This window comes from Aquarana catesbeiana, linkage group LG05, assembly GCF_042186555.1.
Source record: "Aquarana catesbeiana isolate 2022-GZ linkage group LG05, ASM4218655v1, whole genome shotgun sequence".
Taxonomy (NCBI): Eukaryota; Metazoa; Chordata; class Amphibia; order Anura; family Ranidae; genus Aquarana; species Aquarana catesbeiana.
Genome location: NC_133328.1, coordinates 491507263 through 491579351, shown reverse-complemented (window position 1 = coordinate 491579351; position 72089 = coordinate 491507263).

The following is a 72089-nucleotide window of genomic DNA, read 5'->3' as shown; positions in this document are numbered from 1 at the left end:
GAGTGGCAGCCAATAGAGGGATTGGCAGAAGGGTGTAGCAGACGCTAAGCGGTTTGTGAGGTGGATGAGCCTGGTAGCAGCATTCATGATGGACTGAAGTGGGGATAACCTATTTAGAGGTAAACCAATGAGGAGGGAGTTGCAGTAGTCGAGGCGGGAGATGATCATGAAGTGAATTAGAAGCTTTGTGGTGACATTGGTTAGGAAGAGGCGTATCTTGGAGATGTTGCAGAGATTGAGGCGGCAAGTTTTGAATAGTGATAGAATGTGGGGTCGAAAGGTTAGTTCAGAGTCCAGGATTACACCTAGGACCTTGGCGTGGGGAGATGGGTTGATAGTTGAGCTGTTGATATTGACAGAGAAATCAGGGGAAGTGGCACCTGAGGGAGGAAATATCATGAGCTTGGTTTTGGATAGGTTGAGTTTGAGGAAGTCATGTGACATCCAGGCTGATATGTCTGCTAGTAAGTTGGTAATGCGTGAGGAGACAGATGGAGAGAGCTGGGGGATATTTAAAGCCATGGGAGGCAATCAACTGACCCAAGGAGGTGGTGTAGATTGAGAAAAGGAGAGGTCCAAGAACAGAACCTTGGGGCACCCCAACGGAGAAAGGAAGAGGAGAGGAGGAAGTAGAGTTGTAAGTGACACTGAAGGAGTGGTGGGATAGGTAGGATGAGAACCAGCGAAGAGTACAGTCATGGAGACCAAAGGAGTGGAGTTTTTTGAGGAGGAGGGGGTGGTCCACTGTGTCAAAGGCAGCAGAAAGATCCAGGAGAAGTAGTACAGAATAGTGTCCACTGGTTTTAGCCATTAGTAGGTCATTTGAGAGTTTAAGGAGAGCAGTTTCGTGGAGTGTTGAGGGCGAAAACCGGACTGAAGGGGATGAAGAAGTTTATTCATGGTCAGTTAGTTGCTTAGTCAGTTGTAGACGAGTCTTTCAAGAAGTTTGGAGGAGAAGGAGAGTAAGGAGATGGGACGTAAGGGCTTATTAAGTATGGGGGTGACTAGCGCATGTTTTAGAGAGTTTGGGAAGATGCCACAAGAGATGGAGAGGTTGAAAATGTGAGTTAGAGAGTGTAGAATCGAGTCAGAGGGTGAGCGTAGAATTTGCGAGGGAACAGGATCCAGGGGGTAGGTGGTTAGATGAGTGTTAGATAAAAGTGTAGCAACCTCAGTAATAGTAGCAGGGTTGAATGAGGGAAGTAATGTTTGTATCTGTGGACATGGGGTGTTGCATGGGGGAGGTTTTTGCGCATTGGCAATCTCCTCATGAATTGTATCAATCTTAGTTTTGAAGTGATTGGCAATCTCCTGGGCAGTGAGTGAGTTGGTGGGTGGAGGCAGTGGAGGACAGAGTGGAGTGTTGAAGGTAGAGAAGAGTTGACCTGGACTGGATGAGAAGGTGTTAATGAGTGTGATAAAGTAGGTCTGTTTGGCAGTGTGAAGGCAGGAATAGTATTTTAGGAGGGCAGATTTATATTGTATGAAGTCTTCCTGGATCTTAGTCTTATGCCACAGACACTCAAGAGTGCGGCTACGTTTTCTGAGACTTCTGGTGTCATCTGTTTGCCAGGGTTGTAGCAGTCGGGGCCTAATTCTGCGTGTAGTGAGGGGGGCAAGCTTGTCTAGGGAGGAAGACAGTGAGCTGTTGTAGATGAAAGTGGCTAAGTTGGGGCAGGACAGAGGTGAGATTTTGTCATAGAGGTGATCAGTAGCAGAGTAGAGAAGAGAAGGGTTGAGGTGGCGAAGGTTTCTACGTGTAACTGTTAGGCGGTTGGAGGGAGAGGAGGTGGAAGACAGGGAGAGAGCAAAACTAATAAGGTGGTGATCAGAGAGTGGGAGTGGATTGTTGGAAGGTTGCACGGAGTGCACAGATAGGAGAAGACAAGGTCAAGGGTGTTGCCTTTGGAGTGGGTAGGAGCCTGTATCCATTGCTTCAGGTCAATCGATGAGGTTAGACTGATAAGTTTAGAAGTAATAGTAGTGTTAGTGTTAACAGGGATGTTGAAGTCCCCAAGAATAATTGTGGGGATTTCAGAAGAGAGAAAGTAGGGTAGCCAGGCAGAGAAGTCATCAAGGAAGGCTGATACTTGTCCAGGGGACCGGTAGATGACAGCAATTCTTAGAGAAATGGGAGAGAATAGACGAATGCAATGTGCCTCAAAAGAGGAGAGTGTCAGAGAGGGAGGTGGGTGAAGTACCTGATAGGTGCTGCATGGGGCTAGAAGGATTCCCACTCCACCTCCCTTCCGTCCACTTGGTCTGGAGGAGTGAGTCCAGAGAAGGCCCCCATGGGAGAGGGAAGCAGGAGAAGTAGTATCTGATTCATGAAGCCAGGTTTAAGTAATGGCAAGTAGGTTAAAGGAATTTGTGATAAAGAGGTTGTGAAGGGCGGTGAGTTTGTTGCAGACAGAACGTGCATTCCAAAGGGCACAGGAAAAGGGGGGCTGGTTTTGGAAAGAGGAATAGAGACCAGGTTCTGTGGGTTGCGGCTCCTGCCAGAGGGTGTAGGGGGATGGGAGCGTTGGGCAAAGACAGATGATGGTGGCCCAGGGTTTGGGGATATGTCACCAGAGATTAGGAGAAGCAGGAGGGTGAGGGAGGTAATATGGGAATGTCATTTATGTGAAGGGGCATGTCTCAGAGTACTGGAGGTTTTATCAGTATATGGGTGTAGAATGAGCAAGAGTTGGTAGGAGCAGTAGTAGGGAGAGGACAGAAGGCAGGGTGATATGTATAAGCAGGCGGGTGGAGAGGGGGTGAAGGTAAGAGAGTTTAAAGACAGAGGACACGAGTGTCAGAAGCAGTGGTAGAGAGTGCATGTTATAGAGTGGAAGGAGAGCTTAATAGAGAGACAGGGTCACCTGCAGTCTGTTAGGTGCTTTCCAGTGCAGATTACTATATTTGTTTGCTTCGTGCAGTCGCTGAAGTACAGAGATTGAAGTGAATATCACTTGTGAGATGACCTTTGCCACCCGTATTGCCAAAACCTTGGCAAGGATCTTCAGATCCATATTTAGTAAAGCAATAGGGCAATATGAGGAATACTCCTTGGGATCCTTGTCCGGCTTCAGGAGGAGCACCATATATGCCTCCATCATTGATGCCGGCAAGGCTTCCTGTTCCCAGCAGTATGCAAAAAGTTTGTTCAATCTAGGGGCCAACTGAGACAAATATGCCTTATAGAAGTCCGCAGGAAACCCATCTGGGCACGGCGCCTTCTGAGGGGGGAAAGCAAGTATGGCTGCCTCTACTTCCAGAACAGAGATAGGTTCTTCTAAGGATTCAGCATCTGCTCCTGATAATTTTGGCATGGACATATTCTGCAATAACTCAACCAACTCCAAGGGGTCATAAGGAGGGATGGGTGAATACAACGTTGAGTAAAATTGTTCAAATTCCTCTAGAATGTCCACCGGTTCAGTAATGAGGATCCCACCCTCCCCCCTCACCACAGGAATACTAACCGGCGTCTTTTGTTCAGCAACCAGGTTGGCTAAAAGCTTACCATTCTTATCCCCTTCAGCAAAAATGGTCTCCACCCTCTGCCTGACCTCATTGCTGGCCAAAGTTGCAAAATGTATAGCTACTGAGGGTCTAGATTCTAAAACAGATACATAACTGTCCTCTGAAGGAGAGTCTGCATGAGTCTTTGCATACTCCCGTTCTTTGGTCAGGAGAAGCTCACCCTCTTGACTCTGATCCTTTTGCCTGATTTGATTGCAGATATGCACTCCCCCCTCACCACTGCCTTAAAAGCATCCCATTCTAGGGTGGGGTTAGCCAAACCCTCATTTGACTTCCAGTAATTATCTATGGATTGTTGAACATGGGTAAGCACCTGATCTTCTAATAACCAGCCTGGTGACAGTCTCCAACACCCTTTCTTAGTCCTTGAGGGAAAAGCAATTTTAAGCATAAGAGGGTTGTGATCAGAGACCCCACCTGGCAAATATTCTGAGTCACATACATGTTTTAAGAGGAGAGCATTTCCAAAAGCTAAATCTATTCCTGCCGAGGATCTATAGGTGAGAGTATGATGTGGTATCTGGATGCTTCCATCTCCATACTTCTGTCATGCCTGCCATAGCTGCCCAGAAGCAGAGGTCCACCGAGGCCGGCCTGGCCGCATTGGAGAAGTCCAGCACCGGGTCCATGATAGTATTATAGTCACCCATAAGAAGCATCAGAATATGAAGGAAAGGAGCCAACGTTACCATTAAATCATATAGTAGTTTTACCTGGAAAGGAGGAGGTAAGTATATGTTAACCAGCAGGAGTCTATTATTATATACCTCTAATGAAATCACCACATATCGTCCCCCCGGGTCTGTAATTACCTGATGGATTGTACATGCAATTGCCTTACTTATTAAAATAGACATTCCTCGTGCATAAGTGGAATATGTAGAATGGATCGCCCTCTGAATCCAATGTTTGCGTAAAGATAAAATTTTGCTGCCCTCTAAGTGAGTCTCCTGTAAGAGTACGATATGTGGTTTCATCTGCCTAAGGTATTGAAAAACTGCTGCTCTCTTAAACCTGTTATTCAATCCCCTGACATTCCATGACAGAATTTTGATTTTACTATCCATCAGAAAAGTTAACACAACATAAAACCTCCAGGATAATTTGTGAGTGAGAATAGGTAGGCGGAAATGCCCCATATGAGGACATGTGCATTCTTCGAAATATTCTTTGCATATTCATTCGTGTATAGCTTATATAATTCCTGTGACAGTGGTCTAACGAAACCCCCCCTGCTATCATACCAGAAACTGTAAAACCTTCAAAAAATCTTACAACCAAAACCAAAGAAAAAAAAAATTTAAAAAGAAGAAAAATTGTCCGGTATGCAACTTGATCCCTATAACAAACAAACCTGAAGGAGTTCCACCTTGTGAATCGAAAGTTCGGCGTATGAAGGTGTAGAGATTTCCGTGACCTTCACGGGAGACTCCATCGGTAGTCCATGTAAGGGAAGCTTGCATCTGGCCTTCCGTAGAAACTCGGGTATATTGAAACTGATCAGGTGCATTAGCACGGTGATAAAAATCTCAACGCATCGCGTACGAACCATAGCAATATGTGCTAAGCATGAAAAGCATTCCACTCTGGAGCGTGAACTGTCATATTGAAGAAAAAACTCGTGTTGTGCCCTGGTAGCAGATCAGAGTTACCACAGGACATAAACCCCAGTGTGGCAGTGAAACGGTGCTTATAAAAGAAACGTATTGCAGTAAATAGTGGGGAACACCGACCAAAAAAATCAAATAAGAGGATAAAGAGAAACAACTAGCAGAAGTAAGCTTTCATGGGTTTTGTTCCAGCCAGTCGCATGCATCTAGTGGCATTTCAAAAAACTTCACCGAGCCTTTATATTGAACCCGGAGATGACTTGGATATAACATGCTGTATTTCAGCGCTTTTTCTCTGAGCCATCGCTTTACATCAGTAAAGGAGCGACACCTGCGCTGCGTCTCCGCTGAGAAATCAGGAAACAGCATAATACGTGCGTTCTCATATTTTATGTCCTTATAATTTAAGAACCTGACCAAAAATGGACGTGGTGGGGCACCTGAAGGTCTAGCCCCTGTGGGGACTCTATGCGCTCTCTCTGGCACATAGGTGGGGGGAAGGTCACCCAGGGTTAATAGCATTTTAAAGAACTGTTCAGCAAATGTTGATAGGGCTGACCCCTCCACCCCCTCAGGAAGCCCCACCACTCTTACATTGTTTCTGCGTTGGCGATCTTCAGCGTCGTCCGCTCTATGTTGAAGTGACCGAACCATGTCTTTCAGCTCATTTAGTTGCGAGCCCTGTGAGTGAGAGACATCCTCCACCTCGGAAATTCAATCTTCCACCGTCGTCAGTCTTATCAAGGTCATGGCGGATAAGATTGCATTCTGACGCCAGGCAGTCTATACGATTAACACGTTTTGACGCCTATATGGCTTCCAGGATTGGTCCCGTGATGGCACCCGTATCTACCTCTATCTCCTGTGGCAGGTTTGAAGGTATCTCTGGGGCCTGCAGTGATGATATCTCACGCTGCGCCATCTTCACTGTCTGAGTTTGGGCGCGCTGTGTAGCAGACACGGGAACCAAGATGGCGTGGGAGGAGCTAGTCTCCATGCTTTCTTGTGAGTGTAGCTGCCTCTGGCCTGACAGCGGCTGTAAGGTCTGCTTAGATTGCTTCCTTGCCGCCGAAGAAGACATCGTTACAATCCCGGTCCGTTCCCCCAGGTTAGGAGCACACTTACAGCGAGTGATAAGCGGTCAGTCAGGAGCAAACAGGATAGTTTAAAGGATGTATGCCAGAGCTCTCAGAAGACATGTCCTGCCACAATCACATCCAGCCACGCCCCACTCAATGGTATAGTTCACACCAGTGCTTGCAGTTCCAGTGCGTTTCCAGTTCCAGAAAAAATGTAGAACATGCTGCATTTTTTATGCACTGGACTGTACTGGAACGCTGTTAAATGCATCAAAAACGCACTGGAACGCACCTAAATGCACCAAAAACGCACTGCAACACACTTGTCCTTATTTAAGCTTAAGAAAAAAGAGAGGGGAAACAAGCACTGGACTGCATCAAAAACGCACCAAAAACGCACTGGAACGCATCAAAAACATGCATGCAGAAAAGCACCTGGAATGCGTCCGGACTGCATTTCTATAGTGTGATCTGACCCTTAGGGCCTTTAGGGCTAGTTCACAGCATAGAAACGCAGTCCGGACGCATTCCAGGTGCTTTTCTGCATGCATGTTTTTGATGCGTTCCAGTGCGTTTTTGGTGCATTTTTGATGCAGTCCAGTGCTTTTCCCTCCCCCCTTTTTCTTAACCTTAAATAAGGATGTAACAAACCCCTGCTCGCTCGATTCCACTCTCCCGACGCTCCTCTGCGGCTATAGAATCAGATTGCAGATCGCAACATTGGATGGTTCGGTCATCCGATGCTCCGGGACTAGAACTACAGCTATGTGCCGTACTAATCCAGTTGTGTAGCTCAGAACAAACACCAGGCAGGCTGTATGTAAGTTCAACCAGGAATCTCTTTTATTGAAAGGAATACAGGCTCTTTTATACAGTAAAAGAGGAGGTGTATACCTCCTGCTCAAAATACTCTGAACATACACCTATGACCAGAAACCTAATTAACATGGGCTAATTAACTAATCCCTTTAGACAGCCTAGATGACTCAGACATGATCTTTAGGCCAGACTGGCCGTCTTGTAGCTCAGAAAACCCAATCAACATTATCACAAATCAACACTGAACTCTTCTTCACACAATAGCAGAGTTAATTAACACAAACAACAATGGGGATCTAATGACTCTTAGATCCCATACTAGACTTATTTACAACACACATTCTAGCAGGCAACAGACAGACAGGTGGCTGGAATTGACATCAGCATCTCCTAACAGTATTTGTCCCAGCATTATGAATCAGCCAGTTTTTCTAATACGGCAAATCCAGGGTCCCCAGAGTCTGTGTATCCTGGGGGACCAAGACCCGAATCCACAGTAATACCACCTCAAGGGTCCCCAGGCATACAGTATACAGGCAAAGAGCACCGTTCCCCCAAATGCCAGGGCCCACGATCGATCGGCAAGAGGCTAGCATTCAGTCCCCTCCAAAAGTCTCTCTCCTGGCTAGGTCTGTCACATTTTTCCCCTTTCGGCAGGAGACTAACACAGGAGGAGACCCTAGACGGGTTGACTCCGAAGTTAGTCAGTAGTTCCAGTCCTCTAATGCCTGTACCCACACCATACCCCAAACAAATTGTTCCAAACAAAGCATTACTCACCCAGCCAACCTCTGCCTCTCTCAGAGAACATATCTGCCACTGGGGAGAGGCCTGGACTGGCCCTTCTCCCTGGAGTCCTTTCTGTCACTGGAGAGAAGACAGGGTGTCTGGGCTCACTCCGTCATGCTGTTGGGGATCTGGACCGACTGCCCAGCACCCCTGGGGTATACAGGTGGAGACTGAAGTCCCATCCACCTTCACAGGAAATCCATCCTCTGTTAGTTGAGGGCAGAGTCCAGCAGTACTCGGCCTTGTTGCCAGCTCTTCTGCTGGAAACCCCACACCATCTGCTCCGGCTAACTGTTGGGGAGGGAGGCCGACTGCCCCGCCTCCCTGGAACTCTGTAGTTGTTGCCGGTGCTGGGCAGAGGTTGGTAGCACTCTGCCCTGTTGCCAGCACTTCTGCTGGGGACTCCGCATCCTCTGCTCCAGCTAACTGTTGGGACAGGAGGCTGGCTTCCTCCACTCCCAAACTGTGTAGCTGCCATTGGGGAGGTGAGCCGGCTGCTTCCTTTTCCATTCCCTCATCTGGATGTTGGGATGATATGTCTGTGGTACTGTCTCCCAGGTGCACGGATCTTTACCGGGGAGGAAAGACCACTTCCTCCACCCTGGCCAACTGTTGGGGAGGGACGACGAACACCTCCTCTCCCTTCTCCCCCTGTATCGTGATCTGCTGCTGGGAAGTGACCACCTCCTTCTCACCCTGAGCCTCCAGAACTGCCGCAGGTGTAGGGCAGAGATCTTGGACCCTCTGTCCGGTTGCCAGCGCTTCAGCGGGTGAAGTTCCTTGTAACTTCACAGATACGTATGTTGGTGCTGGGCAGAGCACAGTGAAGTTTGGCCCTAATAACAGCTCTTCTTCTGCTGGAGGCTCACCAGGTTGTTCTTCCTCAGCAGAAAAGTCTATCAAATCCCCTGTCTCTGCAACTGGTGTCTGGGGATAAAGGTTCACCATCTCCTCTCCGTGGAACCCAGAAGATGCTATCAGTGCTGGGCAGAGAACAGTGAAGTTTGGCCCTAATAACAGCTCTTCTTTGCTGGAGGCCCACCAGGTTGTTCTTCCTCAGCAGAAAAGTCTATCAAATCCCCTGTCTCTGCAACTGGTGTCTGGGGATAAAGGTTCACCATCTCCTGTCCCTGGAACCCAGAAGATGCTATCAGTGCTGGACAGAGGTTAGCAGAGCTCTGCCCCGTTGTCAGCACTTCAGCTTTGGGGATAGCGTTCTCCAGATTTTCCACTGCCGATTCTCTGGCATTCTGCTGGACAGGCACATTCCTCCATCCAAGATCATCCAATGCAGAAACAGGTTCATCAAGGTCAGTCAGCACTTGCTGCATCCGCCATAAGACCTCTACCTCCATAGCTGCGGGGGCAGGTTGGCAAAGCACACTGTTACTCTGCCACATTGTCGACTCTTCAGCCAGGATTTCAGAGTTGTCAACTGGTATTTCCTGATAGTCCTAGGCAAAGGGAGCCCCACCCTGCTGCTGAGCGGAGTCTAGCAGCTGTCTGTAGGCCATCTTAAGCTCCCATTCCTGAACGGCAAGAAACTCCAAATCTTCCTGTGCCCAGTGCACTTCCAAGACATTCAGTCTTCGCTCTCTGTGCTCCATTATTTCCTCCAAACGCCACTCCAAACGCCACTCCCGATCACTCCCAAAGTCAGGGTCCCTGGACAGCCTCCAGTACAACAATCCCAGGCCATCGTAGTCAAAGCCTTCTGTGGGGCTGTCATCCGCAAGTGCGTTCCAGTGCGTTTTTGATGCGTTTTACAGCTTTCCAGTACAGTCCAGTGCAGAAAAAATGCAGCATGTTCTACTTTTTTTTCTGAAACTGGAACGCACTGGAACTGCAAGCACTGGTGTGAACTATGCCATTGAAAACCATATAACCGAATTTCCATGCATTTTTGATGCATACAATATGCACTGAACTGCATTGGTGTGAACTGGCCCTTAAGCAATTTGGCATATTTAAAGGCATTTCTCCTTGTTTTGTTTTTGGGGTTGTCCAATTGGTGACATTGATATATGTCCCTTAGGGTGGGACCTGGGCCCCATACCCATTTTAAGGCCAATAACTAGAAGATAAGCCAGCCAAGTGGGGACTAGTAAAATTGCCAAGTCAGTTCCCTTAGACTGCAATGGTATTTGTTGTATAACTATTGCACATGTTAGGCTTTTTGTTGCCCCCCTGAACTGAGGGGTGTTTTGTCCCATCTGTAATTTTGGTGCATGCTGGATGATGTGCTTAATTTTGGACAGGGGGGTGGTTTATTTTGTGCTAGCTGCATTTGGGTTGTTCTGGGCATGCTCAGGGACTTTGTTTATTTTCCTGTGCCTTTTGGTGTGTGAAATGCATTTGGGTTGGTCTGGGCAAGCTCAGGGACTTTGTTTTTTTTTGTGGTGCTTTTTGTGTGTAAACATTACTTGGATGTTTCTGGGAATGCTCAGAGTGTGTTTTTTGGGTTAGTAATTTAAGGACATCCTTAATAGGTGTACTCACTTTTAAGTTCTCTCTACATTGGGTGAACTTGCATTTTGTGTGTTTCATGGACTGTCCATGTGTTTGCAATTGCCTCATTAGCACACAAACCTATGTTATATAAAGCTTGCAGATAGCATTCTTTACTTTGCCCTGAAAAGAGCCAAGATTGTATCTGCGCGCAAGAGAGTACATTTGGGTGTACTTATTGAGTTTCTAACACATGTGTTTTCGATTTGTATTTTGTTTATTATGTTGTTGCAAAACAGATGTGTTTTTATGCAATTTATTTGTTACTTTGGTTTGTTGTTTTTTTTTTTGGGGTGGTTGTTATTTTAACATGAAATTTTTTTATGTTGGCAATTTTTGTTGTTTTTACGTTGTTCACTTTGATTTAACTGTCTGTGCTGCCTTATTTTTAAAATTCTTTCTCAAGATGCAAGATGTTGTGCCTAATGTTGTTTTCCTGACGCTTTCATGGCAGCACACACTGGGTTGTGACTCCGCCTCCACAACCTGACAGGATTGGTCTAGCTATAAAAGTTGAAGAGAGATGACCCTCACCATTTTCTTTTTTATCCTCACCTGACAAGATGGATGGACATCGCAGAGCCTCTTACCGCATCCCCCCAGCAGGTTCAAGCCTCTCCTGTTTGGAAGTCCCTCCTGTACAGTCTCTAAAGGAGCTTCTATGGAGGAAACCCCGCTCTGGTGGTCTCAGGGGTAGCAGCATGGATCATCTGGCACACAGTAAGCTTTAAAGAAGCTTCAGATATTGCAGTGGTCTCCACTTTCGCTTTCATTTTTTCTCTTGCAGTGATTATTCTACCCCTTCTATTATTTTCTTCCTATATGTTCTTCTTTCTTACTTCTGGAACCTGTAGTCCCACAGCGCTCAGAGCATCTATCATGGCCGCCGCGCGTCTCGTCCCGCATTGCGCATGCCCGGTAGACAGAGATGGGGCCGTTCTAACCTTTTCTCCAGCTTCCAAGATGGCGCCGGAGTCATTGCGACGCTTCTGCGCATGCGCGAAGCGTCATTTTTGCTGCGACGGCAGCGGTCTATTTAAAAAAGGACTCTGGTTTTAAAAAAAAATCAAGTATTTGTATTCTGCTCATTATCCCAGCTACTGCCATCCTTGATCAGTATTTCTCCTGGGACCTGGTAAGTGCTCTTAGGTTCTCCCTTTGCTCATTATTATGTATATTTGTCTACTTCTTTAACCCCTTCCAGACTTCTTCTGTTCCTGCCTGCCCTCTTCCTCTCCGCTCATGGAGACCACTGCCCAAGCAGACCACCCATGACCGATAAGGTAAGGGGCTGTCCGCATTCAGTGGTAAGTATTGAAGAGAGAGAAAAAAGAGAGCATATCTTCTGACAAGACTCCTTCTGACAGCCCTTCCAGGTCTAAATCAAGATGCAAAGAAAGGTCAAGCCATACTTCGAGCAGAAGATCCCTGCAGAAGCCGGTCACGCTCCTCATCTCGTCACAGGCACTCACGCCGTAGTCATTCTCGCCGTGGTCACTCACGCCACAGTCACTCTCGACGTAGCCGATCACGTCATTAAAGATCACCTTCATCACGTCACGGGCGAAGCCAGCACACCCGTCCCACAGCTAATGCCTGCTGGGTATGTGGCGCCACCGCTTTGCCAGATAAATTAGCATGTAGCACGTGCTTCACTGAAGCCACGAAGGAAAGAGAATCGGATGTCAGAGAAGTAACTGAACTAATTCGGGAATCAGTGAGAGAATCCATAATGGAGTCAACTACACCCATGATGGCCAGGTCAGATCCAGGTACTTCCATGGCTCCTCCTCGGTCAGCAATCGAGGTAGGGACGGAACCAGAATCCCCTTCAGAGAACGAGGATCCAGAAGTACCAGCAGGGTTTGACTTCACTCTGGTCGAACCTTTTGCAAAATCAGTCAAGGAGGCCATAGGTTGGGAAGAATCTGAAGAAGCACCTCAGAAGACCCAGAAATATTTTCCAAACCTGAAGAGGGATCCAGAAACCTTCCCTTTCATTGAGAAGTTGAATGATTTAATAAAGGATTTATGGCAAAGATCCGACAAGAGGCCTAGCCTAAACAATAGACTAGACAAAATGTATCCTTTAAAAGAACCTTAAGTCAACTCCTTAATTAACGCTCCGATTGTGGATGCCTCCTTGATGCGTCTGGCAAGACACGTCACCCTACCCATCGAAGACGCTGTCTCCTTCCGTTGCGTTCTAGATCGGAAGATTGACCTGGAACTTAAAAAAGCCTACTCCACAGCAGGAGGCGCTTGTAGACCAGCAGTCACCACAGCAGCAGTTGGTAGAGCAATCTCGGGCTGGGCTGTCAATATTGAGAAATCTCTCCAGGAGGAAGCAGACTTGGAGAAAGTAATTACGTCCCTACAGGAACTTAAATTGGCAGGAGATTTTATCGCAGAAGCCTCTGTGGACATTATTTTTTATTTTTTTTTTTTTTTAACAGAAAAGTTTTTATTTCTATCAAATACAAAAAATAATACAAAAGAAAACAAATACGGTACAGCATGAATATAACATATCAATGTATTCTATCTAGAAATATTAACTCACATTCAATTTAGAATAAATGATGATGCTACATAATACTACTCTGGAATATGGGTCGGAGCCTGGTATTCCTGCCTAACATTTGTGCTGGATTATAACTCTAGTTTATAGTTGGTAGGGGGGAGATGGGAAGAGGAGAAAGGAAGGGGGAGAGAGGGGAAGAGGAGGGGGGGGGCCACATTGGACTCAATTATACTATTACATCTTGTTAGGTTTTATATTTGACCATGACAGGTCGATCAAATTCATTGGTTAGATACACATTAGGAAAAGGGTTCACCAGTCAAACAGAATTATACGGTAAGGAGGAGGGCCTCAAGCATAAGTCCCGATATTTCCTAACTCATCTATACCAGCATAACATCCAGGCTTAGGGTAGGTAGGCAAGTCAGGACTATCCTCATTATTTCAGTTTAACTATATTTCTAGGTCCGGATACTTAATACATGCAGCCCAGCAGTATCGTTAGTGTTAAAGCTATCCTCGAGGACCGCCTCAGTCCAAAAGTGGTCTAGCGGTCACCCATGGTTCCCACACTTTGTCAAATTTTTGAGGGCATTTACGGCCCATATACGTCAATTTGTATAAGGGTAGCACCGCATCCACTAGGGCACGGCACTGAGTCACAGTGGGGGGAGCCGCCAGTTTCCACTGTTGGAGGAGAGCCTTCCTTGCATAGAAGCACAGATAAAACAATAGTAGCTTTTCATACGTAGAGTGAGTTATTAATTCTGTAACCCCTAGAATAAGAATCCTAGGATCTAAGGGCATAGACATGTTGGTGATACTATTAATTTCCTCAACCACTTTCTTCCAATATTCCTGAATGACAGGACATTCCCAGATGACGTGATAAAACGTCCCCAGCGCCTGCTGACATTTTGTACAGTGATCTGTTTGCGAAGGGTATATCCGCGCCAGTCTTTGTGGCGTATAGTACGCTCTATGTATGAATTTGAGTTGGATAAATCTATCCCTAGCCGAGATCACTGTCGGTATATAGTTTTGAATCGCTGTTTCCCATTGTTCGTCAGAGAGATCCGTTATGTCTGATTTCCACATTTGTAGGAGATGTGGGTTCTTCTCTGCGTCACCGCAGGTAAGGCGTAGATATATGGAAGATAGTATCCTGTCTACCCCCCGCGAGGTAAGGAAGCTCTCCACCATATTTGATGCCACTGTGACTACTGTAGGGAATTGTGCTTGCGTAGCATGTTTTAGTTGGAGATATCGAAATAACATCCATGAAGGGAGCTGATATGTCTTTTTGAGTTCTGGGAATGGGAGTATTTGCCCATTGGGCATGATCTGCTTAATCTTTACTATCCCATACTTAGCCCATATACTGGGGTCTGGGATGGACCTGAAGTGTGGAAGTCTGGGATTACCCCATAGTGGGGTATGAGGGGAAATAGTATCCTTACTTGCTATATCTGCAGTGACTTTATCCCATACTTGTATTGTGGTGCGCATTGGTAGAGTTATATGTGAGCTGGCTTTTACACCTCTATAGACAACGTTTGTAAGGGCTGAGTATGAACCCATTATGGCTGCTTCAAGGTTTAGCGCGGGGTTTGATCTATTCTGCCTGAACCACCATCGAACAGTGACCAGCACTGCCGCCCAGTAATACTTCTGGAAGCATGGTAGTGCCAGGCCTCCAGAAGATAGGGGAAGTTGTAGCTTGGCTTTTGCTATTCTTGGGACTTTCCCTCCCCATATAAAGGAGGAGATTACCCCATCTAGTTTGTGGAAAAAAGAGACTGGGATTGGGACCGGGGTGTTCCTGAAAATATATTAAAACTTGGGAAGGAACGTCATTTTTAATAGATTCACCCTTCCCACTGGTGTTAATGGAAGTGACTTCCAGGCCTGACATTTTGCAATGAGGTTTTGGAGGATGGGATATAAATTGTTCGTTAGATATTGGGTTAGGTCCCTGCATATCTCAATACCAAGATATCTAAACTGGGTGACTCTGCGAAGGGGGGTCAGGTCGGCATTGGGGGAGTCACTGTCAGTCAAGCTGAACAGGTTAGACTTACTCCAGTTAATTTTGACCCCGGAGAATACGCCATAATGATTTATAATTTCAAGCGCCACAACTAAAGAATGGGTATCATCCCCCAGGTATAAAAGCGTGTCGTCCGCGTACAGTGAGATTCGTTCCATCAGTGGTCCTATCTCTAATCCCTTCACCACAGAGGCCGAGCGGAGTAATATAGCCATAGGTTCAATGGCGAGGGCAAACAGCCCTGGGGACAGTGGACATCCCTGCCTTGTCCCTCTGGACAAGTGGAAGGGAGAAGAGAGGAGACCACCTGTACGCACTCTAGCCGTTGGCGATTGGTAAAGTAATTTGACCCAGCTGATAAATTTATTCCCAAATCCAAATTTAGACATTACCTCCCACAAGAAGGCCCACTCAACTGAGTCAAAGGCCTTTTCGGCGTCTAACGAGGCCACCACTCCACCCACTTTAGGATCTCGGGGTAGCGCTATGTTAGTATGGAGTCTGCGGATATTTATATCCATGCCCTTGCCGGGCATAAACCCGGTTTGGTCACCATGTACGAGGGATAGTATCACCGAGTTTAACCTGCCCGCCAAGATCTTTGTAAGGATCTTGGCGTCCACGTTCAGTAAAGAAATGGGTCGGTAGGATGAACAGACTTCTGGGTCCTTCCCCGGTTTTGGAATGACAATGATTACTGCTTCCATCATTGAGGATGGGAGACACTGCTGAGTTAATGCTTTAGTGAGCATAGTATGAAAGTAGGGGCCTATTATATCCAAATTGGTTTTGTAGAATTCTGTGGGTAATCCGTCAGGTCCCGGAGTTTTACCCGCCTGAAGTGACTTGATGGCTCTTTGGACTTCTTTCAGTGTTATAGGAGCTTCCAGTGCCTGACTCGCCTCCAGTGTAAGAGTAGGGAATTCTATCTTTAGGAGGAACAAATTCAATTCCTCAGGGGAGTATGTGGCTCTGGATGTGTAGAGTTGCTGATAATACCTTTCGAACCGCGTATTAAAACGCGCGGGATCAGAGAGCAATGTATCATCCTCATCTCTAATATTAGCTATACAGGGGCTACCAGCCCGTTCCGTAGCTAACCAGGCCAGCAATCTACCCGATCGCTCGCCCTGCTCAAATATACGTTGAGTCTGGGCAAGGAGGAAGCGACGGCAAGAGGTTGCCCGAATGAGCGCCACCTCCCTATATGCCGCGAGCATATCGGAGTGTGTTCCCTGGTCGGGTGAGGCAGTGTATTGAGTCTCTAGTCTTATTGCCCTTTGTTCTGCCGCCGAGAGCTCCAGTCTCGATTCTTTCCTAACCTTAGAGATATTAAACTGATACCTACCCCTGGCATACGCCTTAAATGCATCCCATACTATTGATGGAGAGGCCGATTGGTCATTATGTGTCCAGTATTCCCCCAGTTCCATTAGCATTATTGGTTCCAGTTTCTCATCGGTGACCCAGTATCTGGATAGTCTCCACAGGCCCGCACTAGCTACCGAACCCGTAGAGAGATCCAGCATAACCGGGGTATGGTCTGATATGCCACGCGGCAGATGGGAAACAGCAGACACCCGGGATAACAGGGGATCGGTAACATAAATTAAATCAATGCGCGACAATGTCGCATGTGTAGCAGAGTGACATGAGAATTGTCTACCTTGTGGATTTTTCCATCTCCAGGTATCAGTAAGGCCATATACCTCCGCCCAACGGGACAGCGCCGAGTCTGTTGTCTGACCTGTGTGTAACCTATCAACACTAGGGTTTGGAGTCATGTTAAAATCACCTGCTATGATTATATTGGGGGTACTATAATTGGCCATAATATTTTGAATTTTATGTAATACCATCATTTTAGCTGGTGGTGGCAAGTATAGACCTACTATTAACATTTCCAATCTGTCACACAGTGCATGCAAAATCACATATTGCCCGTCCGGGTCTAGATGAAGGTCCAGAAGCACAAAGGGAAGTGCCTTATGCACAAGAACACTAACTCCTCGGGAGTGGGAGGAATAGGTGGAATGAAAATACGATCCCACCCAGGGCTTTTTGAGAGAGAGTATTCTGGAGCCCGTAAGATGGGTTTCTTGGAGCAAACAAATGTGCGGATGATATTTTTTTAAATATGAAAATACAAGGTTTGAACTTGGGATTAAGCCCCCGCACATTCCAGGAAATCACTCTAATAGGGGCCATACTTGTAGGTAAGTATATATCTCAGCTAATCTGCTCACCGGACCCCCATGCAGACCCAGACGCAGGACCAGCATATCCGACCTACTGTCAATTAGATTCCATATTCCTGTTACACATGTAAAAGATAAAACTGATATATGAGCATCATCATAGATAGATTTGTTGGCGTACCGTTGAACAAAACCCCCACCCCCCCTCCCCACGCAACCCCCCAAACCTGGGTGCGTTTGATTACCCAAACAAAACATGACTTTTAAAGTCCCTTGGAGGCAATGCGCCAATAGGGCGCCGTGGAGGCACAATAAGGAAGTCCGCAAACTGCTTAGCAGTCGTGATGTGCGCCAGCTACCCCTTTTCAGGGTATTAACATCAATAGAAGGAAAAGAGGGAATTTCTTTCCCTGCGGAGGGATTATGCCACCAATATAATAGAGTAGGTCTATCCACCGCTGTATGTTATAGCGAGCCGGCGGAGAGGGTTCACCCGAGTGTAAACAAGGGGGGGTGTAGAATCTCGACCCCCGTAGTCTCCTCCAGACAGAGTATGTGCCGAGGTACCTCTTCATGGGTTAAAGTCTCAAAGTGCACCGCATCCGCTTCCTCTATGTAGTAAATTTGCTGCTTCATATGGTGAATACTGGTGTGCATGTGTGCTGCTGATTTTTGGCCAGGGTTAACTTGTTGTGTTGAAGGTTCACATTCAGGGGGGGTGGAGCACCATGTAGCATGGCAGCTGTGGTCAGCCAGTATTGGAACAAAAAGGGGGGGTGCTGGAGCAAGAAGAGACCCACCCCCTGGGATATATTATGCCATGCATTCACTGCTGCACAGTGTGGTATGCGGATATGCCACAGAGTACTGGCCTGCTTTACTAGTTGTGAGGGCAATAGTATGTAGTCAGCAGCCATTGATAACACAAACAAAAAATAAAAGAAATTTAAAAGTGCGGTACAGCAAACAAGAACTCACCGGGAAAAAAAAAACATGTAGCAGTCAGGGTTTATGCTTAACGCTGTGGGATGGTGTCTAGCCAGTTAGCTGCTTCTTCAGGGGTAGTGAAGAATCTGTGTGTTTCTCTGTCTTGGACTCGTAGTCTGGCCGGGAAAAGCATACTGTATTTGAGGCCTTTCTTATGCATCTCTTGCTTTACATGGTCGAATGATTTGCGCTGTTTCTGCGTTTCGACAGAGAAATCCGGGAAGATCATCAGGCGGGACCCCTCAAATCGCAGGGTCTCCATCTTCCTGCTCTCCCTTAGCACAGCGTCTCGGTCTCGGTAATTCAGTAGCCGGAGGATGAATGTGCGAGGCGGGGCCCCAGGAGGCCCACGAGCCGCCGGCATTCTGTGAGCGCGCTCCACCGCGAAGAAAGGGGAGAAGGCCGCCTGTGGGAATAGCTGCCTCAGAAGGCGTTCACTAAATCCGGTTGGATCAGGATCTTCAGCCCTCTCAGGCAGTCCAATGATTCGGAGGTTATTCCTCCTGTTGCGGTTCTCCGCGTCCTCCGCACGATATTCTAGTGCCCTCACTTTAGTAGTGAGGGTTCGGAGAGATGATGTGTGCTCACCCAGCATGTCCTCCGTGTCCCCCACGCGGCGCTCCACCTCTGACATCCGGGTCCTGAATTTGTCCATATCTTTTCGAATTAGACCCATCTCTAGTTGGATTTTATCGATTTTGCCTGTCAGTGTGGTTTGGCATGTCCCGATGGCTTGCATCAGTGCAGTGAAGTGGTCTGTTTCTTGAAGCTCAGGATCCGCTTCCTCGGTCTGCGATGCCATGTTAGCCGTCTTGTTGCTCTGAGCCTTCCCGCCACTGGAGGTAGTGCGGGTCGTAGAGGGTTTTTTGTGGGCGGCGGAGCGGCGATTATAGGGCATACCAGGTCTGTGAGTTCGGAACTGTGCCTGGGTAGGTCCCGATTCATAAAATTCCGCTGGGAAACAGGATTAATAGCCGGCAGGGTAGTGGAGCCTCCTAACTATGCGTCCATCCCGGTCGCCATCTTGGACACGCCCCCCCTCCGTGGACATTATTAGGTGCTCGGCCCGGGCAATATTAGCCTCGATGATGGCAAGGAGAGCTCTGTGGCTAAAACCCTGGGTAGCCGACGCAGCATCAAAAACAAATTGGTGCAAGATTCCCTATGATGGTTCCAATCTCTTCAAATTAGATGCAGCCATTGCTAAGGTAACGGGGGAAAAATCGGGCCTCATTCCCTCTGACAGGAGACCCAAGAGATCAAGAGGTCCTGCTTACAAGGGTAACCTTCCCGAAAGGTACAGAGAAGCCAAAACCTACAGACCGGGTAAGGGTTTAAGAGGAACTGGAGGAACACACAGTCATCCTTCCTGAGGATGCGAAAAACCAAGGCCACCCCTTCTAGCGAACAGCAGAAGTCCTTTTGAAGGTACGCCCGCCCATCCTCCGAGGGTGGGCGCCAGACTCAAGAAATTCACACAAATATGGTCAGAAAACATCAGGGACCCTTGAACCATTTCCACGATCAAGTTCGGTCATAAGTGGAGATTCCTGAACAGGATTCCCGGGAACTACTTTCTTCCAACCAAACTCCCGTCTTCTCCAGCCAAGAGAAGGATCCTTCTGAAATACATAACAGAATTAAAACAAAAGGAGGCAATTTTGGAGGGGGCGCTGTGTAAAAGAGGCAGAGGATTCTACTCCCCTCTTTTTTTGGTAAAAAAGAAAACGGGGGATTTACGGCCAGTTCTGGACTTAAAGAGACTAAACAAAAACATCAAATTAGAATCCTTCAAGATGGAAAGCCTACAGTCCATACTATTAGCTGTGAATCTAGAAGATTGGATGCTGTCCATAGACTTATCAGACGCCTATCTTCACATTCCAATACATCCTGCCTTTTAAAGATTTCTCCGCTTTTCAATCAACCAACATCACTTCCAATTCCAGTGCCAACCCTTCGGCATATCGTCGGCTCCCAGGACCTTCACCAAAGTTCTTCTGCCCGTCATCGCATACCTCAGAGAGAGAGGTCTAAGAGTACACCATTATCTGGACGATATACTTCTTCTAGCAGAAAGTCACCAGGTCTTGATACAACACAGAGAGATCTTACTATCAACCCTGCAAGTTTTAGGTTGGCTAGTGAACTGGCAGAAAAGCAAGCTTCAGCCCACTCAGAAGATGGTTTTTCAAGGAGCAGAAAATCATGCCCCTGATCCAGAAAATTCAGAGGCTAATCTCAGTTACACACTTACCAGCCAGAGTGTGTATGAGTGTCCTGGGTTCCATGTCTGCAACTCTGCCCATGATCCAGTGGTCCCAATGGCACACAAGAATCTTACAGAATTCCTTTCTGAGGCAGTGAAATGGAGTATCAATGCTTCAGAAAATCTACATACACAGGTATGTGAAGCAATCGATGTGGTGGTGGACACGATCCAGCAACCTCAAGAGGTACAAACCTATAGTTCCTCCACAGCCAGAGGTGGTCACTTCGGACGCCAGCCAGAAGGGATGGGGAGCGCATTACCAAAATCTAGCAGCCCAAGGGCAGTGGAAGTTTTAAGCTCACGGGGAGGTATCCAATATACTAGAACTCAGAGCAGCTTTTCAGACACAGGGTAGTGGAAGTTTCAAGCTCACGGGGAGGTATCCAATATACTAGAACTCAGAGCAGCTTTTCAGGCACTTCTGGCCTTCACTCCATACCTGGCAGGGAAAAACATTGTGATCCAAATGGACAACAGAGTCGCTGTAGCATATATTCAGAGGCAAGGGGGTACGAGGAGTCGCATGTTAATGCAGAAGGTGCGCTCTATCATGGAGTGGGCTCAAGTGCATCTAATAGACCTGAAAGCGGTGTATGTCCCAGCAGCTCAGAACATGCTGGCTGACTATTTGAGCAGGGAACTTCTCTCAAACAACGAGTGGTCATTGAGCCAACAGGCCTTTTCCCTTCTTTCAAGAACTTGGGGAATACCAGAGATCGACCTAGCAGCTACTCCTGCGAACACCAAATGTCGGAGATTTCTGTCAAGAGCAGCCTTCCCATCGGCTGAGGGAACGGATTGTCTGACCCATCCGTGGAATTTCAAGCTGGGTTACATTTTTCCACCAGTACCCTTAATCGTGAGATTCCTATCCAGGCTTCAGAAATCATCGGCCACAGTAATAGCTATAATTCCTTTTTGGCCGAGGAGGCCTTGGTTCACAACCCTACTACAACTCAGCCTGCAGCAACCGCTTCCTCTCCCAGTAACATCGGATCTCCTATCCCAGGGTCAATTCTTACACCCAGCTACAGAAAGATTACACTTGACAGCATGGGAATTGAAAGGACGCGGCTGCTAGAGCAGGGATGCTCGCAGGAGGTCATTTCTACTCTTTTACAGGCAAGGAAAAGCACCACCAACAAGACATACTCACAAGTCTGGAATAGGTTTTGTTCACTGGCCCAACAAAAAAATTGGAAACCAGTATCACCAGAGCCACCGCAAGTTCTGGAATTCCTTCAGTTGGGTATTACTAAAGGATTGAGCTCAAGTACCCTTAAAGTCCAGGTTTCTGCCCTATCGGCTAAAACAGACATTAGATGGGCCCTACACCCTCTGGTGATTCAGTTCATGAAGGCTTACTTAAAAATCAGACCACCGAAAAAACCCACATTTCCGGCATGGTATCTCTCTACAGTACTTGATGCATTATCAAAACCTCCTTTTTTTCCGGTTGAGTCAATTTCACTTTGGAACCTGACTTTGAAGTTAACCTTCCTTATCGCCATTACATCTGCGAGAAGAGTTTCAGAACTTAAAGCACTACTGATAACAGAACCATACCAAGTCCTCTATCCCGAGTGGTATTGAGGCCCTCGGAGCATTTCACTCCCAAGGTATAAACTTCTTTTCATTATAATCAGGATATCACCCTTCCATCCTTTACTAACGACCAGGGCTAGCCTCATGCATTGGATGTCAAAACTATCATTACCAACTATTTGGAAACTACAGCTTTCTTCAGAAAGTCGGATACTCTTCTCATCCCTCACGGTTCTAGGAAGGGTCATCCAGAAACTTCTTGAACAATCGCATCCTGGCTGGTCAACACCATAAAAAAGGCATACTCTTCTCAGCAACTAGTTATCCCGGAAGGCATCAGGGCACACTCAACCAGGGCAGTGGCAACGTCATGGGCAGCATACTGCAGGGTTTCACCGGAGACATTCTGTAAAGCAGCGACCTGGTCATCGAGACATACATTTACTTCTTACTACAAAACTGACTCTGCTCAACTAACAACAGCGGACTTTGGCAGATCCATTATTTGAGCCAATTCCACAGCTCTTTAGAATAATAAAACTTTAATTTTTGCACCCTCCCGACTGGCGAGTTATTTCCCAGTGTGTGCTGCCATGAAGGCGTCAGGAAAACGGAAAATTGTATACTCACCTTTCCGTAATTTTCCTTTCTGACGCATCTTCATGACAGCACACAGATTCCCACCCTGTTCTTAGATGATATATACAGAGAATGGTGGGGGTCATCTCTCTTCAACTTTTATAGCTAGACCAATCCTGTCAGGTTGTGGAGGCGGAGTCACAACCCAGTGTGGTCTGCCATGAAGATGCGTCAGGAAAGGAAAATTACGGAAAGGTGAGTATACAATTTTCCGTTTTAATCCTTAATAGATGTCCATTTGTGGGTGCACTCCTTTTTAACTCCTGTTAATTTACACTGCAAAAGGGTCAAACCTCAAACATATTCTGTTAGTGTCTCAAATTAACATACATGTGTGTATTCTACTTTCCTTGCTTCTTTTCCAAGTCCTGTTGTGTTTTTTTTTTTTTTTTTGGACCAATAAAATTGTTTCAAATTTTTTATGTTTTATGTGTGTTCTTTTATACAACATATTTCCCAGCTGCAGCTTAACTAGGCTGATTGGAATGTCTTAGACAAATCCCTTTTTTTTTTTTAGTTTTAAGTTACTTTCCTGGTGCCTTCATGGTAGCACATGCATGGATTGTGCGTATGCTGCCATGGATAGTGAATAGGAAAGTAACATTTCAGAGTGGTAAGTATTCAATTTTCTTTTTTGAGCAGTGGTTTTCAGCCTCAGTCCTCAAGTACCCCCCCCCCCCCCCCCGACAGGACATGTTTAGGAAATGTATCTTATCTAAAATAGCTGTCCAAAATACAAAACCATTGACTTTGATTTAAAGCACCTGTGCAAGATGAAGGTAAACCTGCAAACATGGCTTGTTGGGGGGTACTTGAGGACAGGGTTTAGAAGCACTGAATAAGGCCTCTTTCACATGAGGGATCCGTGTGTCCGTTTTTCATCCTTCCGTTTTTGGATGAAAAACGGACATACATGTATCCCTATGGAGCGTCGGATGTCAGCGGTGACATGTCCGCTGACGTCCGACCCGCTCCGATCCGAAAAGTGTAACGGAGGAAAAACCTACTTTTCCATCCGTTTTCGGATCGGATCGGGTGACGACGGACACTACGGTCCTTCATCATCCGATCCCCCATAGGGGAGAGCGGCGCTCTGACAGGTCCGTAGCTGCACAGTGTGCAGTGATGGACCTGTCATCTTTCTGCTCAGCGGGGATCGGCGGAGCATCACTGATCCGCCCCGTGTGAAAGAGCCCTTAGAGCACTGAACTAAAATCAAGCTGAAGACAATCCTATTCTAATTGTGGACATTTGAGGGAAATCAAGATTTGTATTTTTTATTTTTATTTAAGGTTGGGCTTTGTGTCCCTTTTCTTAAAATTGGCTTTGCTTCCTGTCACATAGTCAAACAGGAAGTGAGAGTAAAACTCTAACAATATTTTTCCTTGGGCACACACAGGTCAATCTAACTAGTGCCCCCACTATGCAAATTGCATTCTAGCACTTTGTTGTGTACACCCCAAATTATTAGGTATTTTGGGGTTTATTAAAGGCAAATCCTTTCTGCAATACAAGTGTAGTTGATGAAAATCTGAGGGGTAGTACTGGTGATTTGCATGTAGAGGCAAAGATGCAGTTTTTTTTTCTTTTCCTTGCTTGTCCCCCTTGGATCTCCAGCAAGTGCACTTGTAGTGCAAAGTGGATTTACCTTTTTGTAAATAAACCCCAAGATACATAATAATTTGGGATGTACATGGCAAAATGCTAGAGTGCAATTTCCCGAATGGGGAAAGGACATACATTGGTAGGGTTTTACCCTCACTTCCTGTTTGGCTATGTGACAGGAAGTGAATAATTTTGAATGAGAAATTGGCAAAATTTGGGAGATGTCAGGAGTGTAGACATCTGACAAAACTTCTAATCCCTCTGCAGTCTATCCCCAAGCAAAAATTAGTTTAACTTTGCAAAGACACATTGCTAAGTTCAATTGTGATGCATGTTAATGGCCCATTTAGACCTTTAATAGAAAGTCATCAGTTGCCTTTGACTCTAAACATTATTTTTGGCCAGTCCTAGAAATCTGCATCTGTTTTTCTATTAACCACTTGGTGTCTGTGCTATAGCCAAACGACGGCCACAGCGTGGACCTGAATTTCTGGGAGGCTGTCATAGGACAGGCTCCCCGTGTGCTCCCTGCAGCGCACACTGAGTCACTGAGACTCGGGTGATCACAGATCCCAGTAAGGGGCCGATTCCGGCCCCTTACCAAGCGATTAGCTGTCAGCCAATGACGGCTGATCACATGATGTAAACTAAAGCTCAGTAATTGTTTATTTTTTCTCCTCACGCTGAGAGCATGAGGATAAAAATAAAAAGCTGATCACCGACTTAGGTGCAAGGGACATTGGTCCCGAAGAGGCAATTCTACCTCATCTGTGCCCACCAGTACCACCTATCAATGCCCACCAGTGGTCCCAAGCAGTGCTGCCTATCAGTGTAACCAATCAGTACCCATCAGTGCCGCCTCATCAGTGAACATCAATGACGGAGACAAATTACCTGTTTGCAAAATTTAATATCAAAATATACAAAAATATACAAAATTATTTTTAAAAATCTGTCTTTTATTTTTTTTTTTTTTGAATAAAAGAAAAAAACCACAGAGGTGATCAAATACCACCAAAAGAATGCTCTATTTGTGGGAACTTGAAAAAAAACATTTGGCTAAGTATGACCGCGCAATTGTCATTCAAAGTGCATCAGCGCTGAAAATTGGTCTGCACAGCAGAGGGGTTAAGTGCCCAGTGAGCAAATGGTTAATTTCCATGCCAAATATGGATTTCTGTAATAAAGATGTGTGCCCGCTGTATATACGGCATGGGCGTAAGCAAGTCGCACACATATGAACGGTACCCATTGTAAATCTTGCGGTAGAACTTGTGATGCAACTTTTCAGTCCCAAGTGGCCTTAGGCTCTCTTTCCACTACTGCAAGTTGTTGTGTGACTTGACACATGTGAAGTCGCAGGACAAGTCAAAACACATGTATTTCAATTATAAAGAGAACAGTGCAGCGCTGGACAAATGTCATGAGTGAAAAATATTGTGAAATTATTCTTAAAAAATCAATATAAAGAATTAAGCAATCAATAATAAATAACACCTAATAATAATGACTAGTGAGAAAAACATTAAATCAAAAAGTCCATAAATAATGAAAAGGCTAGTATGGTGAATACAAATAAAAATTCTGAATTATGATGTGAGTGAAGTCCAAAAGTTATTCCATGCGGAGTTCTGGATCAGTAATCCACCGCCAGTGCTGCCCACCACCTGGTGATAATGTAATGAAGGCTTACCAGAGAGCCAGCGACCGCCCAAAGCCTCGGTTCACACTGGGACGACTTGTCAGGCGACCTAGACAAGTAGCATCCCATTCAGTACAATGGAACCGTTCTAATCGGAGCGACGCAAGTCGCTCCGACTTAGAAAAAGGTTCCTGTACGACTTTGGGGGCGACTTGGGGCGACTTGCATAGACTTCTATACAGAAGTCGTTTTGCAAGTCGCCCCGGCAGTCCTGTGCAGGTCGCCTCGGTGAGGCGACCTGCAAGTCGTGCCGCCTCTGGTGTGAACCGAGGCTTACTCAGGGGGGTCAAAACAGGCTTAGTAGAGGGAGAAGTAGCGATGAACTTCGAGGGATGTCCCTTGAGACACTCTGTAAGGAATCTTGCCAACCTGCTTCCTGGGCGACTACTCAGCAGCAACAGAGCGCCAATTCGGGAGATGTAGTCCCAAAGATACTTCACACAGCCCAAACTACGATCACTTCTCTCCTCCAAATGTTCCCCCGTTCTAATTGGTGCAACTCCCACAAAAGTTCTTGCACTACTCTGCTCCAACTTCAGTGTGACTTTTTCTCCGATGTTTTGAACTAGTTGCATGACATGGCATTAAGGCTCGGTTTCCACTATTGAAAGCCCAAAGTTGCGTGTTTTTTGCCACGAGTTTCCCGCAACTTTTGGCCAAAACTTGAAGCAATGCCTGTGTATTTTGAGGTCTATGGACCTCAAGTCGCATCAAAGTGGGACCAAAGTAGTGCAGGGACTACTTTGAAGTTGCTGCGACTTGAAGTCACAGACATATGAATGGTACTCATTGTAAATCATGGGGTAGAACTTGTGATGCAACTTTTCAGTCCCTAGTGGCATGACAAGTTGCAATAGTGGAAAACAAGCTGAAAAAGCACATTGTAAATCACGCAACTTTGGGGTTGAAATAGTGGAAAGAAAGCATTAGGCTAAAGCGGTCATAGGAAGATGCACTATAAGAATTACTTGTAATTGTAGAAAACCAAACAGGCTCTTGCACTGAATCTAATTTATGGAAGATCTAACTGATTGGCCAGTGTATGGTGACCTTTAAAGATATGAAAATTTGAATTTCTGGTGTGTAAGCCTCATACACACGATGGGACTTTGTACAAACTTTCCGGTAGATTTTTGGACAAAAGGGCGTTGGCCTTAGGGTTCTTTCACACGGACGTGTCCATGTACGGAGCCTGCTCTGCTCAGCGGGGGATGGCTCTGTGGATCCCCACTGAGCAGGCAGATGACAGGTCTGTCTCTACACACTGTGCAGGAACGGATCTGTCAGAGTGCCGCTCTCCTCTACGGGGATCGGATGATGACGGATTGTAGAGTCCATCGTCACCCGATCCGCAGACGGATGGAAAAATAGGTGTTTCCTCCGTTACACTTTTTCGGATTGGAGTGGGTCGGATGTCAGCGAACATGTCACCACTGACATCCGACCCTCCATAGAGGTCTATGGAGTATCCGTTCAGGTCCGCAGGTCCGAGGCGGACCTGAAAGGTCCGTCCGTGTGACAGGGGCCTTAGGCCACTTTCACACTGGGGCGGGGTGGGCGTCAGCAGTAAAACAGCACTATTTTTAGCACGGCTTTACTGTCGGTATTCGGCCGCTAGCGGTTTTAACCCCCGCTAGCGGCCCAAAAAGGGGTTTATATAAATCTGCCCGCAAAACGCCACCGCAGCGGCATTTTGCCGGCGGTATAGCTGCGCTGTCCCATTGATTTCAAAAAGGTGCTGCTAGCAGGCCTTTTTTTTAGGCTCCTTTCACACTGGGGCGTTTTTAGGCACTACAGCGCTAAAAATAGCATCTGAAAAATGCCCTAAAGAAGCGGCTCCATTCACTCCAGTGAGGGCTTTCACACTGGAGCTGTGCGCTGGCAGGGCATCAAAAAAAGTCCTGCCAGCAGCTTCTTTGGATCGGTGAACTCCCCGCTCCTCCCCATTGAAATGAATGGGGCAGCGCTGTGATCCTGCGCGCAAAATGACTCTCCAGCAGCATTTTGTGGGTGTATTTAACCCCTTTTCGGCCGCTAGCAGGGGGGTTAAAACCGCCCCGCTAGCAGCCGAATAATGCCGCTAAAACGACAGTAAAGCGGCGCTAAAAATAGCGCCGCCTTACCACAGATGCCCCCACCGCTGCAGTGCGAAAGTGCTAGTGCACCGCTCCAGTGTGAAAGCCCGATTCACACTGGAGTGAATGGAGCCACTTCTTTAGGGCGTTTTTCAGGCATTATTTTTAGCGCCTGAAAAACGTGCCAGTGTGAAAGGGGCCCTATCCTTTCACACGGACGAATAAAATTGTGCTTTTAGCTGCGTTTTCTACCGCAGCTAAACACACACAATGCTTTCCTATGGCCCCATTCACACACTGTGTTTTGATTACATGCGGTTTGGTGCGGATAGAAAAAATAGTATTGGCTGCGTCCAGGAGCAATTTAGCGAAGCTATCCGCACATAACCGCAGGTAATCGCAGTGCACTGTGTCAGCTGCAGATAGCAGCGCCGAGCTGGCTCGCTCATCGGGAAAAGAAAAAATTTTTTTTCCTTTCCCAATGAGTGACAAGCACGGGGATCCAACTTGGATCCCCGCCAACACCAGGCACTGTGATATGAATCTTAAGGGAGAACTCCACGTCAAATTTTAAATAAAAAACCGGCATGGGTTCCCCTCCAAGAGCATACCAGGCCCTTCGGTCTGTTATTGATTTTAAGGGGAACCCCCTGTGATGGACCTGGCCGGGACAGAGGCTGTTGGAGAGGACTGGGTGCGGGCCTGTTGCCTTTTGATTATGGGCCCTAGCATTTGGGGGAATGGTGCTCTCTGTGAGCTGTATGCCTGGGGACCCTGGGGTTGGTGTTACTTTGGATTCAGCTCCATGTCCCCCCAAAAACACACAGACTCTGGGAACCCTTTATATGCCATATTAGAATGGTGACTGATTTATACCGTTGGGACTCGTACTGTTAAATGCTAATGTCATCAATTCTGCTATAATGTGTTTATTGTAAATAAGTCTAGTGTGGCTCTAAGAGTCTTTTCACCCATTGTTGTTTGTGTTAATTAACTGTGTGAAGCTCGGTGACCACAAGTCTGGGCGAAAGGTCATGTCTCAGTCACCTAGGCTGTATAAAGGATTAGATAATTAGCTCATGTTAATTAGGTTACAGTTGTATTGTTAGAGGAGGTTCCAACAGCATATAAAGTCTTGTAACTTTGATTCATAATAGACAGTCCATGTTAGCAGTGAAGCAAGTGTCGCCTTGTTTTCTGCTCAGAGAGGTTGGAATATCTGATATCTGTATACAGACTGGGAGGAAGTGGTATATGACGGAAGCACTCAAGCAGAGTGTGGGACGTTCCGTGACATTGGTGGCAAGCAGCGGGAAAGCTTCCTGAAGTCTGGGACATCCAAACCTCCAATTGGATCCAAGATCAGCATAGCAGACTTCAGTCACCCCAGCGGAGATATGGACCTGGCATCAGAATTCCCGGGGCTGCTGCGGATCATCCTTTCAACATACACCAGGACTGTGTCTGAGGATGAATACCTGGAGCTTAGGCAGCAAATTCGGGTGGAGCTCTGGATTGCAGCCCTCCGTCTCGCTGGTATAAAACAGGGCAAGTGCTTTCCAACCCAAGAGCAACGGGCCAGTGACCAACGGGCATTGCGGATGGCATTCCTGGGAGAGCAGCCCCAGGAGCAATGGGTGACTGAGTTGGACAGGTTGGTCCAGCAGGAGATAGAGCTGGACAATCGTTATCGGGCTCTGCAATGGCACGCAGAGGAGGGATATTTAGGGGAGACAACAGAATGCTCTCCGGAGGGATATGACTTTGGCGGCCCTGGATTGCTGTGGGAGAGCCTTACAGATCTTTTTATGTTTGGCGATGAAGGGGAACCTGACCTTGAGGACCTGAGAGACTATAGAGAGTCTATGCTCGGTCTTGCAGGGGTCTCAGAGCTTAAACCTGATCTGGACCATTTGCTAAGGAAGGAACAGCATCTGGAAAGGGCATACAGGAAACTGCTAGAACAAGTTCAGCAGCATGCCAGAGAATCGGCAGTGGAAAATCCGGAGATTGCCGTCCCCAAACCTGAAGTGCTGACAACAGGGCAGAGCTCTGCTAACCTCTGCCCAGAAATGATAGCATCTTCTGGGTTCCATGGACAGGAGATGGTGAACCTCTATCCCCAGACATCAGTTGCAGAGACATGGGATTTGATAGACTTTTCTGCTGAGGAAGAACAACCTGATGAGCCTCCAGCAGAAGAGCTGCTATCAGGGCCAAAGTTCACTGTGTTCTGCCCAGCACCAACAGTGGCTTCAGCCTTCCTGAGAGAAGAGGTAGTCGGCCTTTCTCCCACAACACTGACAGGGACATGTGATTTTCTGCCAGCAGCATCTATGGAGTTAAAACAAACTTCTCCAGCTGAAGATCTGGTAACTGAACAGAGGGTCCAAGACCTCTGTCCCACACTTTTACCAATTCCAGAGACTGGGGATTTAATAGACATTTCTGTAGAGGAGGAACCACCTGGCAAACCCCCAGCAGAAGTGCTGGCAACCGGACAGAGGGTCCAAGACCTCTGCCCCACACCTGCAGCAATTGTGGAGGCTCAGGCTGAGAAGATGGCAATCACTTCCCAGCAGCAGATACAGGGGGAGAAGGGAGAGGAGGTGTGTGTTGTCCCTCCCCAACAGTTGGCCAGGGTGGAGGAAGTGGGCTTTCCTCCCCAGTAAAGATCCGTGTACCTGGGAGACAGTACCATCGAAATGTCGTCCCAGCAGCCAGATGAGGGAATGGAAAAGGAAGCAGCCGGCTCACCTCCCCAATGGCAGCTACACAGTTTGGGAGTGGAGGAAGCCAGCCTCCTGCCCCAACAGTTAGCCGGAGCAGAGGATGCAGAGTCCCCAGCAGAAGTGCTGGCAACAGGGCAGAGTGCTACCAACCACTGCCCGGCACCGGCAACAACTACAGAGTTCCAGGGAGGCGGGGCAGTCGGCCTCCCTCTCCAACAGTTAGCCGGAACAGATGGTGTGGGGTTTCCAGCAGAAGGGCTGGGCACAGGGCCGAGGACTGCTGGACTCTGCCCTCAACTAACAGAGGATGGATTTCCTGTGAAGGTGGATGGGACTTCAGTCTCCACCTGTATACTCCAAGGATGCTGGGCAGTCGGCCCAGATCCCCAACAGCATGACAGAGTGAGCTCAGTCCCCCTGTCTTCTCTCCAGCGGCAGAAAGGACTCCAGGGAGAAGGTCCAGTCCAGGCCTCTCCCCAGCGGCAGATATGTTCTCTGAGAGAGGCAGAGGATGGCTGGGTGAGTAATACTCTGTTTGGAATAATTTATTTGGGGTACTGTGTGGGTACAGGCATTAGAGGACTGGAACTACTGACTAACTTCAGAGTCAACCCGTCTGGGGTCCCCTCCTGTGTTAGTTTCCTGCCGAAAGGGGAGAAATGTGATGGACCTGGCCGGGACAGAGGCTGTTGGAGAGGACTGGGTGCGGGCCTGTTGCCTTTTGATTATGGGCCCTAGCATTTGGGGGAATGGTGCTCTCTGTGAGCTGTATGCCTGGGGACCCTGGGGTTGGTGTTACTTTGGATTCAGCTCCAGTGGTATATGATGGAAGCACTCAAGCAGAGTGTGGGACGTTCCGTGACACCCCCCTACACTGAAAAAACGTCGTGGGGGTCCGCCCAAGATCCATACCAGACCCTTATCCCAACACGCAGCCCGGCCGGTCAGGAAAGGGGGTGGGGACGAGCGAGCGCCCCCCCTCTGAACCGTACCAGGCCGCATGCCCTCAACATGGGGGATGGGTACTTTGGGGAAGGGGGCGCGCTGCAGGCCCACCCCCCCACAGCACCTTGTCCCCATGTTGATGAGGACAAGGGTCTCTTCCTGACAACCCTGGCCGTTGGTTGTCGGGGTCTGCGGGCAGGGGGCTTATCGGAATCCGGGAGCCCCCTTTAATAAGGGGGCCCCCAGATCCCGGCCCCCACCCTACGTGAATGAGTATGGGGTACATGGTACCCCTACCCATTCACCTGAGGGAGAAAAGTGTCAAGGAAAAAAACATACTACACAGGTTTTTAAAGTAATTTATTAGGCATCTTCTCCCGATGTGCGGTTCTTCTCCGCACTGTCCGGCCTCTTCTCCTGGTGTCCGGTATCTTCTGCCGGCCTCCCCCACTATCTTTTTCCAGCTCTTTGCTAGCGGGGGCCCGGTCTTCTGCCGCTGTCCAGTTCTTCTCTGGTATCTTCTGCCGGCCTTCTGCGGTATCTTCTGCCGGCCTCCCCCACTATCTTCTTCCAGCTCTTTTGCTAGCGGGGGCCCGGTCTTCTGCCGCTGTCCGGTTCTTCTCCGGTATCTTCCGCCGGTCTCCCCCGCTATCTTCTTCCAGCTATTTTACTAGCGGGGCCCGGTCTTCTGCCGCTGTCCGGATCTTCTGTCACTGTCCGGTTCTTCTCCGGCATCCTCTGCCGGATCCCCCGCTATCTTCTACCAGCTCTTTTGCTAGCGGGGGCCCATTCTTCTTCTTCTACGTCATCACCTTTTCCCCTCTTCTCTTCTTCCGATGTTGACACAATGCTCTCTCCAGCTGTAATGCCATCTGCGAGGTGTGCGGCGACTTATATAGGCATGGGGCATGATCACCATGTGATGTCACCGGGTGACCCCGCCTCTTATGATGGCATAGTCCCATCATGCCCCGGGACTATGCCGTCAACATGGGGACAAGGTGCTGTGGGGGGGTGGGCCCGCAGCGCACCCCCTTCCCCAAAGTACCCATCCCCCATGTTGAGGGCATGCAGCCTGATACGGTTCAGGAGGGGGGGCGCTTGCTCGTCCTCACCCCCTTTCCTGACTGGCCAGGCTGCGTCCTCCACTAAGGGTCTGGTATGGATTTTGGGGAACCCCCCCACACCGTTTTTTCGGCGTAGGAGGTTCCCCTTACAATCCATACCAGACCGAAGGGCCTGGCATGCACCCGGGGGGTGATCCATGCCGTTTTTTCTCACGCTGCTTTAATAGGAAGATGTGTTTTTCCTTTTGCAGCGAGTGCAAGATGCACCTCACCGAGAACCAGCGCAATCCCATCGCGCTGGAAACATTCTCGCATGTAGGTACTCCTGTGTGTGCGCCGGTTCACACGCTGAATTAAGGATCTATCCAGCGCACCAATTAAGGTCTGAACCAGCGCAGTGCATTCATCTTAGTAAATGACCCCCTCTGTGTCAATTTTTGCTCCATTCCCATAGGGACAGGAATTCTCACTATTACAGTATATATATATATATATATATATATATATATATATATATATATATATATATATATATATATGTGTGTGTGTGCGCATTGCGCTAATGAAAAACGCCTGTCTTTGCTGTCACTTAATATTCAATAAACATGCAAATGAGGTGAAACAAATGTCAATGTAAAAAAGAGAGGGAGACAAATAATTCCACAGTAACGCACTAAATGAATCTAAAAAAAACTCCTAAATATTAACATTGTGAAATGATCGACATAAAACACCCATACATAATGAAAAGTGTCCATATGGCATATCCAAAAAATATATACGCTCCAACATATGCAAATCAATATGGAAATATAGTCCAACTTAAAGTGATGAAAAAATAATGAAACAAAATCTCCTTGATCCACCAAAATCCTTCACCAAAGTGATGTGTGCCAATTCCACTTCCTTAACCACTTCAATACAGGGCATTTTCCCCCCCTTCCTGCCCAGGCCAATTTTCAGTTTTTAGCACTGTCGCACTTTGAATGACAATTGCACGCTCATGCAACACTGTACCCAAATTAAATTACATTTTTATTATTTTTTCCCCCACAAATAGAGCTTTCTTTTGGTGGTATTTGATCACCTCTGCGGTTTTTATTTCTTGCGCTATAAACAAAAGAAGAGTGACAAGTTTAAAAAAAATATATATATATTTTTTACTTTTTGCTATAATAAATATCCCAATTTAAAAAAAAAAACACACACACATTTTTTCCTCAGTTTAGGCCAATATGTATTCTTCTACATATTTTTTGTAAAAAAAATCGCAATAAGCATATATTGATTGGTTTGCGCAAAAGTTATAGCGTCTACAAAAAAGGGGATAGATTTATGCCATTTTTATTATTATTATTAATTATTATTATTATTATTTTTTACTAGTAATGGCGGCGATCTGTGATTTTTATCGTGACTTTGACATTGTGGCGGACATATCGGACACTTTTGACACTATTTTGGGACCATTCACATTTATACAGTGATCAGTGCTATAAAAATGCACTTATTACTGTATAAATGTCACTGGCAGGGAAGGGGTTAACACTAGGGGGCGATCAAGGGGTAACTTGTGTTACCTAGGGAATGATTCCAACTGTAGGGGGAGGGAACTCACAAGGGGAGGAGACCGTTCGGTGTTCCTCTGTACTGGGAACAAACGATTGGTATCCTCTCCCCTGACAGGACGTGGATCTGTGTGTGTAAACTTTGCTCTGTTACTGGCAATTGTGGGTGCCCGGCGGACATCAGGGCACGCGCATCGGCTCCCGAGTGACGCGGCGGGCGCGCGCGCTCCCTAGACAGCCGGGAAGCCTAGGATTTCATATGACGCCCGCCCAGGATGGGAGATCCCTCCTATGGATGTCATTTGACTATGGGCGGGGAAGGAAGTGGTTAAGAATAAAGCTCACCAGATGCTGTTGCCATTCACTCTTGTGTCTGGCAAATATCGCCTTATTAGATATTATTGAAGAGCCGCTTTTACACGCCAATCTCCTTCAAGATTAATAAAGACACTCTACACATGTGGGGATAGAAATTGAGACAGAGCCTCCAATAGTGTAAAAATACCTTAAGGTATTAAAAGCAGTTTCGGTAGTAGTCGGTTTATTAAAAGTAGTGCACTTACATTATAAAAGATACAAAGTTTTAAAATTACAAACATGCCAATGTTTAACCCCTCAGGGCTCATCGTAATTAATGAATCTACTTCGTTTCCCTTCTGGGGAGGTCTCTAACTCTATTAGAGCCTCTCCAAGCAGGGAGGACCCTATCCACATCTCAAAATTGGAGAGAAGAGGGGTCTTTTGCATGATAACGCCTGTAGTGTTCTGAGACATTATGATATTTATATCCTTTTAATATATTGGTTATGTGTTCACCTACTCTTATTTTCAGAGTTCTTTTTGTGCGTTCAATATACATCACTCCGTATGGGCAGACTAATGCATATACGACATGAGTAGTGTCACATGTTATGAGGTCAGTGATCTCAAACTCTCTACCTGTAGGGTTTGAATAATATGTGGATCATTTCTTTACATTGTTTTTTGCAAAATGGCATGCTCTACATTTCACGAAGGCTACAAAACCCTTTCGACCCTGACAGAAAGATAGTTTGGATGGAGGATCTAGAATTTTTTGAACTACATTGTCACCAAAATTAGGAGCCCTCCTATAAATAATGGATGTTTTTTTTGGAGATTACAGGTTTTAATACCTTATCCATCCTGAGAATATGCCAATGTCTGGAGAATATGCTCTTAATTACCTTATGCTGGCAATCTGAGATGAAACACCACTGCTTATTATCATCTTTATCAATATGGATCCTATTCTCCAAGCATTGGTCCCTCGGGATGGCCAATGTCCTCTGGAGCTCTTGATCTATCTGTACCTCTGAATATCCATTCTGTATAAATTTCCCTTTTATGGTATTTGATTGTCCTTGAAACTCACTGTCAGAAGCGAAGTTCCTTCTGATGCGCATTAGCTGACCTTGTGGAATGTTGAGCAACCACATAGGATGATGGCCACTTCTAATTGATAGACAACTATTTATATCTGTAGTTTTAAAATAGACTTCTGTGGCTAAAAAAATCTTATTTCCTATAAATAGTCAGATCCAAGAAATTGGTGGTATCGGTGCTGTACTGGTAGTCTAATTTAATATTGTTCTTATTATTGTTAAGATGATGCATAAACTGGTGAAGTGATTGTTCAGTGCCCTTCCAGACGAATAGCAAGTTATCAATGAACCTCCTGTAGAATCGTAATTCCGGTCTAGATACATGAAAATCAAAATGATCCTCCCACTCGGCCATAAAAATATTAGCAAGACTAGGGGCAAATTTAGAGCCCATAGCTACACCGCTTTTCTGGCCAAAAGTACATATTCTGATACCAGAAATAATTATGTGACAAACAGAAGTCTAAAGATTTTTGTTAAAAATCTTTTTGTACATGAGGTAAATCATCTCTATGGCTAAGTGCCCAATTAAAGGCCAGCAGGGCGTCATCGTAGTGTATAACGATACGTCCAATGTTACTAAATAAGTTGACCGGTCATCTCTTAGTTTAATATCCCTTAATGTCACTATTATGTCCTTGGTGTCTTTCAAATAAGCCCTAGTTTTCAAGACTAGGGATGAGCCAAACACCCCCCGGTTTGGTTCACACCAGAACCTGGGAACGGACCGAAAATTTGCGCAAACTTTAGAACCCCATTGAAGTCTATGGGACTCAAACGTTCAAAATCAAAAGTGCTAAATTTAAAGGCTAATTTGCATGGTATTGTCCTAAAAAGGGTTTGGGGACCCGGGTCCTGCCCCAGGGGACATGTATCAATGCAAAAAAAAGTTTTAAAAATAGCAGTTTTTTCGGGAGCAGTGAGTTTTATGATGCTTAAAGTGAAAAAAAAGTGAAATATTCCTTTAAATATCGTACCTGGGGAGTGTCTATAGTATGCCTGTAAAGTGGCACGTGTTTCCCCTGCTTAGAACAGTCCCTGCACAAAATGACATTTTTAACCACTTGACATCTGCGCTATGGCCGAATGACGGCCACAGCGCGGACCTGAATTCCCGGGAGGCTGTCATGTGACAGCCTCCCCTGTGCACGCGCCCTGAGCGTGCTGTGATCACCGAGTCACGCGCCCCTGTGCACCCGCCCTGAGCGCGCTGTGATCACAGAGTCACTGAGACTCGGGTGATCACCGATCCAGGTAAGGGGCCGGTCCCGGCCCCTTACCATGTGATCAGCTGTCAGCCAATGACAGCTGATCACATGATGTAAACAAAAGATCGGTAATCGGCTATTTTTTCTACTCACGCTAAAAAGCGTGAGTAGAAAAAAAAGCCGATCACCGGCTCGGATGTGAGGGACATTGGTCCCGAAGTGAAAGAGGCACATCTGCCTCATCTGTGCCCACATAACAGTGCCCACAGTGCCACCTATCAGTGCCCGCAAGTGCCACCTAATAATGCCCACAAGTGCCACCTATCAGTGCCCGCAAGTGCCAGCTATCAATGCCCACCAGTGCCAATCAGTGCCTCATAGCAGTGCTGCCTATCAGTGTAACTGATAGTGTCCATTATTGCCACCCATCAGTGCCCATCGCTGCCACCCATCAGTGCCCATCACTGCCGCCTATCGTGCCCATCAGCGCCACCTCATCAGCGTACATCAATGAAGGAGAAAAATTACCTGTTTTAAATTTTTTATAACAAAATATAAACATTTTTTTTTTATAAATCCATTTTTTTTTACAAAAAAGAAAAACCGCAGAGGTGATAAAATACCACCAAAAGAAAGCTCTATTTGTGGGGAAAAAATGATAAAAATTTCATTTGGGTACAGTGTAGCATGATCATTCAAAGTGCGTGAGCGCTGAAAGCTGAAAATTGTTCTGGATAGGAGGGGGGTTTAAGTGTCCAGTGAGCAAGTGGCAATATGGATGAAAATCAGTGAGACAAAAGGCATGAGTACCCCCCCCCCCCCCCCAGTCAATTACCAGGCCCTTTGGGTCTTGTATGGATATTAAAGGGAACCCTGCACCCAAATTAAAAAAAATAAATACATGGGGCCCCCAGGCCCTACATACTTTGAACAGCAGTATACAGGCGGTGCAAACAAGACAGGGACTGTAGGTTTGTTGTTAAGTAGAATCTGTTTGTAATTTTGAACTGGTATATTTTTATATTTTTAAAGTGTAGCTCCAGCCAAAAAATTATTTTTTAAGCTTTTTGGAAAACATAGGGAAGGGTTATCACCCCTGTGACATTTGTTTTGCTGTCTGTGCACCTCTTCAGAAGATTTCACCTCACTTTCTGTCCCAATGACAAATGTTTTTTGACAATTTGGGGTTTTTAGTGAAACAAGGATTGGTGATAAAGCATCAGTGGAGAGGAGACATGTTTTTCCCATATTAACTCTTACAGGAGAGAATTTCCCTTCCTAGGGGTAGATTTCATCTCACTTCCTGTTGTCTCCTTCCGTTTGCAAGTAGGAGTCATTTGTAAGTTGGATGTTTGAAAGTAGGGGCCTGCCCTATATACTCTGCAGAAATTGGGGCCTTGTCAGGTCACCTGAGCCCAGGTGACAGATGCACCCTGTTGGGGTCAGGAGTACACCACTAAGATAATGGACCCTAAGGCTGACTGCTGCGGATGGAACTCGGGGTGGTTCAGGAAAGCAGGTCCCCTGGAGCACCAACACGGATCCCACAGGGAGTTAGAGCATAGATTCCCCAGGGCGTGGAGTCTAAGAGCCAGTAGGTGTTCACCAGAGCCTCTAGTGGTGAGGATGGACTGGGCTGCAACTGGCTCCAGGTCGCGGCCCCCAGGGTCTCCCAGCTCATGCTCACGGTAGGCTGCAGGAGGATGGAGAGGAAACAGCAGCCCAGGACAACAAGAGATAGTAAGGAGGTAGCCAAATGTCAGGGCGACTAGCAGACAAGGATAACAGAAAACACGCCAAAGGTCAGGGTCACAGGCAAACAGGGATAGTCGAGAACGCGCCAAAGGTCAGGGTCACAAGCAGACAGGGATAGTCGGGAACACGCCAAGATCGGTAACAGAGACAAACTTAGAGCACACAGCAAACAGGAAGCCAAACATACAATATTGCACGGCAAGGCAGGCTTGGAGAATACGGTGTTAAATAGTGGTTCCTGTTGAGGCTAGGGTGAAGCCACACTGAGGGAAGACTAGAAGACTACTTAAGCATGCAGGTGTGAGAGTACAAGCATCAAGGCTGATACACAGACCAGGTAAGAGACAGACAGGTCATGAATGTATTACTGCAAGGTCATGACAGTACCCCCCCTTACGAGGCCTCCCCCTCCCTTGGACCAGGCTTGGAGGGGAACTTCAAATGAAACTTCCTCAGAAGACAAGGTGTGAAGACTTCAGATGCAGAAATCCACAATCTCTCCTCAGGACCGAAACCTTTCCAATCCGTGAGATATTGAAGGACACCTTTACAGAAGCGAGAATCCAAAATTTGACTAACCTCATACTCCTGATCATCTTCAGAGACTGGAGCCAAGGTAGAGAGAGGACGAGAGAACTTGTTGAAAACTCAGCCCAGGTTCACACCTATGCGAATTAGATGTGCGTTTCCCCGCATCTAATTCACATAGCAGGAGAATGTGACTGGCTCCCTATGGAGCCGGTTCACATATCTTCGGGGCGGCTGCGGAGCATACTGTACAAAAACGCTGTGCGTCTTTGGCTCCGTTTCAGGGCCGAATTCAGGCATAGAATCGGCCCTGATTCATCCCTGAAACCTGGAACAGGGACGCACAGCGCTCCTGTGCGATCCGCAGCCCGTTATAGTGTGAACACGGGCTAAAGGTTTCAGAAGGGATACATGAAAGGAGTTTGAGATCCTGAGGCTTTTAGGGATCTGGAGTTTAAAACAAACAGGATTCAGCTTAGAAATTATATTGTAAGGACCAATGAATCTCGGGGCAAACTTGAGAGAAGGAACCCGGAGTCTGATGTTCCTGGTAGAAAGCCAGACTTTGTCTCCTGGCTGTAGAGAAGGCGGCTTACGCCTGCAACGGTCAGCAAAACTTTTCAACTTGTTGGCAGCTTTCTGGAGGGAATCATGAAGGTCAACCCACATGCAATTGAATGATTCCTGAACAGTAGCCAAAGCTGGGATGTCAGAAGAACAGGTCATAGGAAAAGGGAGCTGGTAGGCTCCTCATCCTGAATGTCAAAAGATCTAGAGAGTGCATCAGCCCGACTGTTGCAGGAACCAGGTTTGAATGTAATGGTGAAGTTAAAATGGGAAAAGAAGAGACTCCACCTGGCTTGTCTGGGATTCAATCGTTTGGCATTCTGTAAGTACTGCAGATTTTTATGGTCAGTGAAAATTGTTATGGAATGTGGGGAACCCTCCAAGAGATGACACCACTCCTCCAACGCCAATTTAATTGCAAGAAGTTCCTGATCACCAATAGTGTAATTCTTCTCTGCCTGAGAACATTTTCTGGAGAAAACCGCACATGGTAGACGTTTTTCCCAAAGGATTGAAGAAGCACAGCTCCCACCCCAGTTGAGGAAGTGTCCACTTCAATAAAAAATGGTTCCCACGGGTCAGGTCGCCTTAACAAAGGTCCAGAAATGAAGGCCTGTTTAAAATCATGAAAGGCAGAGACAGCTTCGGGGGACCACTCCTTGGCATTAGCACCCTTCTTGGTCAAGGCGATAATTGGCGCAGCAATAGAGGAGCAATTCCTAATGAACTGCCTGTAATAATTAGTGAACCCAAGAAAGAGCTGCGTGGCCTTGAGGCCGGCAGGAAGAGGCCAGTTGGTAATGGCTGAGACCTTCCCAGGATCCATTCGAAGACTGAAGTTAGAGACGAAGCATCCCAGAAACAGGACTTCAGAACATTCAAAAGAAAATTTCTCCAGCTTGGCGTACAGATTATTTTCTCGAAGGCGCTGAAGTACAATCCGGACATGGTCTCTGTGAACCGACAGACTATCCAAAGAGATGAGAATGTCATCCAGGTAAATGACAACAAATTGGTAAAGCAGATCCCTGAAGATTTTGTTAATAAAGTTTTGGAACACTGCTGGGGCGTTACATAAACCAAAGGGCATGACTAAGTACTCGTAATGCCCATCTCTAGTATTAACCGCAGTTTTCCATTCATCCCCTTCCCGTATTCGGATCAAATTTTATGCACCCCTGAGATCCAACTTGGTAAAAATGGAGGCACCTTTCAACCTGTCAAATAGTTCCGATATTAGGGGTAGGGGGTATCGATTTTTGATCGTTACTGCGTTTAGGCCTCGGTAGTCAATGCAGGGTCTTTGGGTACCATCCTTTTTGGCAACAAACAAGAACCCTGCTCCTGCAGGTGATGAGGATTTCCAGATGAATCCCTTTTCTAGATTTTCCGCAACATACTCAGACATGGCCTGGGTCTCTGGGATGGACAGAGGGTAGGTACGACCCCTGGGTAGAGCTGCTCTGGGAACAAGGTCAATGGCACAGTCAAAGGACCTGTGAGGAGGAAGCACCTCAGCTGACTTTTTACAGAACACATCCCGGAAATCGCTATATGCAGCTGGAAGGGCAGAGGATACTGAGGTGGTAGCCATAGGAAGTCTCCCCTTAGGGGCAACCTTGAGTAGGCAGGAAGAGAAACAGGAGGGACCCCAAGCCAGGATCTGCCCAGAAGTCCAGTCAATGTGTGGAGAGTGGAGCTGCAACCAAGGAAGCCCCAATACGGTAGGGGTTGAGACCTTAGGAAGGATAAGAAAGGATATCCACTCCTGGTGGAGTATCCCTACCGACATCTTAACAGGAGGGGTCTGGAAGCGGATAGGGCCCCCTGGAAGAACATGTGCCATCAATCGCTGAGACCACCAATGGAGTGGTGAGGGGTAAAAGGGTAAGGTTCATGGAAGATGCAGTTCTCCAGTACATAAAGTCGGCAGCGGCTCCCGAATCCAGATAAGCCAAGGCCGAGTGGGAGGAAACGCTAACATGAAGAAACACCGAAAGAAGGAGACAAGAAGATGACTTTTCTGGGTCCAATACTTCATCTTCCAGATGTATTACCCGAGCTTTTCCTGGATGAAATGAGCATGTGTCACAAAAATGACCTTTGCCCCCACAGCAGAGACACAGGCCCAGAGTTCTGCGCCTAGCACGTTCCTCGGAGGATGGCCTGGTCTGGCCCAGCTGGATGGGTTCCTCAGTCAGCAGGAGATGCTCCACAGGATGAAAAGAGGGGAGCTCGGGCTGACTAAGGACCAAGGAGTGCTGGCGTCGCTTTTCTAGGGTCCTTTCCTGAAAACGAATATCAATCTGGTTACACAGGGAGATAACTTTGTCCAGATCAGTGGAGATGGTTCTTCCTGCTAATTCGTCCTTCACTCTATCAAAAAGGCCATGCAGAAAGGTTGCGACTAAGGCCTCATTGTTCCAGCTCAGCTCAGCCGTCAGTATGCGGAAACGAAGAGCATACTGTCCCATAGAAGCAGACTCTTGGCAGAGACGTAAAGGTGCTGGCCGCTGAAGAGACACAACCTGGTTCCTCGAAGATATTCCGGAAGAGTTTCAAAAAATTAGAGAGGCTGGAAACCACTGGGTCTTTCCTATCCCACATAGGGGCAGCCCAAGCTAAAGCCTCGCTGGACAGGAGAGAAATAATATAGGCGACCTTTGCCCGATCAGACTGGAAGTTTTGGGGCTGGAGTTCGAAATGAATGGTACACTGGCTAAGGAACCCTCTGCAGGCCTTGGAATCCCCAAAGTAACGTGACGGAGCTGGTAAGTGCAAAGGGTTAGCGGCTGCAACTGTAAGCGGAGCTGATACGGCAGCCGATTGCGGTTGTGGAACCGGGGAGCCTAAGGAGGCTTGAAGTTGTTCAAAGCGGGAAGCCAAATCCTGAAGGAATCGCATCACCTGGGTCTGATTAGATTCCTGGGTCTTGAGTGTGTGGACTATGCCCTGCAGCTGATCATCGACAGGTAGTGGCACATCAGCTGGGTCCATGGCCGTGCAAACTGTCAGGTCACCTGAGTCCAGGTGACAGATGCACCCCGTTGGGTTCAGGAGTGCACCACTAAGATAGTGGACCCTAGGGCTGACAGCTGCGGATGGAACTTGGGGTGGTTCAGGAAGGCAGGTCCTCTGGAGCACCAACACGGATCCCACAGGGAGTTAGAGCATAGATTCCCCAGGGTGCAGAGTCTAAGAGCCAGCAGGTGTTCACCAGAGCCTCTAGTGGTGAGGATGGACTGGACTGCAACTGGCTCCAGGTCGTGGCCCCTCAGAGTCTCCCAGCTAATGCTCACGGTAGGCTGCAGGAGGATGGAGAGGAAACAGAAGCCCAGGACAGCAAGGGATAGTAAGGAGGTAGCCAAATGTCTGGGCGACTAGCAGACAAGGATAAAAGAGAATATGCCAAAGGTCAGGGTCACAGGCAAACAGGGATAGTCGAGAACGCGCCAAAGGTCAGGGTCATAAGCAGACAGGGATAGTCAGGAACACGCCAAGATCGGTAACAGAGACAAACTTAGAGCACATGGCAAACAGGACACCAAACACACAATATTGCACGGCAAGGCAGGCTTGGAGAATACACTGTTAAATAGTGGTGGAGCCACACTGAGGGAAGATTACTTAAGCATGCAGGTGTGAGAGTACAAGCCTCAAGTCTGATACACAGACCAGGTAAGAGACAGACAGGTCATGAATGTATTACTGCAAGGTCATGACAGGCCTTAGGTGTTGGTGTTGCCACAACACTGTAAGCCCTCACAGTTACTCTTGGTGGGCACAGGAACGGGCTCTGGTGTAAAATATTAGATCAAGAATTGTAATTACATGCCCCTGTTGAACAGGGTCAGAAAAATTGGGCCTTTGGTGGTGGTGGTGTTGCCACAACACTGTAAGTCCCCACAGTTACTCTTGGTGGGAGCTGGAATGGGCCCTGCTGTGAAATATTAGATCAGGAATTGTAATTACATGCACCTGCTGAACAGGGGCAGAAAAATTGGGCCTTTGGTGGTGGTGGTGGCGGTGGTGCTGGTGCCACAACACTGTAAGTCGTCACAGTTACTCTTGGTGGGCACAGAAATGGGCCCAGCTGTGAAATATTAGATCAAGAATTGTAATTACATGTTTACAACAGGGGCAGAAAAATTGGGCCTTAGGCACTGGTGCTGATGCCACAACACTGCAACCCCTCACAGATACTCTAGTTGGAGCACAGGAACGAGCCTTGCTGCAAAGTATTGCATCAAAAATTGTAATTACACGCCCCTGTTGAACAGGGGCTGAAAAATTGGGCCTTAGGCACTGGTGCCACAACACTGCAACCCCTCACAGATACTCTAGTTGGAGCGCAGGAACGAGCCCTGCTGCAAAGTATTGCATCAAAAATTGTAATTACACGCCCCTGTTAAACAGGGGCTGAAAAATTGGGCCTTATGCACTGGTGGTGTTGCCACAACACTGCAACCCCTTACAAATACTCTAGCTGAGAGCAACAACGAATCCTCCTTGCAAAATATTGCATCAAAAATTGTAATTACACGCCCCTGTTAAACAGGGGCTGAAAAATTGCACCTTAGCCACTGGTGGCGGCGCCCAGAACCAAAATATTCTTACAAGCTATCAGCATGATCATTGAGGAGGCAGAGAATAGTCACTCAGCATAACATGATAGTCACTCAGCATCATCAAAGGCAGTCTTGAAGCAATCTGACATTTCAAAAAAAATTATTCGGTTACATCAGCATCAGGTGCTTGGTAGTTGGTGGTGATCCAAGACTGATTCATTTTTATAAAGGTCAGTTGATCGACCGAGTCAGTGGACAGGTGCACCCTGTGATCGGTTACAAAGCCTCCAGAAGCACTGAATGTGCGTTCCGAAAGAACGCTGGATGCAGGACAGGCCAGTAGCTCAATTGCATACTGTGCAAGCTCTGGCCAGTGATCCATCGTCAAGGCCCAGTAACCCAGAGGATTTTCGGTGGGAAAGGTGTCCAAGTCAGATCTTGCCCCTAGGTATTCCTGCACCATGTAAAACAGACGCTGGCGATGGTTGCTGGAACCGATCATACCTTGGGGCTGCTGACTAAAAAATTGTCTGAACACATCAGTCAGCTGGCCACCTTCTCCACCGCTCCTTCTTTGACTGACCGGAGCACGTTGTCCAGGAACAGGAGTTTGTAACCTCCCAGTCTCTGGGAACGCGTTGCACAGACCTTTCTGCAAGGCCTCCCGAAGATGTTTCATCCTCTGCTCCCTCTGTGACGGCAAGATAAGGTCCACAACCTTACCCTTGTAATGTGGATCAAGGAGGGTTGCCAGCCAGTATTGATCCCTCTCCTTGATACCACGAATACGAGGATCCTTCCACAGGCTTTGCAGGATCAGGGAGGCCATGCAGCGTAGGTTTGCTGAGGCATTCAGTCTAGAGTCCTCTGGGTCACTAAGGATGACATAATCCGCAGCCACCTCCTCCCAGCCATGTATAAGTCCATGGGTTTCTTGGGACTGTAAATGATCCCTTAAAGACTGCTGCTGATGCTGAGTGCCAGGCTCCACCTCCATGCTGACACAATCCTCCTCTTCCCGCTCCTCCTCATCCTCTTCCTGTGTGATCGGCGGGCACGCAGGAACACTGTCTGGATAAAGGGGGCCTTGAGAGCTAAGGAAGTCCTCCTCTTCCTGCCTCTGTTCTGCCTCAAGTGCCCTGTCCATTATTCCACACAGCTTGTGCTCCAACAGGTGGACAAGGGGGACAGTGTCACTGATGCATGCGACTGTCACTGCTCACCATCCTCGTTTCCTCCTCAAATGGTGACAGGACAGTGCATGCATCCATGATCATGGCCCAATGGCGTGGGGGAAAAAAACAAGCTCCCCTGACCCTATCCTGATGCCATAGTCGCACAGGTACTTATTGATGGCCCTCTGCTGCATGTGCAGCCGCTGCAGCATGACCAACGTTGAGTTTCACCTGGTGGGCATGTCATAGATTAGGCAGTTCTTGGGCAGGTTAAATTCCCAGCCAGCCAAGCACTGGCATTATATGACCTGTGGAAATGCACACAAACTTTCCTGGCCTGCCTCAGGACATCCTGTAAGCCCGTGTACCTGCCCAAGAACCGCTGCACCACCAAGTTAAGGATGTGAGCCAAACAGGGCATATGGGTCAGTTGTCCCTGTCGGAGGGCGGAGAGGAGGTTGGTGCCATTGTCGCAAACCATCATACCTGCCTTAAGCTGGCATGGTGTCAACCACCTCTGAACCTGTCCCTGCAGAGCTGACAAAATCTCTGCCCCAGTGTGACTCCTGTCCCCCAAACACACCAGCTCAAGCACCGCATGGCATCTTTTTGCCTGCGTGCTTGCGTAGTCCCTTGAACGCCTACGGAGCACTGCTGGTTCTGAAGACAAATCAGCACAGGAAGAGGCCATGGAGGAAGAAGAAGAGAGGGGGTGGAGGAGAGAGGTGTGGCAGAATCACCACTAGTAGTATTTTGAAGGCATGGTGGTGGAACAACCTCCAACACTACTGCACTCTGTCCTGCATCCTTCCCAGCTGCCAGATGAGTCACCCAGTGCGCGGTGAAAGATAGGTAACGTCCCTGTCCATGCCTGCTGGACCATGAGTCAGCAGTAATATGCACCTTAGCACTGACTGCCCTGTCCAGCGAGGCCAAGACATTGCCTTCCACATGCCGGTAGAGAGCCGGAATCGCCTACCGTGAGAAAAAATGGCATTTGGGAACCTGCCACTCAGGAACCGCACATTCCACAAACTCATGGAAGAGGGCAGAGTCTACCAACTGAAAAAGCAGTAGTTGAAGTGCTAGCAATTTAGCCAAGCTAGCATTCAACCGCTGGGCATGTGGATGGCTGGGAGTGAATTTCTTTCGGCAGTGCAGCAACTGGGGCAGGGAAATTTGCCTGGTACAATCTGACGTCGGTGTACCGATAGCAGATTGCCCCCATGTACTTGGCTGTGACTAGGGATGAGCTTCGAGTTCGAGTCGAACTCATGTTCGACTCGAACATTGGCTGTTCGCAAGTTCACCGAACAGCGAACAATTTGGGGTGTTCGCGGCAAATTCGAATGCCGCGGAACACCCTTTAAAAGTCTATGGGAGAAATCAAAAGTGCTAATTTTAAAGGCTAATATGCAAGTTATTGTCATAAAAAGTGTTTGGGGACCTGGGTCCTGCCCCAGGGGACATGGATCAATGCAAAAAAAAGTTTTAAAAACGGCCGTTTTTTCAGGAGCAGTGATTTTAATAATACTTAAAGTCAATCAATAAAAGTGTAATATCCCTTTAAATTTCGTACCTGGGGGGTGTCTATAGTGTGCCTGTAAAGGGGCGCATGTTTCCTGTGTTTAGAACAGTCTGACAGCAAAATGACATTTTGAAGGAAAAAACTCATTTAAAACTACCCGCGGCTATTGCATTGCCGACAATACACATAGAAGTTCATTGATAAAAACGGCATGGGAATTCCCCAAAGGGGAACCCCGAACCAAAATTAAAAAAAAAAAATGACGTGGGGGTCCCCCTAAATTCCATACCAGGCCCTTCAGGTCTGGGATGGATATTAAGGGGAACCCCGGCCAAAATTTAAAAAAAAAAATGACGTGGGGTTCCCCCTAAATTCCATACCAGACCCTTCAGGTCTGGTATGGATTTTAAGGGGAACCCCGCGCCAAAAAAAAAAAAAAAAACGGCGTGGGGTCCCCCCAAAAATCCATACCAGACCCTTATCCGAGCACGCAACCTGGCAGGCCGCAGGAAAAGAGGGGGGGACAAGAGTGCGGCCCCCCCTCCCTCCTGAACCGTACCAGGCCACATGCCCTCAACATTGGGAGGGTGCTTTGGGGTAGCCCCCCAAAACACCTTGTCCCCATGTTGATGAGGACAAGGGCCTCATCCTCACAACCCTGGCCGGTGGTTGTGAGGGTTTGCGGGCGGGGGGCTTATCGGAATCTGGAAGCCCCCTTTAACAAGGTGACCCCCAGATCCCGGCCCCCCCCCTGTGTGAAATGGTAAGGGGGTACATAAGTACCCCTACCATTTCACGAAAAAAGTGTCAAAAATGTTAAAAATGACAAGAGACAGTTTTTGACAATTCCTTTATTTAAATGCTTCTTCTTTCTTCTATCTTGCTTCATCTTCTGGTTCTTCTGGCTCTTCTGGTTCTTCTGGTTCTTCCTCCGGCGTTCTCGTCCAGCATCTCCTCCGCGGCGTCTTCTGTCTTCTTCTCCTCGGGCCGCTCCGCACCCATGGCATGGGGGGGAGGCTCCCGCTCTTCTCTTCTTCTTTTCTTCTTTTCTTCTTTTCTTCTCTTCTTCTCTTCTTCTTCATTTTCTTCTCCGGGCCGCTCCGCAATCCATGCTGGCATGGAGGGAGGCTCCCGCTGTGTGACGGCGCTCCTCGTCTGACAGTTCTTAAATAACGGAGGGGGGCGGGGCCACCCGGTGACCCCGCCCCCCTCTGACGCACGGTGACTTGACGGGACTTCCCTGTGGCATTCCCCGTGACGTCACAGGGAAGTCCCGTCAAGTCACCGTGCGTCAGAGGGGGGCGGGGTCACCGGGTGGCCCCGCCCCCCTCCGTTATTTAAGAACTGTCAGACGAGGAGCGCCGTCACACAGCGGGAGCCTCCCTCCATGCCAGCATGGATTGCGGAGCGGCCCGGAGAAGAAAATGAAGAAGAAGAGAAGAAGAGAAGAAGAGAAGAAGAGAAGAAAAGAAGAAGAGAAGAAGAGAAGAGCGGGAGCCTCCCCCCCATGCCATGGGTGCGGAGCGGCCCGAGGAGAAGAAGACAGAAGACGCCGCGGAGGAGATGCTGGACGAGAACGCCGGAGGAAGAACCAGAAGAACCAGAAGAGCCAGAAGAACCAGAAGATGAAGCAAGATAGAAGAAAGAAGAAGCATTTAAATAAAGGAATTGTCAAAAACTGTCTCTTGTCATTTTTAACATTTTTGACACTTTTTTCGTGAAATGGTAGGGGTACTTATGTACCCCCTTACCATTTCACACAGGGGGGGGGCCGGGATCTGGGGGTCACCTTGTTAAAGGGGGCTTCCAGATTCCGATAAGCCCCCCGCCCGCAGACCCCCACAACCACCGGCCAGGGTTGTGGGGATGAGGCCCTTGTCCTCATCAACATGGGGACAAGGTGTTTTGGGGGGCTACCCCAAAGCACCCTCCCAATGTTGAGGGCATGTGGCCTGGTACGGTTCAGGAGGGAGGGGGGGCCGCACTCTCGTCCCCCCCTCTTTTCCTGCGGCCTGCCAGGTTGCGTGCTCGGATAAGGGTCTGGTATGGATTTTTGGGGGGACCCCACGCCGTTTTTTTTTTTTTTTGGCGCGGGGTTCCCCTTAAAATCCATACCAGACCTGAAGGGTCTGGTATGGAATTTAGGGGGAACCCCACGTCATTTTTTTTTTTAATTTTGGCCGGGGTTCCCCTTAATATCCATACCAGACCTGAAGGGCCTGGTATGGAATTTAGGGGGACCCCCACGTCATTTTTTTTTTTTTAATTTTGGTTCGGGGTTCCCCTTTGGGGAATTCCCATGCCGTTTTTATCAATGAACTTCTATGTGTATTGTCGGCAATGCAATAGCCGCGGGTAGTTTTAAATGAGTTTTTTCCTTCAAAATGTCATTTTGCTGTCAGACTGTTCTAAACACAGGAAACATGCGCCCCTTTACAGGCACACTATAGACACCCCCCAGGTACGAAATTTAAAGGGATATTACACTTTTATTGTTTGACTTTAAGCATTATTAAAATCACTGCTCCTGAAAAAACGGCCGTTTTTAAAACTTTTTTTTGCATTGATCCATGTCCCCTGGGGCAGGACCCAGGTCCCCAAACACTTTTTATGACAATAACTTGCATATAAGCCTTGAAAATTAGCACTTTTGATTATTCATGTTCGTGTCCCATAGACTTTAATGGTGTTCGCATGTTCGAACGAACTTTTTTCCTGTTCGCATGTTCTGGTGCGAACCGAACAGGGGGGTGTTCGGCTCATCCCTAGCTGTGACACACCTAATTCTACAGCTTCATTCCTCTGAGTGCAGGTCTCAGAGAGGACTAAGGTATAGTGGGGTTGGAGATCCCAGCTGATGAGGAGCAAGGAGAGGTCCTCTTTGTTCTTTGGTGTGGGTCTTTTAGGTGCGCTTGCCAACAAACTGCATAGCAGGTCGACATATGTCTGGTCAAGCATGTTGTGCCCAAGCGGGAGATGTTTTGGCCACGCGAGATACGCTTGAGACATATGTTGCAAATAGCAGCGGTGCGATCTGATGCAGTTGTCTCAAAAAAGGCCCACACCAAAGAACTTTTGGAATAACGCGCAGAGACAGCAGCGCCCTGCACATGCGGTGCTCTGCGGTGTGATGCAGTCAGTGTGCTGCCCTCAGGCTGGCCCCTGGAGGGCATCCTGCTTCGTTGGTGATGTGCCTCCTCCTCTCTCCTATCAGGCACCCACGTGGAGTCAGTGACCTCATTATCTCCTCCCTCCTCATCACTGGAGCAAACCTGGCAGTATGCTGCAGCTGGGGGAACATGACTGTCAGATTGCTGTCCTTCCTGGAGCATGTACCCAACACTGTGGTCAAACAGTTCGGGGGACTCCTCAGGAGGACATGGTGGGGCTAGGGAAGGAGTGACTGATGCCATTGAGCCGAGGGAAGAGGCCGCGTTGGCAGCTGCTTTGCCAGACAAAGTACCCTGAGCCTGGGTGAGAGAGGATGAGGATGGCTTGGTTATCCACTCTACCAAGTCTTCCGCATGTTGCCGCTCAACACGGCCAGCTGCCGAAAAAAAGGACAAGCGTGTCCCACGGCCACGTGCTGATGAGGATGCACCGTCTCCACGACCAGCACTGTTGCCTCTAGACACAGAGCCTGCTTGCTCTCTTTTATTGGCTTTTGACTGTCTGCCTCTCCTGGTTGGCCTTCCAGACATACTAATGGCCTGCAGTGAGATGTAGCTGCACAAAGCTGGGGTGTATATATATACTGATACTGCAGCTAGCAGAATCAACTGCCTGCCTGTAGTATTATTAGTATGAGAACACCAGCAATTGTCTTCAGGTAGCTTTAGGTGCACACTGTGCAGAGGACACAGTACACTAACTGTAAGTACTGTAGCTGCCTGCCTGTGGTATTAATAGGAGCAGAACAACAGCAATTGTTTTCAGGTATCTTTAGGTGCACACTGTGCAGAGGACGCAGTACACTAACTGTAAATACTGTAGCTGCCTGCCTGTGGTATTAATAGGAGCAGAACAACAGCAATTGTCTCCAGGTAGCTTTAGTTGTACACTATGCAGAGGACGCACTACACTAACTTGTAAATACTGCAGCTGCCTGCGGTACGTTATTAATCAAAAGAACACCACCAATTTTCTTTAGGTAGCTTTAGGTGCACACTGTGCAGAGGATGCACTACACTAACTTGTAAATACTACAGCTGCCTGCGGTACTAATAGGATCAGAAGAACACCACCAATTTTCTTCAGGTAGCTTTAGGTGCACACTGTGCAGAGGACGCACTACACTAATTTGTAAATACTGCAGCTGCCTACGGTACTGTACTAATAGGATCAGAAGAACACCACTAATTTTCTTCAGGTAGCTTTAGGTGCACACTGTGCAGAGGACGCACTACACTAACTTGTAAATACTACAGCTGCCTGCGATACTAATAGGATCAGAATAACACCACCAATTTTCTTCAGGTAGCTTTAGGTGCACACTGTGCAGAGGACGCACTACACTAACTGTAAATACTGTAGCTGCCTGCCTGTGGTATTAATAGGAGCAGAACAACAGCAATTGTCTCCAGGTAGCTTTAGTTGCACACTATGCAGAGGACGCACTACACTAACTTGTAAATACTGCAGCTGCCTGCGGTATGGTATTAATAGCATCAAAAGAATACCACCAATTTTCTTTAGGTAGCTTTATGCCGCGTACACACGGTCGGACTTTCCGGCATACTTGGTCCGGCGGACCAGAGTGTGCCGGACAATCCGCCCGTGTGTGGGCGGCGGCGGACTTTTCCGGCGGACTTCTTCCCAAAAGCCCGCCGGACCTAGATTTTAAACATGTTTGAAATCTTTCCGTCGGACTCAGTTTCGGGCGGAAAGTCCGCTCGTGTGTGTGCTGGTCCGACGGAAAGCCCGCTCGTGTGTAGGCTGGTCCGACAGACCAAATACGACACGAGGGGATGGTATTGCATCTCGCGCTCGCTGCAATAGGAAAAACAAATCTTCCTATTGCGGCGAGCGCGGGGCATACCAGGCCCTTAGGTCTGGTATGGATTATAAAGGGGAACCCCGCTACGCCGAAAAAACGGCGTGGGGTCCCCCTAAAATCCATACCAGACCCCGATCCGAGCACGCAGCCTGGCCGGTCAGGAAAGGGGGTGGGGACGAGCGAGCGCCCCCCCCCCTCCTGAACCGTACCAGGCCGCATGCCCTCAACATGGGGGGTGGGTGCTTTGGGGGAGGGGGGCGCCCTGCGCCCCCCCCCCCAAAGCACCTTGTCCCCATGTTGATGAGGACAAGGGCCTCTTCCCGACAACCCTGGCCGTTGGTTGTCGGGGTCTGCGGGCGGGGGCTTATCGGAATCTGGGAGCCCCCTTTAATAAGGGGGCCCCCAGATCCCGGCCCCCCACCCTATGTAAATGAGTATGGGGTACATGGTACCCCTACCCATTTACCTAGGAAAAAAGTGTAAGTAATAAAACACACTACACAGGTTTTTAAAATATTTTATTAAACAGCTCCGGGGGGGGGATCTTCCTCCGGCTTCGGGGGTCTTCTTCCGGCTTCGGGGGTCCCTCCGCTTCATCTTCTCCCGGCGTCCGGTTGGTTCTTCTCCGCTCTCCGGCCTCTTCTCCCGGTGTCGCAGGTCTTCGGCCGGCCCCTCCGCTCTCTTCATGTAGCTCTATTGCGAGCGGAGGTCCGGACTTCTGGGCTTCTTGGCTTCTTGGCTTCTCTTCTCTTCTCTTCCCCCAGATGTTGACACGACGCTCTCTCCGGCTGGACTGGTCTCTGAGGGCTGCGTTGTGACTTATATAGGCGGAGACCCCGCCCCCATATGATGTCACAGTCCTTGGGCATGCTGGGACTGTGACGTTTTAGGGGGCGTGGTCGACCACGCCCCCTAAAACGTCACAGTCCCAGCATGCCCAAGGACTGTGACATCATATGGGGGCGGGGTCTCCGCCTATATAAGTCACAACGCAGCCCTCAGAGACCAGTCCAGCCGGAGAGAGCGTCGTGTCAACATCTGGGGGAAGAGAAGAGAAGAGAAGCCAAGAAGCCAAGAAGCCCAGAAGTCCGGACCTCCGCTCGCAATAGAGCTACATGAAGAGAGCGGAGGGGCCGGCCGAAGACCTGCGACACCGGGAGAAGAGGCCGGAGAGCGGAGAAGAACCAACCGGACGCCGGGAGAAGATGAAGCGGAGGGACCCCCGAAGCCGGAAGAAGACCCCCGAAGCCGGAGGAAGATCCCCCCCCCGGAGCTGTTTAATAAAATATTTTAAAAACCTGTGTAGTGTGTTTTATTACTTACACTTTTTTCCTAGGTAAATGGGTAGGGGTACCATGTACCCCATACTCATTTACATAGGGTGGGGGGCCGGGATCTGGGGGCCCCCTTATTAAAGGGGGCTCCCAGATTCCGATAAGCCCCCGCCCGCAGACCCCGACAACCAACGGCCAGGGTTGTCGGGAAGAGGCCCTTGTCCTCATCAACATGGGGACAAGGTGCTTTGGGGGGGGGCGCAGGGCGCCCCCCTCCCCCAAAGCACCCACCCCCCATGTTGAGGGCATGCGGCCTGGTACGGTTCAGGAGGGGGGGGGCGCTCGCTCGTCCCCACCCCCTTTCCTGACCGGCCAGGCTGCGTGCTCGGATCGGGGTCTGGTATGGATTTTAGGGGGACCCCACGCCGTTTTTTCGGCGTAGCGGGGTTCCCCTTTATAATCCATACCAGACCTAAGGGCCTGGTATGCCCCGCGACGGGGCTAGCAAGGTGTCAATCTCGCCGATAAAAGCGGCAAGATTGACATCCTTCTCTAGTCCCGTCGCACCTGAGTCACGTTCAAAATGAACGGACTTGTCCGTGTGTGGGCAAGTCCGTTCATTCTGAAAGTCCGCCGGAACTCCGGCGAAAGTCCGTCGGAAAGACGGGCGGACTTAGCCCGCCGGAAAGTCCCGGCGTGTGTGGGCAAGTCCGTCCGTTTTAAAGTCCGGCGCACCTGGCGGACAAAGTCCGTCGGAAAGTGTGCCGGACCAAGTAGGATAGAAAGTCCACTCGTGTGTACGCGGCATAAGGTGCACACTGTGCAGAGGATGCACTACACTAACTTGTAAATACTACAGCTGCCTGCGGTACTAATAGAATCAGAAGAACACCACCAATTTTCTTTAGGTAGCTTTAGGTGCACACTGTGCAGAGGACGCACTACACTAATTTGTAAATACTGCAGCTGCCTACGGTACTGTACTAATAGGATCAGAAGAACACCACCAATTTTCTTCAGGTAGCTTTAGGTGCACACTGTGCAGAGGACGCACTACACTAACTTGTAAATACTACAGCTGCCTGCGATACTAATAGGATCAGAATAACACCACCAATTTTCTTCAGGTAGCTTTAGGTGCACACTGTGCAGAGGACACACCACACTAATTTGTAAATACTGCAGCTGCCTGCGGTACTGTACTAATAGTATCAGAAGAACACCACTAATTTTCTTCAGGTAGCTTCAGGTGCACACTGTACAGAGGACGCACTACACTAATTTGTAAATACTACAGCTGCCTGCGATACTAATAGGATCAGAAGAACACCACCAATTTTCTTCAGGTAGCTTTAGGTGCATACTGTGCAGAGGACGCACTACACTAACTTGTAAATACTGAAGCTGCCTGTGGTACTGTACTAATAGGATCAGAAGAACACCACCAATTTTCTTCAGGTAGCTTTAGGTGCACACTGTGCAGAGGACGCACTACACTAACTTGTAAATACTACAGATGCCTGCGGTACTAATAGGATCAGAAGAACACCACTAATTTTCTTCAGGTAGCTTTAGGTGCACACTGTGCAGAGGACGCACTACACTAACTGTAAATACTGTAGCTAATAGGACTAATAGGATCAGAAGAACACCAGCAATTTTCTTCAGGTAGCTGTAAATACTGTAAAAACACCTGCCTGCCTGTCAGTAGGAAGAGAATATCAGGAACAGATCTAGCTAAACTGAATACAGTGCATATATATATATATATATATATATATATATATATATATATATATATATATATATATATACAACACCTAGGATGTATATACTGTATATACACAATACACTGTAAGTGCAGCTAACTGACTCGCCTGCCTACTCTATCTAACTTAAATCAAATGACACTGTCTTTCTGTCTATCTCTCCGCTGCTGCAACACACTACACAAGGCCGCCAAGCAGGCGGCCTTATATAATTTGGGGCGTGTACTAAACCCCCTGAGCCATAATTGGCCAAAGCCACCATGGCTTTGGCCAATTACGGCTTTCTGTTCAGATGGCGCTGTGATTGGCCAAGCATGCAGGTCATTGTGCATGCTTGACCAATCATCAGCCAGCAATGCACTGCGATGCCAGTGAATTATGGGCCGTGATGCGCCACTCGAATTTGAGGCGAACGGCCCATATCGCTCGTAATTCGACGAACGGGCGAACATACGATGTTTGAGTCGAACGTGGGTTCGACTCGAACACGAAGCTCATCCCTATTCAAGACACTGGGTTGTAAAAACCTGTCAATTTATTCACCCAGTCTCCCTGTCACTGAGCCTATCCCATTAATGGGGGGAGCTGGAAGACAATTAGCATCTTTATGCACTTTTGGTAAAGTGTATATTATAGGGATTCTACACACACTAGGGACCAAGTATTTTCTTTCTTTTTTATTTAACACATACTTTTTCTAACCATACGCTACTAAACGTGTCAATTGATCTTTATAAGCTAATGTGGGATCTTTTCGTAATTTGTTGTACGTGCATTCATCAGAGCATTTCTGTCATTTGTTGATGTAGAACTCTTTATCAACACCTCCTCCTTTGTCTGCAGGTCGCAAAATAATCTATTTGCATTTTTAAAGAGATTCTATTCCCTCTCTAATATGTCTTTGATTAACACCCTTTTTTGGTACAATTTGTTCCAAATCACATAACACCAAATTTTCAAACACCTCCACACACTGAATACCTGGTACTGGTGGATTAAACATTGATTTATTACGCAATCCACTATCTGTACCTACATTCTCTATAGTTTTCCTACTAATTGAGTTTAAAGGATTATTAAGAAAATACTTTTTCAGGTTAATTTTCCTAACGAACTTAGGCGTATTAATATAAGTGTTAAACTTATTGATAGCTCTACTTGGAGCACATTTTAATCCCAAGTTGAGTATGTGTAATTCTTTTGGGGTCAGAGTAACTTTACTTAACCACTTGCCGACCAGCCGCCACAGTTTTACTGCGGCAGAATGGCACGGCTGGGCGAAACGACGTTATGTAACGTCGCTTCACCCTGTGGCCACTAGGGGCGTGCGCCCCCGCAGCTCACCCACAGAGCCAATGCGAGTGCCCAGCACCTAAACTGAGGAAAAAAATATTTTTTTTATATTTTTGGGGGATATATATTATAGCAAAAAGTGCAAAATATTGTGTTTTTTTTTTTAAATTGTCGCTCTTTTTTTGTTTATAGCGCAAAAAATTAAAACCGCAGAGGTGATCAAATACCACCAAAAGAAAGCTCTATTTGTGGGAAAAAAAGGACGTCAATTTTGTTTGGGTGCAACGTAGCACAACCGTGCAATTGTCAGTTAAATCGACACAGCAAAAATTGCTCTGGTCAGGAAGGGGGTGAAATCTTCCGGGGCTGAAATACCTTGATTTCTATTATCTAATCCCTTCCGTGATTTTTTTGGATTGGAGTTATCTCCCTGCTCTACAACCTTTCCTTGACTTTCCATATCTCCTCCTCTCCCTCTTTCTCTTTGATGTGCAAACTGAATGGTCTGTTCCTTGCTCTTCTTCTCCCCATTCCTCTCCCTAAATAAATAGGGATTGGCAGGGCTAGGGTAATAATTAGGATCTCTATAGCCTGAGAGGGGTTGGTAATGGTTATAGGTTGGTATGGTTCTGGATAATCATATCCTCAACCACTAGGGGTTCCATTATGACCTCTTTGTGGTTGTCATCTAGGATGACCTCTTTGTGGATGACCTCTCCATCCAAAATCTCATCCCGGACTGGATGTATATCCATTAGAAGGTGTAGGAACACTCCAGTTCGGGGTGAGAGGGGGTTGAGTTTGGTAAATCGTGGAATCATACCCTTACTTCCCTTATTGGGGTTATTCTTATTCTTATTTTTATTTTTATTGTTAGGTACAATGGTGCTGTTTGGTCATATAGGAGGTTTAATAGTGGAGGAAACCTCCATACATTCTTCCCCATCTGAATGGATGTCTCCTCCTTCGGGGGCTGCTCCCATAATAAGTGGATTATTCTGCCATCCATAAGCATTGTTGGTTCTCCAGAAGGGGAACAAAGTGGATTCATTTATTACAGACGATGAGCCCTGAGGGGTTAAACATCGAACTGGACATTAACTGCTTTATTAGTGATTATTAATGATTAATACTTATTAGTCGTGTTCTAATTGAATATTTTGAGAATTTTTTAAGGATATACCTTATTTTAGTTTCTATTTTTGGAGATGAGCTAAAGATAATAATAGTATCACTTCTCCAAACCTTAAATTGGTAATGGCAATTAATCTGAGATTTGGTATTTACCATTATTTTATTAAATTTTTATTGCGTGCTGCGGATTTTAGAATTGGAGAGACTATTTGTCTCCTCCTGCAGCATTTGATGGTTATTTCAAACTCTCTTAGTCAATGTGGGGTTAATGGAACAGTTGGACGATTAGGTCAATCCATTTTAATTCCCACATGAGTAGTGTGTTATACAGGCAGTCCCCGGGTTACAAACATCCCACTTATAAACGTCTCATACGTACAAACCGAGGGAGACAACCAGAAGTGAGAGGAAATCTACCCCTAGGAAGGGAAATTCACTCCTGTAAGAATTATCATGGTAAAAAGGTGTCTCCACTGAAGCTTTACCACCAAGGCTTGTTTCCACAACAACCCAAAATTTTCAAAATCCAATTGTCACAGAGACAGAAAGTGAGGTGAAATCTTCTGAACCGGGGCACAGACAGCAAATCAAACATTACAGGGGTGGTAAACCTTCCCTATGCTATCCAAAAAGCTTAAAAATATTTTTTTTGACTGCAGCTACACTTAAAAAATGTACCTGTTCTGACTTACAAACAGATTCAACTTAAGAATCTACAGACCCCATCTTGTTTGTAAATCGGGGGACCGCCTGTATTGGTGAAGTATGGTGAGACACAGTAATGTGCATGCAGCTGTTAACCATCTAGCTGGTTGTGAATATTTTATCATTTATAGTTTATAATTACATTTTTAACTGGCAGAAGGCGGGTTAATTGGATAGATGAACAATATTGCTGTGGTCCATGTCCATTGACTTAAAAGTCCACCAAATTTGCTCCTTATGAGTTGAAGTGATGAGAAGGGAAATACTTAAGCTTTGTTGCTGTGCCGTGTTGCCACCCCCTGTGATGAAGTTCGAAATGCATCAGTAGGTGGCTGCACGGCAACGCTGAAACGGTGACTCCATGTGTATGAAGGAAGCTATGAGGAGATCACAACACTGAGTCACCTGGCATGTTTAGAATTTTAACAAGGCAATTTTGAATCTTTTATGATCTAAGTGCATTACTTTTGATAAACTGATTACCTTAAGGTGTTTTTACAATATTGGAGGCTCTGTCTCAATTTCTATCCCCACTATCCCCATTTATTAATCTGGATGGAGATTGGCATGTAAAAGCGGCTCTTCAATAACATCTAATAAGGCAATTTTTGCGAGACACGAGAGGGAATGGCAACAGCATTTGGTGAGCTTTATTCTTAAGGAAGTGGAATTGGCACACATCACTTTGGTGAAGGATTTTTATGGATCAAGGATATTTTGTTTCATTTTTTCACTACTTTAAGTTGGACTGTATAACCATATTGATTTGCATACAGTATGTTGTAGCATATATATTTTTTGGATATGCCATATGGACACTTTTTATTATGTATGGGCGTTTTATGTTGATCATTTCGCAATGTTAATATTTAGGAGTTTTCTAGATTAATTTAGTGCGCTACTGTGAAATTATTTGTCTCTCCCTGTATATATATATAGATATATATAAATAGATAGATAGATAGATAGATAGATAGATAGATAGATAGATAGATAGATAGATAGATAGATAGATAGATAGATAGATAGATATAGATATATCTATCTATGTATAGATAGATATATCTATCTATATATAGATAGATATATCTATATCTAGCTATATATATATATAGCAGTGATATAATATAATATTGTATATATATAATAATATCATATTGTTCCTAATCACCGCCACACAAGTTACAGTGCCCCTGATTACTGCCACAACAGTAATATTCTCCCTAATCACCGCCACATAAGTTGCAGTGTCCCTGATCATCGCCATACAGTCATATGGTCCACGATCACCCCCACACCAGTTACCGTGTCCTTAATCACCGCCACACCAGTTGCAGTGTCACCACACCAGCGTAAGCCAGCAACGTTGTCCCTGATTGTCGCCACACCTATCCCAGTGACACCACACCAGTGTAAGTGAGCAGCAGTGTTCTTGATGGCTGCCACACTAGTCTCAAGTGTCAGCAGACCAGTGCAGCCAGTAACGATGCTCCTTTTTTTTTTTTGATATCTAGTTTTTATTCAGATATCACAATTTTTCATTTACATAGTAGGTGAGGTTGAAAAAAGACAAATCCATCAAGTCTAACCTATGTGTGTGATTATATGTCAGTATAACATTGTATATTCATGTATGTTGCGGTCGTTCAGGTGCTTTTCTTTTTTTTTTTTTTTTTCAAATAACTTTTATTGTCATAAATGAAATAGTAACAGTATACCACAACAGAAAAGAAAACCGATACAATCGGAACATGAAGTCATACAGTTTTCAAAATAGAGAATTTCAAACTCAACATCCAATCATTATTTAACAGTAGTCCATTAGTACATGTAGTATTCAGTGAATGTATGCAGCAGACTAAATGACTGTAAGATAAATATAAGAAAATCTGAAAAATTTGAAGAATCCGTAAATTAACTCTTGGAGGGTCTATGTGTTTGGAGTAGGTAGATCTAGAAGAGCATAGCCGCATCCCAAGCACCCGTAATGGGATCATGCTGTGCGAGGGATGCGGCTATGAAGTCATCTTATGTTGAGTAAATACTGTTGATCTACTCAGAGATATATTCTTGTACTCCATGCCTTGTATGTGATTATATATATTTCATTTCCGTCAAGGAGTTGGGATTTTCATGTTAAGTGAAAAGGGGGGGGGATAGGATGGCGGAAAGTCTAGAATTTGGTCTCAAAGGTGAGGATTGACCAATTGTCGGATAGCAACTATGTGTTAACAACTAGTGGGTAATCAGGTAGTTTTTCTGCAGGATGTCGAAAAGGGGAGAGTTGAGGATCGCGTGTGTAGTGGAGTGTGTGGGTAGGCAAGGGGGAAAAATCACCTGTACCATTAATGGGTTAGTGTAAATAATGCTTTATAAACCAGTTATTGTGGGGTGTGGTTAGGAGGTGTGGAGAAGCTCCTTATATCACGGGGAGTCTTTGAAGTTTAGCCAACAGGCCCATGTCTTTTGGTATTTCGTCGAGTTTTACTTAGTTTGGTGTATTAAGTCTTCCATCTCTGATATCTTCTCTATCCACTTAAACCAGTCTGCTAGTGTGGGAGGAAGTGTGTTCCGCCAGTATACTGGTATGCATTGTTTAGCAGCATTTATTAGATGGAGCATGAGAGATTTTTTATAGGTGGGACGAGGAATCGATGTGTGATGTAATAAATACTGAGCTGGCATGAAGTCTAAGTTATACGTCGTAATATGAGATATTGTCTTGTGAACTTTATCCCAGAATGATTTTATATGCGTGCAATCCCACCAGTTATGGAGTAGGGAACCCACTTCAGAGTTACATCTTCAGCACATTGGCGATACCGATGGATGATATAAGTGAATTTTGTCAGGTGTACGGTACCATCTTGAATATATTTTGTAATTGTTTTCTTGTGCTGAGATGTTGATAGAGCCTTTATGAATATGTTCATAAATGCGTTCCCAATCTTCTGAAGGTAGATCTATCTGGAGTTCACGCTCTCATCTCTTGAACTGGATTTAGGATCGTGGGCACTAAAGAAAAGCGAGTATACCGAAGAGATGAGATGTCTTTGAGGTTCTGTACTGGAGCAAAGAGTCTCAAAGGGAGTTTGGTCCCTATACCATTGTGTAATAGGTCCGACACTATTCAAAAAGTGTCTAATTTGCAGAAATTAGTAGAAAGGGATGTTATATTCTGGAAGGTGGGACGATAAAGCAGTAAATGGGAGGATGGCATTGTTATGAAAAAATTGATAGGCTTTAGGCGATTGTGGAGTGTTTTCGGGAGTCGGGTGAAGGAGCAATAAGCCAGGTGGAAAGGCCGGATTATCATTAATAGGGGTCATTGGGCCTGGTGAGGGATTCCATTTGAGTGTGTGGGATATTGTTCTGAATATGTGAAGTGTAGGACCTGTTAAGGGTGTGTCGAGCGTTCTTTAGGTATTGACTGAGCGTCAATCCATGGTAGGTGGGAGAGAGGAACCTGTGCAAAAGAAACTTCAATAATAATCCAATCTTTAGATTGTTTATGGACGTGCCAGTCAATTATTCTAGTGAGACGGCATGCTGAGTAGTATTTATGGATGTCGGGGAGGCCTAAGCCGCCTTTCAGTTTGGGGAGAGTCATTCGGTCCCAACTTAATCTGGGGGATTTGGAGGCCCAAATGAAATTCCTGCATATTCTGTTATAAATCACAAAAAATGATGCAGGGAGTTTAATTGGTATGGTTTGCAATACGTATAATATCCGGGGTAAGATATTCATCTTTAGGATGGCAAATCGTCCAAACCAGGAGAATTGGCCCGAGGTCCATTTGTGAAGATCTTTTTGGAAATTCTTAGTATTGTCAGATAGTTCTTGTCATATAGCTCTGCTAAGTTAAATGGAAGATGGATACCTAAGTAAGTGAGGGCTTGGGGTTCCCAGCTGAAAGGAAAATTGTTCTTGCATTGGTTTACTACTGTCGATGGGAGGGAAATATTAAGTGCTTTAGATTTCGTGAAATTAATTTGCAAGTTAGAGAGTTTATGGAAAAGGGTAAAGTCTCAAAGCAGATTGGGTAAGGATATTAAAGGGTCAGAGAGGAAGAGGAGGACATCATCTGCATAAGCCGCGACTTTGTAGTTTTTGTTACTGATATCTATGCCTTTGATGTTGGAATTATCCCTAAGTTTGCGTAGAATGGGTTCCAGGGTGAGTACAAATATGAGAGGCAAAACGGAGTGCCGTTCGAAATGGAGAAGGCGTTCGACAGGCGTCCGTTGACCCTTACTCTAGCTGAGGGGTATGTATATAGCATGGAAATCAGTTGGATAAAGTGAGCAGGAAACCCCATAGTCTGCCATGTTGCGAACATGTAGTCCCAAGCCACTCTGTCGAAACACCTTCTCCGCATTGAGAGATAGAAAGAACCCTGGCTTAGAGGATGTTGATAGCCAATGATGGATGTTGATTGCTTTTAGGGTGCTATCCCTGGCTTCTCTACCAGGAATAAATCCTAAAACGTCATCGTGTGACGAAACGCGCGTCGGGAGGAGCTGACGTGCTGTCGTCTCGCGTGTTCCGTGTGTGGACGGGTGAATGTTGTAGCCGGCCGGCTCTTGCTACTTTTATGCTTGTATTTTCCTGATACAATGTAAGTGCAGTTTCCAATTTTTTAATGAATAAACTAGTTTTCTGGATTACGCTATGTCCATTCCCTCTTTTTTTCTGGGGAACCCCTGAGTGATATTTGTTCCGGTACCTTGGAGGTGTATGTGGAAAGTTTTTTTCTGGGACTGATCTCCATGCGGTTTGGTGGACCATTGCCTTCCAATCATCCCTTCTGTTTAAAGGCCCCGACCGGGTCAAGGTCACAAGCTTACCTGAGCTTGCCTTGTGGTAAGCATGTAATTTTATCGGTGTTATCACAGTGGTGCGGTGGAGGATTAATTTGTTTACCCAGCAACATCACTTTGGAGATATTATTATAGATCGTTTGACTTTTTCACCTGCATCTAGATGGACTTGATTGATGCCCATTCAGAGCTGTTTTTCTATTTTATATAATTTAGTATATGGGCTAGTTTCACACACATATACCTGTATATGACAGTAATATTAGCACTTTGTATACTATTCTTGGTGTACATCTGTAGGTTATTGAGCGCTGCTATTTTTTGTTTTTTGTCTGATTAGGTGTGTATCTCACTTAAAGCAGCAGCTTTTTGGGTGTAGGTTTTCTTTTCCTTTTTCTATTTTTTAATTTTCATAGCGCGGTATTTATTGTTTATTACAGGAATAAATCCTACCTGATCGAGGGAAATCAATTTAGGGAGGAGAGGAAGTATGCGGTTAGCAAGTATTTTGGCATATAGTTTTATATCTACGTTGAGGAGGGAAATGGGTCTATAGTTAGAAACTATCTTTTCATCTTTGCCAGGTTTCGGTATTAACGTGATATGGGCTTCTAATAGCTCTTTGTGTGCTTGTGGGGAAGAACATAGTGAATTAAACATCTTGGTGAAGTATGGGGTAAGTGTTTTGTGAAAAGTTTTGTAATAACTTACGGTCAGCCCATCAGGTCCTGGGCTTTTACCCATTTTAAGTTGTTTCAGGGCCAAGGTAGTTTCCTCACCACTGATAGGACTGTCTAAACCCATCGTGTCCTCTGGGGTAAGAGAAACCGAGCAATATTGTGAAAGGAAATCCCTAATGGCCTCTTGTCTGTCCCAGGTGGGGCCTGTCGTGGTCTTGGGGGGGGGGTAGATTGTAAAGTTTGGAGAATTATTGTACAAATTGAGTAGAAATATCTTCTGGGGATACGAAGGTGTTGCCATTAGGGTCTGTAGATTTGTGTATGGTGTTCATTGCTTTTTTGTGTTGTAGTGCTCTGGCTATTGCCAAACTCATAGAATAGTTTCTGTGTTAAAATGTATTTACGTTTCAGTGTTTGGCCTAATTCTTCCCTGAGTCCCTCTCTTGCTTCTAAAAGTTTTGCAAGCGATTTAGTGGCCAAGGATAACTTATGGGTCTTTTCCAGGGAGTGGATTTTAGCAGATAGGGCGGCAATATGATTTCATTTTAGTTTGGCTCTGGCGTCAGCAAAGGAGATGAATTCTCCTCTTATTACGCACTTATGTGTAGCCCAGACAGTAGCTGGTGAGGATTCCTTGGAGGTATTTTCTGAGAAATATTGTGTGAGGCGGGTGATAATTTTTTGTGTGACTTCAAGGTCTGTTAAAAGAGAATTATCAAGACGCCAGATTGAATTTGTGATACGAGTCATTGGTAGATTTAGGGTAATAGATATGGGGTTGTGATCTGAGCTCACCATAGGATCTATGGTTGCTTTCATGAGGAGCGTGAGATCATTCTGGGAAATAAAAAAGTGATCAGTTCTAGTGTATTTGTTGTGGGGTGCTGAGTAAAATGTGAAGTCTCAGTCATGTGGATGCAATATGCGCCATGTATCGTGTAGGGTTAATTCTTGTATGTGTTTTTTGATAGCTCTCAAGGCTCTATATGGCATGGAAGATGTTCCGTTAGAAGAGTCTTGGGTCGGATTTAGTGCGACAATTAAAGTCCCCACCAATGATGAGGATTCCAGTGTAAAATTCGGTGAGCAAGTGCAAAGTGTCTCGGAAAAAGGAGACTTGTTGTTTGTTAGGGGTGTAAATGTTGGCAAGAGTAATGGGCCTATTGTATAGTGTGACTTTAAGGAACAAGTATCGTCCGTTAACATCCTGTTTGATGTCTGATATTTGTAGGGGGCAGTTTTTCGATGTCAATATGGCTACTCCATATTGGAAATGTCATTGGAAGCGTGATATATGGTGGGGAATAGGGATGAGCTTCGTGTTCGAGTCGAACCCATGTTCGACTCGAACATCGGCTGTTCGATCGTTCGTCGAATTGCGAACGATATGGGCCATTCGCGCCAAATTCGTGTGGCGCGTCACGGCCCATAATTCACTGCGGCATCGCAGTGCATTGCTTGCTGATGATTGGCCAAGCATGCACTATGACCCGCATGCTTGGCCAATCACAGCGCCGCCTTAACAGAGAGCCATAATTGGCCAAAGCCAAGGAGGCTTTGGCCAATTATGGCTCAGGGGATTTAGTACACGCCCCACACTATATAAGGCCGCCTGCACGGCGGCCCTGTGCAGTGTGTTCCGGTGTGCTTAGAGAGAGAGAGAGACAGTGTCATTTCATTTGAGTTAGCTAGATTAGGCAGGACAGTCAGTCAGTTAGCTGCACTTAAAGTGTATTGTGTATATATATGCATCCCAGGTGTTGCATATATATATATATATATATACACTGTATTCAGTTTAGCTAGATCCATTCCTGTTATCTTCTAGACTATTTACATTTAGTGCAGTGCGTCCTGCTCACAGTGTTCAGCTAGATCCGTTCCTGTTATATTCCTACTGACAGACAGGCTTGTCTTGTTACAGCATTTTGAAGAAAATTACTGGTGTTCTTTTGATCCTATTAGTACCACAGTCAGGCAGCTAGACTATTTACATTTAGTGCAGTGCGTCCTGCTCACAGTGTTCAGCTATCTGTTATCTTCTTACTGACAGGCAGGCTTGTCTTGTTACAGTATTTTAAAGAAAATTACTGGTGTTCTTTTGATCCTATTAGTACCACAGTCAGGCAGCTAGACTATTTACAGTTAGTGCAGTGCGTCCTGCCCACAGTGTTCTGCTAAACCTACAAGTAAGTGGGGTGCGTCCTGCTCACAGTGTTCAGCTAAACCTACAAGTTAGTGGGGTGCGTCCACCTCACAGTGTTCAGCTAAACCTACAAGCTAGTGGGGTGCGTCCTGCTCACAGTGTTCAGCTAGATCCGTTTCTGTTATCTTCTTACTGACAGGCAGGCTTGTCTTGTTACAGTAAATACAGCTACCTGAAGAAAATTGCTGGTGTTCTTTTGATCCTATTAGTACCACAGTCAGGCAGCTAGACTATTTACAGTTAGTGCAGTGCGTCCTGCTCACAGTGTTCTGCTAAACCTACAAGTTAGTGGGGTGCGTCCTGCTCACAGTGTTCAGCTAAACCTACAAGTTATTGGGGTGCGTCCACCTCACAGTGTTCAGCTAAACCTACAAGCTAGTGGGGTGCGTCCTGCTCACAGTGTTCAGCTAGATCCGTTTCTGTTATCTTCTTACTGACAGGCAGGCTTGTCTTGTTACAGTAAATACAGCTACCTGAAGAAAATTGCTGGTGTTCTTTTGATCCTATTAGTACCACAGTCAGGCAGCTAGACTATTTACAGTTAGTGCAGTGCGTCCTGCTCACAGTGTTCTGCTAAACCTACAAGTTAGTGGGGTGCGTCCTGCTCACAGTGTTCAGCTAAACCTACAAGTTAGTGGGGTGCGTCCACCTCACAGTGTTCAGCTAAACCTACAAGCTAGTGGGGTGCGTCCTGCTCACAGTGTTCAGCTAGATCCGTTCCTGTTATCTTCTTACTGACAGGCAGGCTTGTCTTGTTACAGTAAATACAGCTACCTGAAGAAAATTGCTGGTGTTCTTTTGATCCTATTAGTACCACAGTCAGGCAGCTAGACTATTTACAGTTAGTGCAGTGCGTCCTGCTCACAGTGTTCTGCTAAACCTACAAGTTAGTGGGGTGTGTCCTGCTCACAGTGTTCAGCTAAACCTACAAGTTAGTGGGGTGCGTCCACCTCACAGTGTTCAGCTAAACCTACAAGCTAGTGGGGTGCGTCCTGCTCACAGTGTTCAGCTAGATCCGTTCCTGTTATCTTCTTACTGACAGGCAGGCTTGTCTTGTTACAGTATTTTAAAGAAAATTACTGATGTTCTTTTGATCCTATTAGTACCACAGTCAGACAGCTAGACTATTTACAGTTAGTGCAGTGCGTCCTGCTCACAGTGTTCTGCTAAACCTACAAGTTAGTGGGGTGCGTCCTGCTCACAGTGTTCAGCTAAACCTACAAGTTAGTGGGGTGCGTCCACCTCACAGTGTTCAGCTAAACCTACAAGCTAGTGGGGTGCGTCCTGCTCACAGTGTTCAGCTAGATCCGTTTTTGTTATCTTCTTACTGACAGGCAGGCTTGTCTTGTTACAGTAAATACAGCTACCTGAAGAAAATTGCTGGTGTTCTTTTGATCCTATTAGTACCACAGTCAGGCAGCTAGACTATTTACAGTTAGTGCAGTGCGTCCTGCTCACAGTGTTCTGCTAAACCTACAAGTTAGTGGGGTGCGTCCACCTCACAGTGTTCAGCTAAAGCTACCTGTGGAAGGTTGGTGGTGTTCTCATACTACAGGCAGGCAGTTGATTTTGCTAGCTGCAGTATCAGTACATATATATATATATATATATATATCCCAGCTTAGTGCAGCTACAGGCCATTAGTATGTCTGGAAGGCCAAGAAGGAGATGCAGACAGTCACAAGCCAATAAGAGAGGGCAAGCAGGCTCTGTGTCTAGTGCTGGTCGTGGAGATGGTGCATCCTCATCAGCACGTGGCCATGGGACACGCTTGGCCTTTTTTTCGGCAGCTGGCCATGTTGAGCCGCAACATGCGGAAGACTTGGTCGAGTGGATGACCAAGCCGTCCTCATCCTCCTCATCCTCTCTCACCCATGCCCAGGGTACTTTGTCTGGCAAAGCAGCGGCCTCTTCCCTTGGCTCAATGTCATCAGTGACTCCTTCCCTAGCCCCACCATGTCCTCCTGAGGAGTCCCTCGAACTGTTTGACCACAGTGTTGGGTACATGCTCCAGGAGGATGCCCAGCGTTTGGAAGGCTCTGATGATGATACTGAGCTCGATGAAGGCAGTAACACGAGCATGGACAGAGGGGGTGCCCAAGAAGGACAGCAATCTGGCAGTCATGCTCCCCCTGCTGCAGCATACTGCCAGGTTTGCTCCAGTGATGAGGAGGGAGGGGATGATGAGGTCACTGACTCAACGTGGGTGCCTGATAGGAGAGAGGAGGAGGTGGAGGAGGAGGAGACGGCACATCACCAACGAGGCAGGATGCCCTCCAGGGGCCAGCCTAAGGGCAGCACATTGACTGCATCACACCCCAAAGCTCCACATGTGCAGGGCGCTGCAGTCTCTGCGCGTTATTCAAAAAGTTCTTTGGTGTGGGCCTTTTTTGAGACGAGTGCATCAGATCGCACCGCTGCTATTTGCAACATATGTCTCAAGCGTATCTCGCGTGGCCAAAACATCTCCCGCTTGGGTACCACATGCTTGACCAGACATATGTTGACCTGCCATGCAGTTTGTTGGCAAGCGTATCTAAAAGACCCACACCAAAGAACAAAGAGGACCTCTCCTTGCTCCTCATCAGCTGAGATTTCCAACCCCACTAGACCTTCAGTCCTCTCTGAGACCTGCACTGAGAGGAATGAAGGTGTAGAATTCGGTGTGTCACAGCCACGTACTTGTGGGCAATCTGATTTTGGTACACCGACGTCAGATTGTACCAGGCAAATTTCCCTGCCCCAGCTGCTGCACCGCCAAAAGAAGTTTGCTCCCAGCCATCCACATGCCCAACGGTTGAATGCTAGCTTGGCAAAATTGCTAGCACTTCAACTGCTGCCTTTTCAGTTGGTAGACTCTGCCCCCTTCCGTGAGTTTGTGGAATGTGCGGTTCCTCAGTGGCAGGTACCCAAATGCCACTTTTTCTCACGGAAGGCGATTCCGGCTCTCTACCAGCATGTGGAAGGCAATGTCCATGCCTCGCTGGACAGGGCGGTCAGCGGTAAGGTGCATATTACCGCTGACTCATGGTCCAGCAGGCATGGACAGGGACGTTACCTAAGTTTCACGGCGCATTGGGTGACTCTGCTGGCAGCTGGGAAGGATGCAGGACAAGGTGCAGTAGTGTTGGAGGTTGTTCCGCCACCACGCCTCCAAAATGCTAATGATTGTGACACACCTCTCTCCTCCACCCCCTCCTCTTCTTCTTCCTCCATGGCCTCTTCCTCGGAACCAGCGGTGCTCCATAGTCGTTCAAAGGGCTACGCAAGTACGCAGGCCAAAAGATGCCATGCGGTGCTTGAGCTGGTGTGCTTGGGGGACAGGAGCCACACTGGGGCAGAGGTTCTGTCAGCTCTGCAGGGGCAGGTTCAGAGGTGGTTGAAGCCACGCCAACTTAAGGCAGGAATGGTGGTTTGCGACAATGGCACCAACCTCCTCTCTGCCCTCCGACAGGGACAAATGACCCATGTGCCCTGTTTGGCTCACGTCCTTAACTTGGTGGTGCAGCGGTTCTTGGGCAGGTACCCGGGCTTACAGTATGTCCTGAGGCAGGCCAGGAAAGTCTGTGTGCATTTCCGCCGGTCATATAATGCCAGTGCTCGGCTGACGGACCTCCAAAAGGAGTTTAACCTGCCCAAGAACCGCCTAATCTGTGACATGCCCACCAGGTGAAACTCAACGTTGGCCATGCTGCAGCGGCTGCACACGCAGCAGAGGGCCATCAATGAGTACCTGTGCGACTATGGCACCAGGACAGGGTCAGGGGAGCTTGGTTTTTTTTCCCCACGCCAGTGGGCCATGATCAGGGATGCATGCACTGTCCTGTCACCATTTGAGGAGGCCACGAGGATGGTGAGCAGTGACAGTGCATGCATCAGTGACACTGTCCCCCTTGTCCACCTGTTGGAGCACACGCTGCGTGGAATAATGGACAGGGCACTTGAGGCAGAACAGAGGCAGGAAGAGGAGGGCTTCCTTAGCTCTCAAGGCCCCCTTTATCCAGACAGTGTTCCTGCGTGCCCGCCGATCACACAGGAAGAGGACGAGGAGGAAGAGGAGGAGGAGGAGGAGGAAGATTGTGTCAGTATGGAGGTGGAGCCTGGCACTCAGCATCAGCAGCAGTCTTTAAGGGATCAGTCCCAAGAAACACATGGACTTGTACGTGGCTGGGAGGAGGTGGCTGCGGACCATGTCATCCTTAGTGACCCAGAAGACTCCGGACCGAATGCCTCAGCAAACCTACGCTGCATGGCCTCCCTGATCCTGCAAAGCCTGCGTAAGGATCCTCGTATTCGTGGTATCAAGGAGAAGGACCAATACTGGCTGTCAACCCTCCTTGATCCACGTTACAAGGGTAAGGTTGCGGACCTTATCTTGCCATCGCAGAGGGAGCAGAGGATGAAACATCTTCGGGAGGCCTTGCAGAAAGGTCTGTGCAACGCGTTCCCAGAGACTGGGAGGTTACAAACTCCTGTTTCTGGACAACGTGTTGCTGAGGCTTCGGTCAGTCAAAGAAGGAGCGGTGGAGAAGGTGGCCGTCTGACCGATGCGTTCAGACAATTTTTTGGTCCGCAGCCCCAAGGTATGATCGGTTCCAGCAACCATCGCCAGCGTCTGTTTTACATGGTGCAGGAATACCTAGGGGCAAGATCAGACTTGGACACCTTTCCCACCGAAAATCCTCTGGGTTACTGGGTCTTGAGGATGGATCACTGGCCAGAGCTTGCACAGTATGCAATTTAGCTACTGGCCTGTCCTGCATCCAGCGTTCTTTCGGAACGCACATTCAGTGCTGCTGGAGGCGTGGTAACCGATCACAGGGTGCGTCTGTCCACTGAATCGGTCGATCGACTGACCTTCATAAAAATGAATGAGTCTTGGATCACCACCAGCTACCAAGCACCTGATGCTGATGTAACCGAATAATTTTTTTTGAAATCTCAGATCCCTTCAAAGACTGCCTATGCTGATGCTGAGTGACTATCCCTGAGTAATTATCCTCTTCCTCCTCAATCATCACGCTGATAGCTTGTAAGAACATTTTTGGTTCTGGGTGCCACCACCAGTGCCTAAGGCACAATTTTTCAGCCCCTGTTTAACAGGGGCGTGTAATTACGATTTTTGATGTAATACTTTGCAGCAGGGCTCGTTCCTGCATTCCAACTAGAGTGTCTGTGAGGGGTTGCAGTGTTGTGGCACCAGCACCAGTGCCTAAGGCCCAATTTTTCAGCCCTTGTTTAACAGGGGCGTGTAATTACAATTTTTGATGCAATACTTTGCAGCAGGGCTCGTTCCTGCATTCCAACTAGAGTGTCTGTGAGGGGTTGCATTGTTGTGGCACCAGCACCAGTGCCTAAGGCCTAATTTTTCAGCTCCTGTTCAACAGGGGCATGTAATTACAATTCTTGATCTAATATTTCACAGCAGAGCCCTGTGAGGGCTTACAGTGTTGTGGCCACAGCAACACCTAAGGCCCAAATTTCTGCTGAGTATATAGGGCAGGACCCTACTTTCAAACAACTAACTTACAAACAACTCCTACTTGCAAACGGAAGGAGACAACAGGAAGTGAGAATAAATCTACCCCTAGGAAGGGAAATTCTCTCCTGTAAGAGTTAATATGGGAAAAACATTTCTCCTTTCCACTGATGCTTTCCAATCCACTGGGACAAAAAGTGAGGTGAAATCTTCTGAAGAGGAGGAAAGACAGCAAAACAAATGTGACAGGGGTGATAACCCTTCCCTATGTTTTCCAAAAAGCTTAAAAAAGATTTTTTGGCTGGAGCTAAACACGTTAAAAATGTACCCGTTCAAAATTACAAAGAGATTCTACTTAACAACAAACCTACAGCCTGTATACTGCTGTTCAGAGTATATAGGGCCTGGTGGCCCCACACCTTTCCTTATTTTAATTTGGGTGCGGGGTTCCCCTTAATATCCATACAAGACCCAAAGGGCCTGGTAATGGACTGGGGGGTACCCATGCCGTTTGTCTCACTGATTTTCATCCATATTGCCAGGACCCGACATTACATTAAACCCGCAAGCAGTTTTAAATGAGATTTTTTCCTTTAAAAATGACATTTGGTGCAGGGACTGTTCTAAACACGGGAAACACGCGTCACTTTACAGGCATACTATAGACACCCCTCAGGTACGATATTTAAAGGAATATTTCACTTTTTTTTTTTTTTACTTTAAGCATCATTAAAATCACTGCTCCCGAAAAAACGGCC